We start from the raw sequence: 72089 nt of genomic DNA, 5'->3' as shown, positions 1-72089 counted from the left end.
ACTAGTTGATCTGAGATCATCTAGGCAAGTTGCTTATTCCTTGCCTCAATTTTTTACTTGGAAAGCAGGATTTGGCTGCATGATAGATGATGCTGCCTCTAACTTTGAGAATTAGCATTCAGTAATATTTATTGACCATATATTTAGTGTATGGAGAGAAAATAAGTACAATTAGTTTGCTGAGGCCACTGAAAAGATCATCGACTTCAGTTACAAAAATGTGAATTGTTTTGGACAATCCTGTTTGTTTTATAGTTTAAAACCACCAATTGAATGGAGATGGGCTTTTAGTTATGCAACCTTGGACTCAAAAGACTATCAGAATAACTGGGTGGATAAAAATGACTGCTCCTAATATAATAGTCACGAGTTATGTTAAAATAGGAAAAAGAGTTCAAGATCTTTTAGGAGCAAAAATATATGTATGCTTGTTAAAATACAGATTCTATGGTCCCACCTGAGAAACAGCAAAAAGCTTCCTGAATTGGGATCAGGGATCTGAATTTTTAATAATCATGTAGGTGACCTTTGCGAAAAATAACATTTTGGAAATTTGTTATCTGGCAAACTTATTTTTTGTAACACTTATGTGGGAAACACTTATGTTTCTAGTTCTTTTCTCCTTGATTTCATTTTAATCTCTAAGTATTGCTCAGATATTCTACTATACTTCTGTGATAACAAGAGGAATAATTCATCAACTACACTAACATGTAATGATATTAACATGAGATCACTCCAGATGAGATAGTGCTATAAAACCTCTTCCCTACTACTTAAAATTAGACATTCACAATAATCCAATAGGATGAAGTCCAGGGAAACCAGAATTAAATAGCATCACACATGAGGATTTAGCTTTAGGCTTCTCATCAATTGTAAATGGGAAACAGAGAGATCAAATGGTCCAACTTCTATATCATTGTTTTTTTTTTTCCAATGATCTTTCTCAACCAGTGTTCCTCATATGAACCATAAAACAGAACATGATTTGAGCAACAATTTTCTTATTTATTTCCCAAGAATGGTATATAACAAGAACCACTCTGAATATAAAAGAGGTAAGTCATATAACTACATACAGAAGATGCCTTAGGCTATCAGTGCTTAATTATTTCATGGAAGGAAATATGAAAAGATTTACAGAAATCAACAGTAAGCTGAATAGAAAAGCAGAATGAAAAATGAACAAGGGATCCAGAAAGCTTGCTCATTGGGATCACCAACATCTGATTAGACTGATAATGTGATCCATTCTTTCTGGAGCCTTTTAAATTTTTCCCTTCTTTGGGAAATAATAGAATTACCTAGTTGTACATTATTGATTGGGAAATAACATATGCAAAACGCCACTTACTCTCCTTGTCACCAAATAAGTAGTCAATAGATGATGGCTCTAATTAATGTTGATGATGGATAAACTGCTGAAAGAGGAATAATACCTATTTTGGGATAAAATAATTGATTTTTTTAATTTGATAATTTGTATTGACTTACAACAACTTGGAGATATTTAAGAATATATTTTTCATAATCATTAACTAGGGGAATTCTACATCTATACTCTTCTTCAAATTAAATTCCCCTGAGAGTGTCTAAAAACAGATATTAAAATCTCCACTTTAATGTGGCATAGAAGAGTTGAGCAAAGCTTTCTATTCCAAGAGCATGAAAGTGTATTACTTTTTTGAACTATGATTAATGCAGTCAAGGTTTATGTGGACTTTCCATATTTAAGAATGAATTTTTCAATGTACAAAGACCTGCAAAACTGTATCCTTTACTAAGTTTGCAAATATAATTAATAAGCCTCTCTAATGACTTGTGATTTTATTTAAATCTCTTAGTGACTATTCCAGAATTTCTTACTTTGAAACTGTTTTTTTTTAAATCATATTTCTTATACATTTAGATAAATCTGACCATTTCCTTCTTTTGAGTACTGGTATTCTAAAAATTCTCAGTGTAGTCTTGTGATTTCTGGTCTCCTCGAGAATAGAATTTCATGTGATCATACCAGTATCCATGTCTGTTGACAGTTACAGTAATGATATGTCAACATTTTATGAATAGTTAGCTTTGAGAAATACTCACATGCCAGGATGTGGATTTTTCAAACAATTTAATGTGCTGCCATCTGACAGCAACATAGACCTTTGTAGAAAAATGTTTTCTTTCTTCTGTATTGACCTATAGTGAAATGAAGATTTTACCAATATGAAATTCCTGATAACTGGCTCCTTACTCACAGGAATAGAAGGCTAGATAGCTCACTTGCTCACTTTCTCTCTCTCTTCCAAATACTCTGTGTTGCTGAAACTGAATGATGAATTATAGTCCATTCTTGATTTAGGACTTTGAAACTCTTTAACAAAGACCAAGATTTTTACTTACCATAAAAACTTAAGTTGTTGTTTTGTACCCAATATTGGAGTGTTTAGAAATTTGCACTATAATTTCTGCAGTTGAATAACAGCAGCAATATTTATTGAGATTCCCTTTCTAAAATTAGTTTCAGTAGTACAATTTGATGTCTCCCATATCCTTCATTAATCAACATTTGTGAGGATGAGAATCCTTTTGTTCTATCTTATTCAGACTGTCTTCCTATTCATTCTTTCACTATTGCTTTTATTTTGAAGGCCAAGAAAGGAGAAACACATGTGGCCTAGTTTTACAAAATGTTGCTAGCTACAATCACTCATACATGCTAAAAGACTTGAAACTAACAGTTAAACTGCAGACTACTATGTGTTCTATTTTTAACAAAACATGTCTGTTCTTGAGGAGATGAACAAACACAAATTGCTCATATATTTTAATTAGTGGATTCTCAGATCCTACCTAGTAATGAGTAGCTCTTTTAAAAAGTAGTCTAGTCCATCCTTTCCCCGGTTCCTCGATTTTGAGTTTCTATTTTATTATAATCAGTAATTTATATCTGTGCTTGCTTATAAGGCTTTCTGATATTATTTAATTTGTTCAATGCCATATGTTTGTGAATAATATCACAATTGACTTGGTAAAATATATTGGGGGACTTTTAGCTTCTTCTTATGACACAGAAAGCTGGGAAGCTTTGCTCCCAAGATCATAAGACAGAAGATTTACAAAATAACAGCCTTTTAAAATCCACAAGAAAGCTGGAATCACAGGGCAAAAAAACTAACTTAAAATGTAATGAAAAATGGGCATCTCCAAGAAGAGAGGGAGAATAAACACTTTCTAATCTGAAGCTGATTCCAAATAACATACAAACCAAACAGATGATTTTAGCTAGATTTTCTAATGAATTACTAGAAGCTAAGTGTAAACTAGTGTAAGAAACTAGAATCTCTGAGAGCTTCTCACCCAAGGGGATTCATATCACAGATCTCATGAGCAAGAATGGTAGCAGAATGGGAGTCTTCAGAAAGCCTATTTTGCTATACAGGCCTGGAAGAGGGGAACAATACTACTATGGACCAAACCGAATTCTTCCAATATTCATAAATTGATGTCCTAACCCCTGATGCGATGGCATTTGGAGATGAGGTTTTTGGGAGGTAATTAGGTTTAGATGGTATCATGAGGGTGGCATGCTCATGATGGGATCAGTGCCTTTATAACAGGAAATACCAGAGGGCTTGCTTTTTCTTTCTCTCTCTGCCATATGAAGACATAGCAAGAAGGCAGCCATCAGCAAGCCAGGAAGATCTTCCCATGAACCCAACCATACGAGTACCCTATACCTGGACCTTAAGGAGCCAGAACTATGAGGAAATAAATTTCTGCCGTTTAAGCAAACAAGTCCACTGGATTTTGTTATGGCAGCCTGATCAAATTAAGACAATAAGTGTCCACTACACAAAAGGCATGAAAGCCCCCTGAGATCTTTTTACCTCATCACCTCTACAAAAGGCTTAAGCTACCTATAAAAAAGGGCTGACACCTGGTCTCCTACGAATACAAGTGAAGACCCATTGCATATGTGGACATTGAAAAACAAATCAAAACCCAAACACACTTTATCCCTAGATAAAGAGGTTGTTGCCTCTGGGAAAGGGGCAGTAATGTATCTTGATCCCACATAATCAACGATCCTCATTGCTAGGGACAGTGCAATTCCACTCAGTCTGAGGTCCCTACCACTCAGTCTGAGGGACACACAGCCTGGATAAGACTGGCGATTAAACATAGTAAAACAATCCTTCTTTTCTGCTTTTTCCCAGATAGCAAGTATGAAGTAACAATCACAGGTCGAAGGAACTCAAGAGTATGGGGAGAAACCTTCTCTGAGGCGTAGGTATAAAAGGAAGACCTGAAGCAAAACTAAATGGTGAGAAAAATCCTCTGGAAAACCAGCCGTACCTGAATTACAATTTAATGCTAGAAGAGGCTTAAACCTGGGTGCACTGAGTCTTACAACAGTAACAACAAAAACCAAATCCATCTAATTCCTGGTGGGATTGACTCAACCCTAAAAACCTAGCCCTTTCCCCAATTCCCCCCCAAAGTGTGTGTTCATTCCAGGCATACATGTCAATTACTTCTGTTTCTATTCTACATAATATGCCACTTTTCAGTTAAAAATGATAAAATACACATAGAAACAAGAGAAATATTACACTGTCAAGAAACAAAGCAATCAAGAGAATCAATCTTAGATGTGACACCTTTGTTGGAAATATCAGAGGAAGAATTTGAAATTATGATGATTAATATGTTAATGTCCTTAGTAGAAAAGGTGGCCCTCATGCCAGTTTACATGGTGAATCTCAACAGAGATGGAAACTGTAAGAAAGAAAATAGCATAAATCCTAGAAATGAACGAATCATAACATTAATGATTTCAGTGAACTAAAAAATAGACCCAACAAAGCTAAGGAAAAAAATTAATAAACTTCAAGGCTGATCAATAAAATGACACAAACTAAAATACATAGAAAAAACTAAAACCAAAACAAAACAGAGCATCTAAGAGATGTGGGACAATATCAAATCATGTGATATATGTCTGTGTGGAATCCCTGAAGAAAATGCAGGGAATAATATGGTAGAGTAATTAATATTTAAGAACCAATGGCAAGTATCTTCAAAACTTAGTGAAGAATGGATAAAGAAGATGTGGTCTATGTATAGAATGGAATATTAGCCATCAGAAACTACAAATACCCACCACTTGCTTCGACGTGGATGGAACTGGAGGGTATCATGCTGAGTGAAATAAGTCAATCGGAGAAGGACAAACATTATATGGTCTCATTCATTTGGGGAATATAAAAATAGTGAAAGGGAATAAAGGGTAAAGGAGAAAAAATGAGTGGGAAATATCAGAAAGAGAGACAGAACATGAGAGACTCCTAAGTCTGGGAAACAAACAAGGGGTGGTAGACAGGAGGTGGGGGTGACTGGTTGACCACACTGAGGGGGCACTTGATGGGATGAGCACTGGCTGTTATTCTATATGTTGGCAAATTGAACACCAATAAAAATAAATTAAAAAAAAAACTTAGTGAAAAAACAATTAATGAAAAATAAATGGAGATAACATTACCAGTGGGCCTACTTTGAAGAAATGTTAAAGGAAGTTCTTCAGGCAGACAGACATGATAGGAAGCAAAAACATGGATCTACACAAAGCAATAAAAGGGCATGGAAAAGACACAAATGAAAATAAATATAAAGTTTATTTTTTCTTACTCTTAGTTGGTATAAATGATAACTGACTTCTCAAACAAATATAATACTGATGCACTTTGGCTATGTTGCATATGTAGAAGCAAACTGAATGACAAAAATGGCACTGGGGATAGGAAACAATCTTTTATTGTAAAGCCCATACACTATAAATGAAGTGACATAATATTATTTTAAGGTAGATTGTGATTAATTAAAGATGTGTATTACAAACCCTGCTTAAACTACTAAAAACATGTTTCAAAGGTTTAAAAACAAGTCAACATTGAAGATAAAATGGAATAAAAATAATTCATTAATTAAAAAGGTAGATAAAAATGCTAAAACTGTAGTCAGCATCACCAGCAAATAAAAAGATGAGAAAAACTCTTAAATAGACAATACTTAATGTTCATACATGATGAAATGTTCCAGTAAAATAGGAATAGAAGGAGCCTTCTAATATGATAAAAAGGAATCAATGAAAAACCTATGACTAGCTTTCTACATAATGGCAAAAACTGAATACTTTAACCTTAGAAAAATTCATGGCTGTTCACTCACACCATGACTCTTTGACGTCATTCTGATGTTAGCTAATGCATTGAGAAAAAAAGAAAGAACGAAAAAATATATAGATTAGAAATGAAGAAATAAAATTGTAATTGGGGACAAGTTATTATTTATAGGTAACCTCAAAGAATTACAAATAAAACCATTCCAACATAAAAGAGTTGAGCAAGGTCACAACACACAAGATTAATTTATAAAAAAACAAAACAAAACATTTTTCTGTATATAAGCAGTGAAAACTTGGAAATAGAAATACAAAATCATTACTATTTCTAAAAGCACTAAACTTATGAAATAAATATAATTACTGATGCTATATGTGCCTCTTAAAATGGAAAGATATACTATGTTCATAGTTTGGAAGACTCGGTATAATTAAGAAGTCAGTTCTTTCCAAATTGATCGATTGAGTCAATAGAACCCCAATAAAAATTATAGCAGATTTTTTGTAAAAACTGATAGGATGGAAAGGCAAAAGTCCTAAACTTGAGAAAAAAATGGGAAAACTCAGACTACTTAGTCTTAAGCCTTGTTATAAAGCCACTCTAATCAAAGAATGATATTGGGGAAAAAACATAGACAAATGTATGGGACAGAATTGAGGGCTTGGGAAAAATACCCAGATATATATAGTCAATTGATTTTCAAGAATGTTGCAAAAGTAATTTAATGGAGAGAGAATATTCTTTGCAGCAAATAATGCTGGAAATTTTTTATATACATATGCAAAAAAAAAAGACTTGCAACACATATCTTAATACTCATGAAAAAATTAAAGAAAGATTAGAAATAAGACCTAATTACAAAACTTATAACTATAGATTTTGTAGAAGAATACATTAGAGAATATCTTTCTGACCTTAGAGTTATCCTAGTATTTCTTAGATATGACACCACAAGCATGATCTGTTAAAAGTTTGATAAATTGCTTCAAAATTAAAAGTTTCTGCTCTTGAAAAACAATGTAAAGATAATGAGAAGCCAAGCATATACTGAGAGAAAATGTTTGCAAATCACATATCTGATCAAGAACTTTTATTTTTTTATTTTTATTTTTATTTTTGATCAAGAACTTTTATTTAGACTATCTAAAACACTGGCAACTCAATAAAAAAAAAACACACAATCCAACAGAAAACAAACAAAAGACTTGATCAATCACTTCACCAGAAATATGGGAACAGTAAATAAGCACATAAAAAGATACTTAATGTCATTTGTTATTATACAAATTCAAATTTAACCCATGATAAGATACCACTAGCATCCACTAGAACAGTTAAAATGAAAAAAATAGCACCAAGCGCTGACAAGGATGTGGAGCAACTGAAACTCTACACATTTCTGGTTAGAATTTAAAAAAAAAAAAGTATTGCAGACACTTCAGAAATTGCTGTGAAGGTTTCTAATAACCTTAACATATACTTCCCAAAAGACCTGAAAATCACACTTTTAGGTATTTGTCCAAGTGAAATGAAGACTGATGTTCACATAAATATGTGTCGGTAAATGTTTAAACTGACTTAATTCATAATTCCCCCAAATTAAAAATAGTCACATGTCACTGAATTTAGGAAGGGATAAACAAACTGTACTATATCATGTAATTAAATGAAACTTAACAACAAAAAGGGATGAACTCTTGACAGATGCATCAAGGTGGATGAAGCAAAAAAGCATTATTTTAAGTGAAAGAAAGCAGATTTAGAAGACTATATACTGTGTGTCTTATCTGACTTTTTGGAAAAAGCAAAGTTAAAGGGAGAGAAAACAAATCAGTGGAGAGCATGAGTTGTTGGTCTGAGGGTATATCAATGACCGGGAATGGGTAGGGATGGCGTCCTGGTGGTGATGAAACTGACCTGTATCTCCAAGATGCTGGTGATTACATGGTTATATGTGTTTGTCAAAACTTTTTGAACTGCACACACCAAAGAGTGGATTTTGCTCTATCTAAATCATAAATCAAATAAAAAATGAAAAAAAAAAAGTTTGTCATAGTACTAAGCACAAATAGAGGTTCTATATAAGGCATAGCTGATTGAATTGTTTTATATATGTTTGCTTCTGATAAATCATGGAACCACCTTAATAAATAGTAGAGACTTTGCCGTCTCTATAGTAGTCCTGTCAACATCGTAAAGGTACTAGTTATTTGTTAATTCATGTTCCTATAGGAAGGAATTTAAGTACTTAATTATGTGTCAGCTACTTTTTTTTGGCATTGTGATACAAAGTTGAAAGAAAAAAAAAAAAAGATATGCTTTCTACTTTTCCTGCAGTGAGAATCTCTTGATGGGGGTCAGTCATTAATGAAATCACTATGCAGATCAATATAATGGTCACAAATGCTATGATGATAAGTTACTCGGTATAAGCCAGAGTTTATAAACAGTGGGGATTTATCTATTCTGGGAGATTAGAGAAAAAAGTGAGGTTTTAGCTGAGATTTGGAGGATGAATTGAATAAACGCTAGCTTGACAAAAGCAGGAGGGAAAGTAGTCTTGGCTAAAGTAGCAGTGTATGCAAAGGCCTTGTGATGGACAAATTGTGTTTAATAGGAGGATCAGCAGGAAAATCAGTGCAGTGCTCTGGGCAAGGATGAGGTGGCATGGCAAAGGCTTGGCTAAGGTCTTGTGGGTCATTTTAAGTATTTAGGTCTTTATCTTAAGACCAGTTGGAAGCCCTGATGGGGGTTAAGAGGAAGGAAGAGTTGTTAAGTGAGTGGGTGGCTGAGTGGTCTCTAACACATTTAGAGATGCATTTTTTAGAGCTCACTCTGCACAAGTGTAGAGGATCTATGTGGCTAAACTAGCAGAACAGTGTGGTGAGACTGGCAGCTTGGACATGACTAGCAATGGAAGGGAAATAGCATAACTGAGAAACATGCAGGATGCCTACGCCATAGAAGCTGGTGGTGACTGGGATAAGGAGAGAGACGGAGAGGAGCCTTTAGGGATGACTTGTCAGTTCTGGCTTGCCAAATCAGATGGCTCCTTGTGCCATTCACCAGGAGATCACTGGGTGGAAATCCATCTTTGTCAGGACAGATCATGGCTTTGTTAATTTATACATTTGTGCCCAAATGTTTATTGAGCATCATACCCCCCAGAAACTGCTCTATATGCTAAAAAAAAAAAGAGAAAATCTTTGTTCTAATATGACTTTTCTCAGATTTGATACTCCTTTTATTTTTCTAAGAAAAAAAATATGCAAACCCATGATTCAATTATTGTATGGTAGTAAATTTGTATCTAAAGTAGATCCACCTCCCTTTCAAAAGTGTATAATTTATGGCAGTTACCACAAAATTTAAGAGAGCAACCACCCTTTTCAAGCTTTGTATGAACAGTTGTGTGACCTAAATAATGCCTTATTTATAGCCTAATTCAACTGGGTCTGGATCAACTTCAGTGAAACTAGAACATAATTGCATGATGGTTTAATTTACTTAAACACATCTACTACTTGTTATTATTCAATAGGGACAGAAGTTTCAATCCATGATATATTGCAAATATTTAAGAATCCTATTTGTAGACAAGTTCAGATTAATGACTTAAAAGAATCATGAAGAAGTAACAAAGGCATGTCTTGTATTTCATTTTCCTGTCCACTCGTTTCTTTGGTTCAATCTCTGATGAATTTCTTGGTCCTTTCACCCACATGACCCTAGACCCAGTGGACTTTAGGAAGCTGCTACAGCTGGAGGTATGTCCTCTCTCTTATCTCCTTATCTGTCACCTCACATCTCCAGTTGAAGGATAGGGATCAATGCATTCTTAGTCATAAGTAGGTCCCCTTTATTTGGAGAGTGATGGGGAAAGAGAAAAGCAAGAAAGAGGTTGGCTTGGGGATCCCTGGGTGGCTCAGCTATTTAGCACCCGCCTTCAGCCTAGGGTGTGATCCTGGAGTCCTGGATCGAGTCCCGAGTTGGGCACCCTGCATGGAGCCTGCTTCTGCCTCTGTCTCTCCCTCTCTCTGTCTCTCATGAATAAATAAATAATCTTAAAAAAAAAAAAAGAAAGAGGTTGGCTCCACCAGCTTTATTGATGGCGTGACCACGACTTTGCATATTATCCTCACTGTTCTCTCTCCATCTGACTTGTTTTGTGGCCTTTAGTCCATTGTAGTATCTACTTTCCAAACCCAAGAGGAGGAAATGAGCCATTTCCTTGTTTAGCTGCTCTTTATGAATAATTATATCTCTAAGGAAAACTAAACTTTGAGAAACACTTTAGTGGGAACTCAGTTTTTGGTGAATACAATTATAGGAGGAGAATACGTGATGCTACCATATGTCGACCCCCAAAATATGAGCACGCAAACAAGTCAACAGGCTCCTTCAAAGGTCAGTGCCATCAAACCCCTCACTCACACTGTTCCTGTATTTAGACTTCCTCACTCAGCTCTCCTCCCCCCTTGGTGACCCTACATTGCCTGTTCACACTGCAAACTAAGGGAAAGACCAGGGTCAGTCTGGCACAGGTCAGTGATGAGAACTTTTGCCAGGACACAATAAATAAATTATTTCTTTGAAATGAGTGGAAGAGAAAGAAGAAATTTGGCCTAATCCAGGGGTCATATGTGATACTCTTATACCTTCTAATTTAAATTCCAGTAGCAATAGGTTGGTATAACTTATATGATAAAAGAATCCTTATCTTTTGTATATACATGTTCAACTGTTTAGAGATAAAAAGTGACGCCTGGGATTTGCTTCCAAATAATACAGGGGTGCAGGCAGATGCAGGTTTAGATCAAACAAGGTTGTCCAAGCTTTTTACTACTGAGGGTGGGTAGTGGGTGCCTAGGGATATATTATGTAATTTTAAATACATATTTGATTTTTTTTTCTTGATAGCATATGAAAATGATGATCTTTGATACTTATTGAGTATTTATTTTATGTCACTGACTTTAAATATATTTTCCCATTTAATCCCAACAGAGTAGACTGTGGTATTATCAGTTTTGTGTTGTACCTGAGTTTGCTAACCTCAAAAGAGATGAGGTGCATAGCTGGAAGTGTAGCAGCTCTAGGCCCATCTGATTCCAAAGACTGCATCCTTTCTCTACATAGGACTCTAAATAATTTCAGGACCATTTCTTTGGAAGAGTTATAGCTTCCTCTCCTACTCACACACATTGACATTACCCTTTGGTTTGTCCTCACAGATACGATTCACCTATCTGATAATAGTTTCAAGGTGTCTCGGAAAATTTCTGCCATTCTGAAATGTCAGAGAAGCTAGTTTAATTAGCAAGTAAGATCAAATGATTAGCCAGATTTCCCATTTTCCTATTTTCCTCATCTTCTTTTCTGTATGATGTGGGGTAAAATAAAAAGTAGTAAGAAGGGGGATGTTACTTGCCTACAATTTTTCACTTCTTTTTTTAATTGCTTTTTAAAAAGATTTAAAAAAAAATTTTTTTTAAATAGCCTCTCCCAGCCTATGACTTACTATTCCACTCCTTTTTTTAAAATTTAGTTTTATTTTTTTATTCATGAGAGAGAGAGGCAGAGACAGAAGCAGGCTCCATGCAGGAAGCCTGATGTGGGACTTGATCCTGAGACTCCAGGGCCACGCCCTAGGCCGAAGGCAGGCGCCAAACCGCTGAGCCACCCAGGGATCCCAAAAGATTTTTAAAATTTATTAGACACACACACACACACAGAGCACAAGCAGGGCAAGAGCAGTAGGCAGAGGGAGAGGGAGAAGCAGGCTCCCCACTGAGTAAGACACCTGACTCAGGGCTCAATCCCAGGACCCCGGGATCATGACCTGAGCTGAAGGCAGATCCTTAACTGACGAGCCACCAGGCACCCCAATTTTTCACTTTTTAATTAGTGTCATCTAGTGATGGGTACAAACAATGGGGCCACCTTGACCCATTTTTTAAGGAACCTTGTGTTACCACCTGGTTTGCAATGGTTTGTCTGCCTTTATTATGTCCCAGGTGTCAGTAATTTGCAGCAAGATCCTATGGGCTGAATCCTAATGACTTTGGAGGGAAGGCAGTGTGTTGCCGAGGAAAGAGCTTCCAAAAGGTGAGGGGCAAGACCTGAGCCTGTGGTATTTCTTAAGAGCTTCACCTAGGGGATCCCTGGGTGGCGCAGCAGTTTAGCGGCTGCCTTTGGCCTGGGGCACGATCCTGGAGACCCGGGATCGAATCCCACATCAGGTTCCCGGTGCATGGAGCCTGCTTCTCCCTCTGCCTGTGTCTCTGCCTCTCTCTCTCTCTGTGACTCTCATAAATAAATAAAAGTTAAAAAAATTAAAAAAAAAAAGACCTTCACCTAGAACAAGTCAATTTAACCCATCTTGCTTCATTTTGCACCCATCTATGAAATCAAGAACTTGGCTATACTTAATTATAAATTCCCTTTCAGCTCTATTTTTTCTCTCCTCTGGTGATTATCTCCTTGCACCTTATAGTGAACGCTTCTTCATCCTCCAGTCTTCCATTCTCTGTTTTAGTCCCTAAATTACTTGATTACCTATATAAAGGCCAACTGAAATAGGTATAAATGAGGAGAGAACTTCTGATTAACTTGTTCGCAATGGAAGTTTTACACTAGAGTGATAACGTAGCCCACTGCTGTAGAAAAGCAGAGGACTGATGCTGTCTGCGGTGCAAAATGGATTCTGACACGGAAGCCTGTGAAGTCTGATTAGAAGTGCAGATTTCCAGGCTGTTATCAGCATTTGATGCATTCCTTAAGCATTTATGAATATATTTGTTTGGAAAGATGGTTTGTTTATATGTTGCTCAAGTCAAGACATAATGGCAAAATCACTGTATCATCTCTTATTACCAACTCTTCTGAACCACCCAGTTCTCACAGAAGCCATTTGAGAAACATTAAGTACTCCCTAAAGGGACAGTTGTAGAAGAACTTGCAGTTACAGGTCATTAGTTACCTTCTGCATTACATTACCTCAGTTATTTTTAGGTAATCTCACTAATCTGGTATTCAGGGTAATTTCTAAATAATTTAGTCCCTGAAGTATTTGGATTTCCAAATTCAGACACCTTCAGAAAGTACACAGGGAAATCTCAGAAAAGGGAAAATTGATGGCTCGTGCCAAGGAATTTCCCATTTTGAAATACAGGGTGGTGAATCTAGTGTAGATCTTTTCTTCCCCCCCCCCCCGTTTCTGTAAGCCAGCAAGATAATTTAGCATTTCTTTATATGTAATTCTTCGTTTTCAGTAATTAAGAAAATGAATGCTATCAAATGAGCCTTTTAAAAAAATTGAAGTATAGTTGACACACAAAGTTTATTACACATTAGTTTCAGGCGTTCGACACAGTGATTTGACGACTGTAATGACCTTCTTAAAGGCACTCCTTGGTTGTTTTCCATTCTTGAGGTCAATTTACGAAAACACTATGGAAGGATGTGTTGCTCAGAAGACAGAGAACCAAGCTGTGCTGCTGGATGAAGACGGAGCCCTGGTTTTTACAATCCCCAATATTGGCCAATGTAGAATGGGGACTGCTTTTTCCTTGTTCTAGTGGGATTGGCATCACCGGGTCTTGAGGAAGGGGCAAGAATGAAGTAACGCACATAGATCACTGAGGTCACTAGTGTTCAAAGACCCAAGAAAGTCCTGTGGGTCTTGATGCAGACAAATAGCACAGCACTTAGGAGGATGTCTGAGAGAATGTCAGATTTATTTGACTACATTCTTGATTATGGCCTTTTATGCCACTTCTTATTCTTGAATAAAATTCCATGTGTGATTAGGCTTCCATTTTCCTTGTGCAGTACAATACAGATTTTTATTTTTATTTTTTTATTTTTATTTTTTATTTTTTTTTCAATACAGATTTTTAAATTAAGCTTTACTAATCATCAAGGAGAGGCTCCTGCTGCCAGTGTTTGTCTTAAAAAATGATTAAAAATAAACAAAACCCCCACAATTCTTTAATCTCTAAAACCATCTTCCAGGTGAGTCCTACTTTTTTTTCTTAACATGGTATCTTTATGTTCACAAATCATTTCTTTAGAAATGCAACATGCATATAGTCATATAGTCACAGAGAATGAAACTGTTGAATAGGTGTATGGTCAAAATCTAAGACATTTCAGTGAAATCTGAAGGGAATGAGTGGGTTGGAATGAATATTTTTTGTCTGTACCCCCTGACACTCATTGCTTTCCCTCTCCTCTCACCCCTTTTATGAAAGCTATGAGTAAGAATATAATCTGTGTAAAGGTAATTTATTTGTAAAGAGATTTTAGAGCATAGAGTGAAAACTGCAAAGAGTATATCAGGGAAAGAGGGAGGAAATCAAACACAAGGGTATTAATTAACCATGTCCTTTTATTTTCTGTATTTCTGATGCTTTGATACCTGGGCTGACCCTGGAGGGACTTCTACTCCCACGGTGAGTTGACCCCTAGGGCTAAGAAATGAGTCTCCTAGGAGCTTTTCTTTTCACATACAAACCACTCATACCCTCCAAAAAGCCTCCTTGATCAGGCTCTTGCTCCCCAAGCAACTATTCCCCTGGCCCAGGACCGAGTATCAGACAACTACCTGAAGCTCCTACTTCCTGGAACCTACTGAAAGTATTCAAACTGGCCAACCTGCTGAGCCTGCTTCCCTACCTCTCCCATTTCTTCCTGCAAACACCACAATAAAGGCCCTCGCTCACATTTCCCCTGCTCTCCGGCTCTGGCCTCCTGACTCACCCTGGCACTGACCTCCTGTGTGGCCTGCATGACATGGGAACTGTAACAAAATATCTTTTCAGTAATAGTCATCTCCTGATGTATTGGCCTCACCATACCTGATTAAAAAGAAAACCAACATTTATTTATTTTTATTTTTTTATTTTTTGAAAACCAACATTTAAAACAGAGGGTATGTCATCTAAATAGTCATGTTGTGTGGATTGTAGCTCAAACTCATCAGGACCTTCTGAGAAGCTCCGTAGAATATGCCTCCTGGGGAATGAATGGGGAGCATTTATTCACTGCCTCCTACTTCCCTATTGTTAAGAGTTACCATAAAATCTTTCCAGCCCATATCTCCAAGATTCTCTTGTGAATGCTGAGTGGGTTTTCTTTTATCTTTTTCTTTATTTTTCCTTTCTTTTTAAATTTTTTCATGAGAGACACAGAAAGAGGCAGAGACATAGAGGGAGAAGCAGGACTCGATCCCAGGACCCCAGGATCATGACCTGAGCCAAAGGCAGATAGATGCTCAACCACTGAGCCACCCAGGGGCCCTGCTGAGTGGATTTTCATAGCATTCCCCAACCTTGGCTTCAGAGCAGCCCTTAGGTAGAAAGCTAGAAGGGCATAGGGGAGCTGAGGCAAGATGCAGCCAGATTGTACCTGTACAAAGCTGTTTCTAGATTGGTGGCTCCAGTAAAAGAGAAGACCCATCCCTTACACAATTCAAATTTTTTGTGTCTTTGTTAAGCCAAAACCTTCCTTGCTTATGTGGTAGCAGATTGCTATCTCTGCCATCAGCTTCGGTTTGTGGGGCAAGCTGCAGTCCCTCAAGCTGTCACATTCCTGAGATACTCATTTATTTGCATCATGCGCTTTCTAAGCCATCTGACCTCCCTTACCTCCACTCAGCAGTCACCTGGTTTAGGATGCTTGCCTAGTGGAGTGACCCAGGCTTTAATCCCTGAAGGATTTAGCACTAACTTACTTTTCCTTTTCTGTTATTCTGATTACAGTGATTGCCTACATTCAGTGATCACTGAGCAGAAAGAGTCCAAAGCTGCCTCTATGACTCTCTCTCCAGTTCCGCATACACTCTTTGCTCCCCGCATTTTGTAGCGGCAACCTTAGCTCTTCATGGTAGTTAGAGTAGGTGATTCTTGATATTCTGATAACTCTCTTTGCCTGTTGATCCAGGGGGCATTAGGAGCCCAGGGGGCCTGGGTGTTCATCCATTGAAAGCCAGACTGTGTGCCCGGGTGCAAGTAATTCTCCTGGAGACTAGAACATTTAGTCTAGCAAAATCTATGTGTTCAGAGACAGGAAATCATGTTCTACTATGGAGCTTACTGAAGATAGTGATGGGAGAGGCTAGCTACCCTGTTTCACTTTTCGGTTCCAGGGCCCATATAGTTCTAGCGGGCATCAAGTGGTAATCAGTACTATGTATTAACTATGAGCTCAACATCATACCCTATCCTGGAGAATAACACCCAAATCCCAGAGTTTAGTTCCTAAGCAGACATCTCAGCTAAGCCTTTAACTGGCCATTCTACTCTAATATTAGCCAGGCTGCTTCCAAGAGATGTGTTGTACAGTAAGGCCAGCAGATGCTGTATAATGGCTAGTAATGTGGCTCTTTAAGAATGGATCCTCTTTTAACATGATGTTGCAACAGGTATCATGCTGGAAATCAGGCATTTTGGTAGTTTGCAGCTAGTAAGGCAATCCCACATCCAGAGATGCTCTCAGTTCTGGTAAGTATAATTCACTGCCCTCCCAGGGTGGTAGGGCTCTAATCAACCTCCACTGAGCGCATCTTCTCTCCAAGGGCTGCTGTCATTTAGAAGGTTTACCATCACTCTCTGTCAGCAGGTTTGTCATTCAGCTGTGGATCTAGTTAGATTACAACTGATGAGAGGGTAGCCATGATGCTTTGTGCATATATAATGTCCCTGCCTGCCTCCATGGTTGCTTTGTTCATGAGCCCTTTGTTATAGCATGGCACTAGCTTGACATCATATGGTATGTTGAGTGTATCTTCTTTTTAAATTCTTTCCAGAGGATATAAAGAGACAGAGTTGGCTTTGGACTAGTCTTAAAGGTCCATCCACATGACTTCCCTCAAATTCTTTATTTGTAATCTTCCAATCTTACTCTTTCCAATTCCATGATCAACCAGCCAAGACATTTGTCCTGCCCAGAGTTCATGTATATCTGTACCTCAGACATATTTCTCTCTCCATTCCAACAGAAAAACTGAGCCATATTTCTTGCAGCTCTGTACACTGGGAACATTTCCTTTCACCTTCATCCTCTAGGTCCATCTCAAGTGGAACATCATTCAGCAGCAACCCATTTTGGACAGGAATGCATGTATCTGGCTGACCTATCCTTGAAATTGGCCTGTGATTTTTTCCTTCCTGGTCAGTATTTTCAAGTGAGTGAATAATTCTGATTTAACAAGAGACATCAATTTATTTTTTAAAAAATTTTATGCATTTATTTGAGAGAGAAAGAGGCAGAGAGCACAGAGGGAAAGGGAAGGGGAGAAGCAAACTCCATGCTGAGCAGGGAGCCAACATGGGGCTCAATCCCAGGACTTTAGTTCATGACCTTAGCTTAGTCAAAGGCAGATGCTTAACTGACTGAGCAACCCAGGCACTCCAAGACGCATCATTTAAAAAAGATAGATGCTGTGGGAGTCTGTACTACCAGTTCACTTTCTGAAGTTGCTCCAGCCTGATTCTGAACGTGCTATTTCCAATGTACAACGGATTGCTGTGGTTCCTGACTTGGTGACCCAAGTCCTGATGGGAAACTCTGATCTCATAGTTGACTGATGACTCATGAGGACATACTTATTGTCCACTAGAACCTAGTAGTTTCACACCAGAAACCATTTTCCACTAATGATATGTCTTTTCTATAGGTATAGTAAACTTCAATAGAAGGCTTGAAAAAGATTCAAATATTCTTTCACTAAGTGCTGTGCCTCTTTCTCAGTGAAAGATATAAGGAGTAACATTTGGTCCTTCAAAGTAGAAGGAGATTTCTTTGCATGCCTTCCAGATTATTTATGGCCACACTGGGCATTAGTGCTTCAACAAATGAATTTTGGGGAGGGACATCCAGTCCATGACACCATTTAATACCTAAGAAACAGGGATGCCTGGGTGGCTCAGTGGTTGAGTGACTGCCCCTGGCTCAGGGCTTGATCCCGCAGTGTCAGGATCAAGTTCTGCATCGGACTCCTTGCTGGAGCCTGCTTCTCCCTCTGCCTACATCTCTGCTTTTCTCTCTCTGTGTCTTTCATGAATAAAGAAATAAAATCTTTAAAATAATAATATAATAATTAATAATAATAATAATAATAATACCTAAGAAACAGTGATATTACAGACTCTGAAACTTCATCTAGTTTTTCCCTCCATGTGGCACATGTGACACTTATTAGGTTATTCAAAGTATATATCAGTTTTACTCACCATCACATGGGAAGATTAATGTCAAAGACTTCTTGGCTCTTTTTATCATCATGGCTCCTACGTCTATAATTCAGAGAACTATTATGAGGGTTCTGCTAGCTTCTCAGTATATGTATCCCACTATATTTTCAGAAACCAAAGAAATTATCATGAGGAAATTTTCAAATGTTAATCTTTGGCTTTCATGCTAGTTGGAGGATCAAGCTGGTAGAAGGTATTAGGATTTTTGAAAGTTCCTCGAATGACTTCAATGAGTAGCAAGGTTTGGAAATGACTGCTATATACAAATGGACTCAAAGCAAGACAGACTTGAGATGGCACTCTACGTATCACCTGGCCTCCACGAGCCTCTTTCTAACTGGAGGACCATTGTCCTAACTCAGGCTCACTTCATTAGTGTCAGCTCACACTCTGCTTCCAACAGACATAGGATGATCCGTGCTTTCACATTTCCCAAGCACACAGCTGCATGGCTACCTGTCTCTTTGGGGTGGATTGGAGATTTCTACTTCAAGATAGTCCAAAGTTGTTTTTTTCCAACGAGATTTGGGCATTAAAAATAGTTTGGACTTGAATATTGGTTGGGTGTTCAATTTTTCATCACACCAGCTGATTTTAGTCATTTGCTTGTCAGCTCTTGGTGTTTTTGTTGTTGTTGTTGGTTTTGTTCTTCTTGTTTGTTTTGTTTTTGTTTTTTTGCAAGGGGGAGGGGTAGAGGATTAGAAAGATCTAACCATACTGCATTTGGCTGTCTACTATCTTCCACCTAGGAGTAACATGGACTAAAAGTTATCATGACACATCCTTGAAAATGAAGGTTGCCACTTTGGGTCTCTCTGTGTGTTTCATTAATGAAGGTTACCACTTTGGGTCTCTGTTTCATTAATTGTGGGTACTTTGACTCTATGAATTAGGTGTCACCATTGGCCTTTGTTGTTTCTGAACCATTCATGATCTTAGGGAGCTCAGTTATACAACAGGATATCCTATTGGGAACTCCAAGCTAAAAGGAACAACCACCACCAAAGTTTTCAATATTATTTTCTTAGTGATGGCATGTACTTTATTTTAGGTCCTCCAAGGGAACATAGTCAGATGGTGAGTTCTCTTGCCTTGCAAAACAAATCCATTATATCATTCCTACCTCCTGAGCTTCTTGAATTTTTCTCAAAATTCAACACTGTTCCAGTATCTCTATCCGTTTACTAGAGCTGCTGTGTTCAAGTCTCAAGGAGACCTCCTAGGATTATAGGGTACTCAAATTCCAGTGTGCTTTCTGGGAAGTTAAAGTCCTGCCAGAGCAAACTCAGAGCAGGCTTGCATGCCAATAAATTCTTTATTCATTTTTCATTCCACATTCCTCCATTTCACCTCAAGATCCACTCCCTAGTACATGCTGGAACATAGCAGCCATATTTTGCAATTGTTTTAGTGTTTTGATATTTCCTACCAGGATAGTGATTATATTTTTATATGGCCCATAATGAAACCTGATTCTAGTGATTAAACTAGAGGTAAAGAATTGAGCTAAATTTGGACTTGAGATGTGTTTACCTTAGGGGAGACCTTTATAAGGACTCCAGGCATAAATATGTACTGAAAACTCCTTCTCCAGCAAGGAGTTTTCAGTACAATGTAAGCATCCAAGAACCTCAGGCTTATCATCCCAAATGTTCCAGGTGTCATGTATCATCTCTTATCCTGGCACTTTCACATAGGACCCCATTGAGACATTTATTCTCCTTACTATTAGTTTTTCTACCCCTATACTCAAATGTCTGGTTTATAGCACAATCTATCCTGCAGCCAGAGAAGATAAGTAACTCTTTAAACACGGAGCCCTCTGGCTTTCACAACATGTTTGAAGTTGATGATTATCAGCTAAAAACCTGTTATTTTATTTTTGCAAGTCTCCTAAAGCAGTGAACAAGACACTACTGGCCTAGACTTACCATCAATTCTAATTGTTCAAGATCAGTCAGGGATTAACTTCTATTCATCCTAAACCAAAACCAGTGAGAGCGCTAGTAGTTGTAACGCTACTAAATGCCACCTGCCTTGCAACCTTACACCTGGCTCTTATTGCCATGGAGCCAGCGAGTGGCCCAACACCAGAATCTTCTCTTGAAGATCTGCTTTCTAGGATATTTCTAGTACAAATTTTCTTAGTCTTAGTATGCCCTCACCAAAAACAGAGCTAAGCTATTAGCTTGTATGCAGGTGGTTTGTTTGGAAAGTGGTCACAGAGCACTAGATGTGGAAACAAGGAGGTTAAAATGAGGAAGAAGGGAGATCCAATACAGTAGGGGTTACTGAGTTGATCACTGTGGAGGACCACTGACACTCAGCCAACTGAGTCCCTCCAAAAAATGCACAGAATAATTCTCAGCTTTGTATTCCTGAGGGATAGAAGGAAAGGACAGTTACCTTCCTGATTCTTTTTCTATTGCTCAAGATCGCTCCATAGGCTGTAAACTCTCCATGACAACCAGTTTGTGCACGCATGATTTTAGTGATTTTCTATGTGATTCCCTACCATGACATCAGGGGAGCCTTGGTACAGCAAGAAGTACAATTCTGGTGGGGTGATAAAATGCTGATTACTGTATTAGCGACTGGAATAAAAAGTAAGCCAAGAGGACAAGAGCCTATATCTGATCCATTATCAAAGTTATGTTTCGTGCTTACATATGCATTTATTAAAGGGTAGTTAAGCTAATCGATGAAAATTAGAATCCCCTTTTTAAAGTGTTCTTACAAGGATCTGTATTTCCAGTTCTTCATTATAGTCTGAAGTACTGCCAATTTGCATAAAGCAATTTGTGTACTGGTGTATGTATACGTGTATACAGGTCAGATGATTATTCTACAGCTTGAAGTCAATAGAAATAGAACCAAAATATTAAAAATTGAATCTAACAAGTGTATTTACTTGATTAATGAATACATTAGAGTTCATACAGGTTATATGCTTGCCATAGAATCACACATTAAAATAGTGTCAATTCCAGGAATATGACATTGACTTTTGGTTCCTCATGTGATCTTTTCCTCCCTGTTCCTCATCATCTTATATACATAGGGTAGAACTGTATGATCACAGATAACAGCATACTGACACTACTTGACTGTTACAAATAATAAAATGAGAGTAGGTGAGTTTCTCAATAATATAATTCTTACTGAATTACAGAGGAGATTTCTCTGGGGTCCTGGCAAGGGGAATTTGGGGAATAGGCAAATATATGTGAACAGCTGTTCTTACCAGAAAAAAAAAATTCAGAGAAACTAAACTCATTTCATCTTAAATTAAATCTTTTCTTCAAGGCTATATAAACTAAGCTTTCCTGATGAGATGAATAATTCCAAGGAGATTTTTACTACCAAGCCAGATATGTTGTTAATATATTGGGATGATAGTCACTTGGATTTATTTGTTCATGAGCAAGACTTATTAGAAGTATGTATATTATTTCTTTTCTTTGATAATTACTCGTATATAATTCTCCTACTTGTGTTTATCCTTTGCTACACTCATATACACCCATTTCACATGTTGCCTTAAGATTGAATATTTATGTTTTTCCTATCCCTGATTCTAATTGTTCTTCCCCAAATATAGACCCTGTTCTTATAGCTTATGACAAAATTTGTTAAGTATCTGTACCAAAATAAAGAATATATCTTGTCTTTGTCCTTGGTTCCTGACAGCTTCAAAAACATCTGGAATTTCTGAATGATAAGAAATTCTTTTGTTTTTTTATAATAAGCCATTTTCAGTCATACCTGAGTTAATGCTAATGAGCTGACTCATGGTGGGTCTCTAATAGTTTCAGAGAAGGAGTCAGCCATGCCAGAAAGACCAAGCATTCATTAAAGGCTTGGAACTTTCACTTTCATTCTGTGACTTCCCTGGAGAGGAAGGAGCAGAGATTGAGTTCAATCATTTGGCCGAAGAGTTAATTAATCATGTCTATGTAATGAAATTCCAGATATAAAGTCTGAGCAGTGAGGTTTGTGAATATATCAATGACTGAGAGGGTGATGCACCCCAACTCCATGGGGACAGAACCTCTTCTGTTTGGGACCTTTTCAGACCTGCCTCATATGTCTTTTCCGTTTTGCTGTTCTGAGTTGCATCTGTCATAATAAAACTATAGTCATAAGTATAGTGTTATCAGTGAGTTTGTGAGTCACCCCAGCAAATTATCTAGCCTAAAGAAGAGGTTGTGGGAACTACCAAATTTTTATCTAAATCAAACAAAAGTTTAGATGGCTTGGGGAAACCCAACACTTGAGACTGAAGTGGAGAGAGTCTTGTGAGACTAAGCCTTTAAATTGTGAGGTCTGCACTAACTCCAGGTAGTACCAGAATTGAAATGAATTGTAGAACACCCAGTTGCTGTTACAGCATTAGTGTTGGAAAGTATTATCACTTTTTCTGTAAATCTACTCTGGCATTATGGTGCCATTTCCTTGAATCTTTACACAATCAATAGCTCTAAAATTCTTTGACCTTCTTATACTCAACACTAAGTTTGTCAGTATAATCTCAAGATAGAGGAGTACTTGGTTTGGAAAAAAATTGAGGTATTAGCTTTTCTGAAAAATTATCCCCAGATGGGCTTCTTTTGGATTTTTCTTCCCCAAGCTAGGACTAGTCTTGCAATTAAATGTAAGATTTTATCTGCTCATTCTTTGGATAGTTGAGTTTACTTACACCTAGATAGACACCTAGAGATAATCTATTGTATAAAATTTTGCAGATTAGCAGAATTTTCTGCTTTTGTGATCATCTGACTATTGGAGAGTCATGTAAGTTTTTCCACGCACAAAAAATCAAAATAGTAATTAAGTTTAAATCTTGGCAACATCATTGATATTCTCATATTAGAAAGTTGCCAAAAAATGCTCTTTGAAGTTATGAGGTAACAATATCAATTTTTCTATCAAAAGTGTATAACATTTTTTCTTGTGTAGTAACATTAAACCCCATTAAATGTAGTAAAGGGTAAACAGAATTTTGTAAATTAGTCGGAGATAAAAGTAAATGAGATCTACACAAATAGCTTATAAAGTACATGTAGCACTTGTATACTTTTGTTTGAGGAAGAGAAACCTAAACAGTGAAGAGTATGTGTATGTGTGTTAGGAGCACTTCCAACTTTGCACAGAGTAAGTTGATATAAAGAGCTTTTATCCTAAGATAGCTGCAGAAAAATCTTGGAAAAAAACACAACAAGAAATACATGGCTAAACTTCCTTATTTGTATAAACATTATATCTGCAATGTTTAAAAATGAACAAACTAGGGCCACCTGGCTGGCTCAGTTAGTAGAGTGAGTGATTCTTGATCCCAGGGTTCATGAGTTCAAGCCCCACATGGAGCTTACAAAAAAAATAAAGAAAAGAAAGGGTTGCCTGGGTGGCTCAGTGGTTGAGCGCCTGCCTTTCAGGTCAGGGCCTGATCCCAGGATCTGGGATCGAGTCCCACATTGGGCTCCCTAAGAGGAGCCTGCTTCTCCCTCTGCAATGTCTCTGCCTCTCTCTCTCTCTCTTTCTCTCTCTCTCTCTGTGTGTCTCTCATGAATAAATAAGTCTTAGAGAAAAAAAAGAATGAGCTAGAAAATAAATAATGCCTAATTTATCTAAAAAACCTAGGGAGGGGAAATTGCCATGTGCCAGGAACAAAGAGTGAACTCTAAGTAGAAAATAGAAGAGAGTGGAATTCATACTGGACCTTAGATAATGGGTGTTAATTAATTAATTAATTAATTGGAGAGAGAGAGAGACCAACTGAGGAGAGCAAAGGGAGAGATTGAATCCCAAGCAGGCCCCATGCCCAGCTCGAGTCCAACATGGGCCTCGATCCCAACCCTGAGATCATGACCTAAGTCAAAATCAAGAGTCAGAGGCTTAACTGACTAAGCTGCTCAGGCACCTGGGATGTTAAGTATTTTGAATCCAGGTGGGTGTAGGGATGTTATCTTAGGCCTTCCTAGACTTATTAGAATGCCCAGAGCTTCAGTTTTGTTCATGTGAAATAGTCACTTGAAATCCTTTTTTCAGAAACTTAACTTGTGGTAAGGATATGCTGAATAACCCTTTTATTGGAGACAACTGAAAAAACTGTACGCAATATTTTTTAAAAATATTTTGACAGCTCCCAAAAGCTTATTGATAGTGAGAAACTACTTGCTAATATTCAAAGAGAAAGTAAGGATCCAGAGAGAAAAACCCAACACTTTAAAGCTGTTTTTGTTTTGAGGGTAATTGTATATCCAGATGGATGCATAAAAAGCTAAGTTGTAAGGCAGTCTGCCCAAGTTAGGGAGTCTTAACTTTGCTCACCCCAACTAACAAGTTGGGGACTTAAACATCAATATCCTCAAGAAAGATTACCCCAAATTAATCACAAGAACACTTTGCAAGAGTGGTTGATGGAACCTTGAAGCTTGAATTTTGATTAAGCTCATTCCAGATTGTACCAATAAAAGTCCATTTGAGTCTTCTCAGAATGAAGATACTATCACCATGGGCCTCAAATTATTAATAAAAAAATAATTGTTCAATGGCAATGATCAGACACAGAAACAACACAACCCAAGGGAAACCATAATAAACAAGACACAACAGGGACAATCACAATGACTTCCCCTATTGCAATTGTCAGAGACAAATTGTAAAACAACTCCTTGTACTAGGTGCAAAGAATTGTTTTTAAATTTGGAGATTACAGCAGGAATCTGTCCACCATAAAATATTACGGAACCATTTAAGGAAAAATAGAATTTCTATTTTTAATTGAAAATTATTAGAAAGAAAGAGGGTTTCAGACCCTCAATATTCTTCTGATAGGAAGTAGGTCAATGAAATTGTCTAGTAGCAAATCCATGTAACAGAAAGGATGACTGAGATCATGGAAGAAGAATTCAGTGGCAGCGGTTGGAGGGGTGGGGGGCATGAATAAAAAGGGAAAATGAGAGCCACAAAGAATTAACACCAGGGGTTGAAACCTAAAGCAGTTTGATGACTGGATTTCAAAACTACTTGAGGCTGGTGACTCCTTTTAACCTTTCAATTTCCTCCTCTTTGAACTGGAATGTCTTTGACTATTAGACTAAGCCTGAGCCACCACTGTATACTGGGAGTGCCAGGGGCACATAACTCCATCTTTAGTTTCTTGGGTCAACAGATGCAGCAGCCTTCTAACCCAGAAGGAATTATACTGGAAGCCTTCTTGGCACCTGATGTAGATGATGAGATTTGGGACTTTCAAGTGAATCATATTTATATGAGATTTTGCACATTGATAAACTGATAGTAAAGTAATACTGTTATGGGACAAAACCCTTATGGACTATATCAGTCAGGAGTCTGCTAAAGAACAGAGCCAGGGGCAGCCTGGGTGGCTCAGTGGTTTAGGGCCGCCTTCAGCCCAGGGTATGATCCTGGTGTCCCCGGATCAAGTCCCACCTCACGCTCCCTGCGTGGGGCCTGCTTCTCCCTCTGCCTGTGTCTCTGCCTCTCTGTGTCTCTCATGAATAAATAAATAAAATCTTTTTTAAAAAAAGAACAGAGCCAGTAGGAGATTATATATATATATATATATATATATATATATATATATATATATATACACACACACACACACAAATATATGTGTGTATATATATTTAAAATATATATACACACATATACATGTATAAAACAAATAGATTTACTGCATGGATGGGCAAGTAAAAATTGATAGAGCAGACCATCAGGAGGAATGGGCTGGAAACACGGATGTTGCCATCCACAGGCAGAATTTCTTCTCAATTCTGCTCTTAAAATCTTTCAACTGATTGAATTATCCCACAAAGACTAACAAGGACAATCTCCTTTACATAAAGTCAATTACTTATACATATTAATTGTACCAATAAAATATCTACACTGACACCTAGCTCAGTGTTTGGTTGCCTCTAGCCTAACCAAATTGACACATAAAAATGGTCATTGTTTGGACTTTGGAATGGAGTCAATGAATTGTGCATTTAGGGAGGATCTGGTCAGAGACATATTTTGAAAGGCAGAATTATAAAAGTAATTCCCCAAATTCCAATCCCCTGGTTACTTAAACACAAATCTTGGTACTGCCATAAAGAGAGCTGGCAAGTAAAATTGAAGTTCCAAGTCATTTGACCTTCAGTTTAGGAGGTTATCCCAGGAGACCTGACTGAACCACACAAATCCTTTAAAATTAAAAAGTTTTCTCTGGCTGGGCAGAGAGATTTGAAGCACGTGAACATTTCAACATGCATTACCGATTATAAGGAGAGAGTCACATGCAAAGACTAAAGAGATTCTTCTAGAAGCTGAGAGCAGCCATAAAACAAACAAACAAACAAACAGCACTGAAACATTTACACATTTAAGGCACAAATGCCATATTATAACTATGGACTAGCGAGATAAGTTTTGCCTTCCTCCTGACTTCCCTGATCTTTTAAGAGTTCATAGCACCTCAGTGAGTGGAGGAGACAAGAGGGAAAAACAGGAAAGATGTAAAAGAACAGAACACTCCCTTTTCCTTTCTCTGAGTTAGCAGAATTCACAGGTCAGATCTGAGTAATGTTAGAAGTTTTCATTTGGATGAGAGCTTAAAGTTCAGATTATATTCCAACTGGACATTTTAAGGCTAAAAATGCCTGTTAGAGTGCCTAAAAATTGCTGGACATGCTACCAGCTGTATCTGAGACAACCAGAGATGAGGAAGGGATACCTGATGGAATGGACTGGAAAGACAGCTTCATGAGAAGCATGATCCTGTGAATGAATTGGCTGTACTGCATCAATACCACTAAAACACAAGTAACTGTGGGGAATGGGAAAAGGAAGATTTCAAAACAAGTGGAACTTAAATACCAGCACTCCTAGGTTCCTGTATTAATCTACTGTTTGTTTCTTCAAATCTTGTCCACAACTCTGTAAATAGTCTTTTTATTATTAAAATCTTCTCGGTTATTCAGTTATAGTGGACTATCCATTTATAGCCAGGAAGCTAACGGACATTTTCACAAGGAAATATGGTTCAGATTACAATGATTACAAGATAATCTTTCAGGCAAAAAAGGAATATTATGGATAGAGAGAATCACAAATAACAAATTCAACAGCTCACTAGAACATAATAGAAATAAAAAAAACACATTTTATGTGTCAAAAAGCATTGCTATTGAAGCCAAAATTTAAAGAAATACAAAAATAAGTTAAAAATCCAAAATAACAGTAAGGTACCTTAATGCATTTCTCTCAGTGTCAAAGATATCTAATAGGAAACAGTACAACTAGCAAGCTTCATCTAATGAACATAGATAGCAGCCGAGGCTAACTGTGTAAAGATTCACGTTATTTTGTTATATTGTCATGCAATATTTTGGATATCCTGAAACATATAAGGAGTTTTTAAAAATATAGACATGTATCTAGCACCAGTTGGGGAATAATTCTCTATAACTCTGTTGCTTCTAACTTGTCTTGTTCTAGCTTTTGTCCCAGACTAAATGAATAGCCCTGGGAGAAGTCATGGTATCTTCCTCTAAAGTAGCTTGTGGGTTTGAAATCCAACATAAGAAAAAAATGTCTTTATTAAGGGACAAATATTGAGCAGCTTGCTTTTAAAGTTGGAGTCCCCCAAGCTTTGAGTTCTCTAGCAATGACACAGACCCACTATGTATGAGACATCCCCGTGGGCCAACCTTCCCATGGGAAGAACTACTGTGCACATTTAGGTCTAGGGATGATGACAGTTTCCTAATTTTTCTAGGCCTGAGTGCCTCACTATCTCTCCTTGTTTGTTCCCTTAATTCTGCTCCCACACCTGAAAATTAGATGCAAGGTTTTACTCTGAGCAAGATGAGAACTCATGGATGTGTTGAACAGAGGTAATGTGATCTGACATGTTTAAAAGGAGTGCTCTGACCACTCTGTTGTGAATGGATAGATGGGATGAAAACATGAGAATGGGAACCAATTTAGAAAATGATACTTGAATATATGGAGAAGTGGTGATGGTGACCAAGGTCACGTGGTTGCACAGACTGGATATGAAGCTTCTTATTTGGGGGAATTTTCATTTGTGTAGATTATTAGTGGAAGCTAGTGGGCTATAGCCTAATATGTAGCAGATCTTCCCTCCCCTATCTTTTGGAAGCCATGACATGAACATGTGGCTATGGTTTGGCCAACTGAGTCTAAACCTGTGACCAAAAGTGGAGCAAGAGCTGAGGACCTATGACAGAGACCCATGAAGCAGCAAGAGCCATGATTTATTGCAGCAGTGGTAGTGTCCAGGGTCAGTGTTATCTAGCCATGAGGATAGTCCATGCTCAAGTAAAAAGTGCTATAACCTGCTCATACCGTTCAGCCTCCAGAGTGCTGCTAGTTTTTGTCCATTTCAAGTGTGTGAACTTCTGTATTTTTCTTGAATATGAGAGGTAGCTTCCCCCTCCCCTTCTTTCTTATATGAAGTATGTCAAAGGCTTTGGAACCAAGCTCACATTTCAGTTTCCAGAGATGTAGCCTTGGACAAATTGCAGATTTCCTAGAGTAAGGTCATTCAGATCTCTGGTGGGAATGAAATAAAATAAACAAGTGTTTATCTCAGAACCTAGAACATGAGAGGTACAGCCTGAAAGTAGGTACTAGACTTGCCTTGTTAATATTCTTTAAAAGTAAGTTTACCAAGCATCAGGTCAGCTGTGACTTTTCCAAGAAATGCATTGTCTCTGGAGCTTTTATAAATGCAAATGAAGATGATTATACAGAGAGTCTTTAGATATCTTTTTTCTTTACTACGTTATATGCATAGATATGATTTTAAAACTCAAAGGTTTCTTAAGAGTCATGTTGAATTTCCTGTCTGGGATAGTATGGAAAAAATGAACCCTCAGTAATGTTTCAGCATTCTAGGGTAGTAATGATGGGTTATGTCCTCTTGACTATTCCCTTCTAAGGCCAATTGTCCTAATGCTTCATGAGCTCAGCGGGCAGCAATCTAATTATTCTCAAATTGTCTCACAACGTGTGAACCAAATTCTTTTCAAACAAAGTAGATTCTCAACCCTACAAAAGTTGCTCTCATCTCTCTCATTGAGAGATATTTCAAACAAGAGTAAACACAGACAATCTGAACTCTTGCCATTCTCTTTCAATGCTTCCAAATCTATTTTAATCAGATCTTTCATAATTACATCTCAGAAAGCTTGGCTTAATTATAAATCCCTGATGAACGACAAAACTGAAAATAAATGCATGTTTTTCATGAATGTGTCATTGGTTATAGACTGCTTTCTACAGTGTCTAAGTTTGGACATTCAAGGGTACTGCATTAGTAAGTTATGAAACTTAAAATGGAAGAGCTTTAAGTTCAGTTGGAAAGTCCCTACGGGCTGAAAGCATTGTATCAAAGACATTTGAAAGTCTCCACCAAAATAACTCAAAATTCTTCACCAAAATTGTTCATTTGTACACTCTGCATTGCAGAGATGTAAAAATTCATCAACCATTATTCACTCATGAAGGTAAAATTCATGTTGATAGCCACGGAAACAAAACTAATGAGGAACGATAATTTTTTATACAAAATAGGCTAGTTAATGAACGTGTAGATTTCTTTCTGAGGTGGTTTGGAGTTTGTAAAAAAACAAACAAACAAACAAACAAACAAAAAAGAAGTAAATTTACTAGGGTGTGGAGATAATTGTCACTTACAAAAATGAAGATATCTCATCGGAATGTATGTGTGAAATCATTAGTTGGGGGTGAGGGATGAAAGAGTGAGTGTTGACTATGCTTACATTTGAGTAAATATCTGGTCTATTTCTAAGTACACCATATCCCTCTCCAAGTATTTATGAGCTCTACTGGGAAACAAAGAAATATAATTCTAGTTAGCTTATTTACTTTCTGACAGCCTTAAGAACTTTATTTGAAATTTCCATCATGGAACACCCATTATTTGATTAGGAATGCATTAGCTGAGCAAACATTTTTGTAAAAATAAATATAAATCTGATTATATTTGGTGGGTTTAAAAAAGCACTCAAATTCTTAGACTAAAACCTAATGTTTGGTTTTCTTTTTGTTTCTTTTTCTAGTATCAGTCCCCTAAGAACACTTGACTTGTATCTAGGATTTATATTCAGGGAGGAATTTCAATTTAATTTACAAACCTCATGAATACCTCAGTGGAACAAGATATTTAATATTCTCTACGCAGTTTTATTTTTACTTTATATGGAAAAATAAATTTGTTTCCCATTATCTGAAGGATATACCCTGGGCATTTATTCTAAGGTAATGATGGATTTATACTAACCCAGAAGCATCAGATCATTTGTATTTTTATACATGAGAAGTATTTACTTCTTTTGTCCACAGTATTTCAGGTGGTTACTCATGGCACAAAGAATAAGACAAAGATCTTGACCTCAAGAATGTCAAAATACAGATTAAGAAAGAGAAATGTTAAAAGAAAAACAAAACACACAGAAAAAAAAAACATTAAGAATTGTTATGATATGTATGAAATGCTATAGGACCACAGAGGGGAAAAATGATTACAATTATCTAAAGTAGTGACAGAAAATATTATTTAATCTGAGTTTTGAATGATGAGTATGAATTTTCCAGAGTGTTAGCCAGAAAGAACAGATGATAGAGCATCATGCCTTTCAGGAAACTGAGCAATTTATTCTTGAGGATTAAGCAAAGAAATAGAGACACAAAAATAAACCCTTAAGATCATGTTGAAAAACTGGAGCATAATATTTGAGTAATATTTCAGTTACACTGAAAAATATTGTACCCACGAGAATGGGAATAGACCACAAAGCAACCAATTCAAGTTTTAAGAAGGGGGTCCTCTACTAATGTAAGAAAGAAACCAGGTATACCTGAATCAAAGGAATAGCTCTGAAATCAAAGAAATGGGAAGAGATGAGAAAAATGCTTAGATGATGACTTAGACTAAATTTGTGAATCAAACATATGTAGGTGATGCTATCAAGAAAAAAAAAAGTCCAAGTTTGCCACGTGTCTGTTACCACAGCTTTGTAGTATCTTGAAAACTGGGATTGTGATACCTCCATCTTTGTTTTTTTCTCAAGATTGCTTTGGCTATTCAGGATCTTTTTTTGGGTTCCATATAAATTTTAGTATAATTTGTACTAGTGCCATGGAAAATCCTGTTGGTATTTTGGTAGGGAATGTATTAATTTGGACATTCCTTTGGGTAATATAGACATTTTAACAATACCATGAACTTCAGTGGATATCTATCTACGTTCAGCTGATAGATGTGAGAAGATGAAGAGAATTGATGGTTGATGAAGGTGGCTTAGTCATATAAGTGGTGAACCATTAAGAATATCCAAGAAATATGCTTATAGGAGTTAAACAAGAGAGTCTGATTCTTATGGCCACACTGGATCTTTTCAGTTCTTGAACTATATTCCAACATCTTTACAATATCACTGAAGAGTTTTTCCTAAAATCCCAAGAGATGTCTGTCTCCTTCATTGCCATACCTATCTCTAAAATAAGCCCCTATTTCTGGAGTGTATCTATTTCTCATCAAAATAATAAAATAAAAAAGAACCATTAATTTTTCTATCAAGACATTACCAGTTTTCTTAGGAACTATGTATATCAATCTGATAGTCAAATGTAGATCTAGAGGAAGAGGTTTTTAATGGGCTAGAAAAGGTGGGGACAAACAACATACCAGATTTTCTTCCTGTTGGCAAGTATCAGGTACTATATAGATATATATCTTTATTTTGCCAATCAAGGACTATTGGTTAGAAAAAATGATAGCAGGGCACCCAGCTGGCTTAGTCAGTTAATTGACTGGCCCCACAACGAGCCCCACATCAGGCTTCACACTCAGTGCCCAGTTTGCTTAAGATTCTCTCTCCCTCTCCTTCTGCCCCTTCCCCTGTGTTCTCTCTCTCTCTTTCTCTCTCTCTCTTAAATAAAGGAATCCTTAAAAAGCAAAAAAAAAATGAAAACTGCAGTCATATTAAAAAAATATATGGCTATTTGGATCATCTATATATTCCTTATATTGAAAATCTGAAATAAGTTTGGATAACCTGCATAATTGCAATATAGCTTAAAATTGTGAAATAAATTTGGAAATATACCGTCAGAGATTTTTATATTTAAAGTCAATTAGGTTAAGAATACATATGCACAAACAGAATTTCAATAATTAATTTTAAAATTGGATTCAATAGGTACAATATTGAACTTTTTGCTTATGGAAAAGATACTATCTTTTCAAAGAGCTTAACGATTTTTGCCAAAAAAAAAAAAAATGACTATACTGCACCACAAAGATAATCTTAAAATTACTAATAAAGGAGCTATTAAAGATAATATTAATCTGTTCACCATAATGTAATACAATTTAAACATAAGGCAAGGTAAATTACCTGTTCCCTGTAAAAATAACCCCAGTCCTTTAGAAATGTTTAAATCTTAGATTATTTGTCAATGATAAAACTGATTAAAATGATATGTGATCCCTAATATGAAACATATATGTTATAGACAAAGCCAGACACAGTAGAAAATACACAGATATAAATGATTTCATTATTAAATAAGGCAGCATTAAACTAAATACTATTGACTCTGCCCTCTAAGTATATTCAAAATCCAATAAGTTCTCACCATAACTTACAACCTCTGTAGCACCATTGTCCATAACACTATGGCACACATGGGTATTATTAAAATCAGTCCCCTAATTAGTGTTTCTGTTTCCATTTTTGTTGGGCTAGAACTATTTACAACACAAACCAGAATAATCCTGTTAAATTGTAAGTCAGATCATGTCATTCGTTTGCCTAAAATTCTTCAATGCTTTTCCAACTTATTCAAGTCAAAATCAAAATCTTTATAATGATTTAAAAGATTTCACAGCCTGTACTTAATATTCCACTACTTTCTCTGCACTGATCACCAGTTTTCCCTTTGATCTCTCAGATTACCCCATAACTAACCTGGCTCCACAAACATGGTATTTTTGATTCCTTGAATTTGCCAAGAATATTCCAGCTCCAGGACTACCTAGAATATAATACCTTCAAAAATTCATATAGCTAAGTTTTTTTAAAACCTAGATTTATTTATTTATTATTTATTAATTAATTAATTTATTTATTTATTTATTTAAGAGAGTGAAAGAGAGAGAGAGCACAAGAAGGAGAGGCAGACAGAGAGGGAGAGAGAATCTTAAGCACACTCTGCACTGAGGGTAGAGCCCCACGTAGGGCTCAATCTCACCACCACGAGATCAAGACCAGAGCCAAAAACCAAGATCTAATGCTCAACGGACTATGCTGAGCAGGCACCTTGGCTAAGTCTTTTAATCTGTTAAATCTTTACCAAATGTTCCTTTTCAGGGAAACTTTTACTTTCCATGTTATTGAAAATTGTAATATTCTTTACTTCCATCAGCCTCTGCACTAATTTTCTCATAGTGTATTCACATTCTAACTGATTATATACTAATTAATTGACTTTTTTCTGTTTACTCATACTAAAATGTAAACTGTGTGAAGATAAATATATTTGTCATTTTTTAATTCATTTTTAACTGATATATGTTTAGGGCATAAAACAATGCTGACACAAAGTAGCTGCTCAGTAAATATGTGTTGAATAGATGAACTTAAGACTTCATTATATGAGTCTTATTTTTATATGAGTCTTAATAAGCAATTGCATACATTGAAAGACACTACTGGTAGTTAACTGGAAGACAGGTCAAAAGAAAATATTGAAACTGAAATGGAAAGAAAACAATTATGAAAATTAATGAAAGAAAATTAGAGGTATGTGAGAAATGACAGATAACATGCATGTGAGTAGGGCATCCCAAGTAGAAATAAGTGGTTCAGAAGAAGGATCTTAACAGAGAAAATGGCCAAGAATAGCCCCAAAGTGATGAAAGATATCAACCCACAAATTCAATACATTTTGTGAAGCAAATAGATAAATAAAAAGAGAATCTCAACTAAGTGTATCACTGGATGATTGGTGGAAATCAGAGAAAGAAAAAAGTTTTAACAGTCATTTGAAGCAAAAAATACTATTAGAGAGGAAAAGAATATTGTATAATGACAAAGGAGTAAATTCACCAGGAAGACAGAGATTCTAAATTTATGTACAATCAAAAATATAACTTCAACATTTGTAGAGTAAAATGAAAGTTTTAGAACTAAGCGGAGAAATCAACAAAACCACAAAAAGTAGGGTAGTCTTACACACCGTTCTCTATGGCTAGTGCAATAAGGATATAAAAATTTCAGAAGATATAGAAACTATAAGTGATGCAATAATAGTTACTTGTTCCTACATAACAAAATCAGCACAGATTTAGTCTTACACTACTTAATTAATTACCTCAAGGTTTCTGTGTTTCAAGAGTCCTGGCATGGCTTCACTGGGGCCTCCTTGTCTTATTTGAAAGCTGTAATCAAGGTATTGCCAAAAGCTACAATTTCTCCTCAAGGCTTGACTGAGGTCTGCTTTCAAGATCACACATTTCCTGGCATAATTGTTTCTTGCTGCCAGTTGGACCAAGAGTCCCAGTGTCTTGCCACCTGTTGACTAGGTGTTACCCTCATTTTATAGCTTGTTTTGAGGCTCAGTTACTTGTTACCTGGGGTCCCCTTATGCTTATCAAAATTAGCAAGACAAAGTCTCCTACAATACCAATAGTCCAATCTTATATAACATAATCGTATTCTGTTGGTTAGAAGCAAGTCATAGGATCCACCAACCACCATGGGAAGGAATTACATAAGGGTTTGATTACCCAGAGGCAAAAATAATTCCAGGCCATCTTATAATATGTCTTTCACAAATGTAATTAACCAACTGATCTAATTGACATCAGAACACTTCACCCAATGACAACAGAGTGCACAAGGAATGTTTGCCAAAACTGACCGCATATTGGATCATAAAGAAAACCTCAACAGATTTCAAAAGTTTTGAGACATTCAAAGTACATTATTTGACCACAATGAAATTAAGTTAGAAATCAATAAGAAAGAGAAAACTAGAAATTCCCCCCAACTGCTTAGAAATTAAACAATGCACTTCTAAGTGATGCATGGCTTTAAAAAAAATGAATAGAAATTTGAAAACATTTTAGCTAAATAACATGGAAAATAAAATATCAAACCTTAGGGAATGTGGCTAACAATGCTTAGAAGGAAATTTATAGGCTTAAATTCATATTGTAAGAAAGAAGAATGGTTAAAAATAAATGACCCAATCTTTCTTCTCAAGTAGAAAGAAAAAGGACACATATTAAACCCAAAGATAGCAAAAGTAAGATAATACAATATAAAATTCAAAATTAATGCTCAACAGAGAAAGTAAAAAAAAAAATTGATCATCAACTTCTTTAGTCATCAGAATACAACACATATGCAAACACAGTAAAGCATCACCACACAGAATGACTAATATCAAAATGACAAATGATACACTGTTGGTGAGTGAAAATTTTTGCAATCATATTGGACATTTGTTGATAACATTTACTAAAGTTGAGGATAAGCATTTGCTACAATCCAGCAATTCCAGTCCTAAGTATATAGTCCACAGCAATCTATACATTGTACTCTAAAAGACCTATGCAGGCATCATCTAACAGCACTCTTAAAGTAGTCAGAAAGTCAAACAACATTTGAGGAATAAATTATTGCCATGGTCTGAATGCTTGTGTGCCCCCCAAATTCACATGTTGGAATCCTAATGCCCAGTGTGATAGTTTTAAAAGGTGTGGCCTTTGGAAGGTGAAGAGATCATAAAAATTCATCCTCATGAAAGAGATTATTGCTCTTAGGAAAGAAATCCTACAGAGCTCTCCGACCCCTCCCATCATATGAGGATCCAAGAAGTCTGTCACCTGGAATATGGCTCTCGCCTGACCATGTTTGTACCCCAATCTTGACCTTCCACTAACCAAAACTGTAGGAAATAAATTTCTAATTTTTTTAGAAGTCACTCAGCCCCTAGTATGTTGCTAAAGCAGCCTGAGCAGATGAAGGCAATTCTAATATATTAGCACACCTTCACAGCAATGCAAGAAGAATAAACTAATGGGACACAGAATGACATGAATAAATCTCAGAAACACAATGCTGAACAAATGAAGCCACATATCCAAAGAATACATACCTTATCTAACTTTTAAAAATATGTATAGTTTTATAATATATAATAAGCATTAGAAATAAATACATTTACTTAAAAATTAAAAATAGGCATAATTAATGTAGGCTCATGACTTTGCCTTTCAGGAGAGAGTGATAGTGACTGGGATCAGGAGGCTATTTATGGAGCAGTTTTTTGCTCTGGGTGGTATTTACAAAAATGAACTTTATTCATTAATAAAAATTCATTGCTCTGTATACATGCAATGTTTGAACTTACCTATATTTATATAAGACTTCAGTTAAAATTTAAATTTTTGGCATACATAAGAAGTCTTTAAAAATCCTTTTGATTAAAACAGATTCATTAAACAGTTAATTTGGCAAAAAGTTTGCAAGCCAACATAAAATGATATACTCTATTTCATTCTCTTGTTATAGAACGAATTCTAATTTATCATGAAAATATCTAAGTTTTTGGAAAATAGACAAAAGACACGAATAACTTATTCAGAAAAGAAAACACAAGTAGTTGTTAAACATATTTTTTAAGATTTATTTGTTTATTTTAGAGTGAGGGAGCAGAGGAAGAGGCAGTGAGAATCTTAAGCAAACTCTGGCCTGAGTGTGGAGCCCAAAGAGTGACTCAGTCTTCTGACCTCAAGATCACCACCTGAACCAAAATCAAGAATTGGATGCTCAACTGACTATACCACACAGAAGCCCCAGTTGTTAAACATTTTAATGAATATCCTAACTCATTTATAATTAAAAATAAGCAATATGATATTATTTGTAAACGCTCATTTTGTCGAAGTTTAGAAAGTTTGGTAACATGTGTTGGGAAGGGTCTAAAGAAACAAACTCTCCAATAGTGCAGTCAGTACACTGCATTATAGAACTTCTATGGTTAATGATTTAATAGCCATCAAAACAACAAATGCATATAAAGAATATGTATTCTAGATATATATTCTCTCCAGAGGATATGTATTCTCTGGAGAATCCTGACTAATAAAACTGAACAATGGATACATTATTAAGTCAATTATTCTTCTGCCATTTTAATGACATGAAGTAGCTCAGGATGGAGAGTTAAAAAATGAGGATGGGAATAGATATACATATGATATATATTTGATATGCAATATCTATATCTATTATTGCATGTCTATGATATACACATATACATTTTACACAATATCTATATGATATTGCAGTCCAGGCCTTTATATGTTGAGTACGATAGGATTGCTATATATAATTAGTAATTAGTTCTAGAGCAATATAAGAGACATTGCCAAAATGGGCTTGTCAGAAAAGGAGATGAGACTTGAAATACATAATTAATTGAGAGTAAAAACTGGATACTGAGAAGAGTATGGGACATAAGTCAAGGTAAAGAAAGTGGAGAGAAAAATGCAAACATGGGAATAGGAAACCAAGTCCCAGAGCCATTATAACCTGCTGGTGTGCTCTCAAGAACGTTTTTCTGAAGGGAACAGTGGAAATGAATAGTGAAGAGGCCAGCCAAGATCAGATGACTAAAGCCCTTGAGTTAAAGTTGGGTTGTGTTTTTCAGTTTTGTTTTTGGGATGACAATGGTTGCTATTAAAATTAAACACCCTTCAGGGTTTATATCACCAGAGTTAAAGAGCTCCATGGCTTCATTTTATGAAGGATTAACTATTGGGAGATAGTAGGTGCAAATGCCAATAGAGAACATTCCTATAAATTTATTAGGACAGTTATTTTGTTGTTTTTTATCCTTGTTCTGATGGCAAAATTTCACACGATCAGGGTGATCTACCATAAACCTATTTTTCCCACAAGCCCTATGAATTCTAGTGCACCATATTGCACAACACAAGGTGTTCCTGTGGAATTATAGCAGATTCACTTATATATCTTATATGCACTATATCCTCTTTTTAAAATTTGAAAATAATAAAAATTCTATAATTGTCTTGCCTCTAGGACATTCCATTAAAAATGTTCACATGAATAAGGCATATGCACAAAATTTCTAGGTGTCACAAAACAAGGTAAAATGGTGAGTTCATTTGATGATAAAATTGGGCTCTGACAAATTCTCAGCAGGCTTGAGCAATGAACTAAATCTAACAAGATGAGGTCCAGCAGGAGCACGTACAATATTCTCCATTTGAGTTAGAGAGGTCAACTGAACGAGTAGGTATTTAGCAATAGCACATGTTCAAAGGCTTTATTGCCTTTAGTGAGCAAAACTACAATCTACAAACTAAAAGATTCTTGATAACTTCACAGGTTCCTGATTCCTTTGATCACATGTTTCTGTGGGGGTTTTGTCATCCACATACATGTGAAATAACCACTCCACGTATAGAAGTTTTTTGGTTGTTTGTTTTTGTTTTGTTTTGTTTTGTGTACCACTCATTCTAAAAGATTTCGCAGTACCTTCACATATAAAAATATTGAAATAAATAATGATTCTTTTAAATTTTTCCATAGGGAATACTCCAAAGCCTTAGAAATTATATATTTATTTAAAGTCTATATAAGTAAGTGTTCTGGGAAGAGTATTTTGAATTTATTAATGCCAGTATAGTATATGCAAATATAGGACTGTTTAGGTAAAACACTCACACTGGCCACTTAATATTTGCCATGATTTTTTTCCCAGTAAATGTAATTGAGATTATGAATTAATGTAAATAAATGTGTGAAATAAATATATGTGGTGTGTGAAATACCATTCCAGCTCTGCTCATCTCCTCTTCTCATACTGAGAGGGGTTTCATTATTCTCAAGTTTAGACTAGTGCTTGACAAATGGGAGAACTCATCAGGACCTTTCTATAAGGCAGACTCCTAGGTTCCACCCACAAGACATTCTGATCCAGTAGGTGGGGGAGGGGGTCTGAGAATTTGCATTTCGTTTTTTGTTTGTTTGTTTGTTTGTTTTAAGATTTACTTATTTATTAGAGAAAGAAAGGAAGCATGAGTGGGAGGAACAGAGGGAGAGAAAGAGAGAGAATCTCAAGCAGAACCTCTCATGCTGAGCATGGAGATTGCTGTGGGGGGGGCGTGTAGGGCTTCAATCTCATGACCCTGAGATCACGACCAGAGCCAAAATCAAGAAGACACTTAACTGACTGAGCCACCAGGTGCCCCTAGAGAATTTGCCTTCCTTACAACCTTTCAGGTGCTACTGATACAAACAGTTAGAGGACCACACTTTGAGTAGTAAAAGCTCTAGATGTCTTCTACTCATTGTCCCATAGGGTAGTTCTTCCTCTTTCTATTGCAAAAGATGTTTTCTCCATTAATGTGACAACTGATGATCATGAGTGTAACTGTATTCATGGTTTACACGCTTCAGGAAATATGTATACATCTAACAAAGGTCTTGAGATGCTTTAATTCAAAAAAGTCATTTAATGATGAAAACTTCCTATATCACAGAGGATGTATAGTTAGAGCATATGGGGCCTTCAGAGTCTCCAAAGCAGCTACTTAAATCTAGGTGGGTCAGTATGTGAACAGTGTTTTCCCCATTTTGAAGGCTAATAAAAATGAAGTCATAACTATAGATAAATCAAAGCAGCTTAAAATGCATATATATATATGCATATATATGTATAAATTTTTTCCTAACCAACTGCAAATCAGATTGAGCTTTTCCAGAACCTCATGTATCTGGATGTGTAACAGATGTCAACAGAAGTGACAGGGTTTAGGATGATGTTCCTGAATTAAAGGGCAGATGCCAGTTTCAAGTGACATGTTTTCTGTAACCTACTGTCTCTCTTTGTTTATTCTTCAGATACAATCTATAAAGCAACTGTTCATCTATTTAGTTTGGGGGTAGGGTGTAGAAATGTAGCTAGATCTCAAATTTAGTTTGTCATTTGCCTTCTTGAAAGGAGATATTATTTATGTTTATAGTAAAGTATTTGAAATGTCATTTAATAGGAAAACAAATGGCAGTAGGATTCTCATGAGTAAAAAAAAAAAAAAAGAAAGAAAAAGAGGCGTTTGGAACTTTGAGTTAGACATTTTTATCTTACCACACTTTAAGCTACATATTTTTATTCTAATTGTAAAAATTATCTCTCTTGATATATCTTTTCCATTATTTTTTCAAAGAGAATTCATCAGCCGGGTTAATGATGACACAAAATTTTAATATATGCATTAAACATTTAAGTTTTAATATGTTAACATGTCATAAAATGTGAATAATAACAATGTTTTATATATGAAGTGAAAACATATTTTATGTTAGAAATAGTTATAATGCCTGGAAAGTGACTTATATCCATAACAATTTCATTTAAATATTGCTTTTGCTCCCCATCTATCTTAGATGCAATTTTATAGTCCTTTTAAAAAATTCATTTCAGTGTGACCTCTTGAAGGCTGCAACTTAGTGCCTCTAGCCTACATATCCAATTGCACTTGTACTTGCTCCTATTCAATTACCTTTTAACATGCAGAGAGCAGCTAGCATCCGGGTTTGAACTGCATTTACCATTCTGGAACTCTCCAAGAATTACAACTTCGGTTCAATTCCACTGCAATAAGGAAGAAGGGCAAAAAGGAATCTATCAGCCTACTCAGACATTAGATCCCATGGATAGTTTTACACATCCTGAGTCTGAGCTCTTACCTGGCCCTAGAATGGACTTCAGAAACTTTATTCTGAAAAGCATAAAAATACTTTCATAGAAGGTCTCTTGAAGAATCTCCGTGGTTCTCACACAGGGAAACAAAGAAAGATTTGCTGGAGGGAGGAAGGAACTATAATATCATAGAATAGAACCAGACACTTCCTCTTCCTTCAAAGGTTACACGTTCAGGTAGTTCTGTAAGTATCAGTTATTACATCTGTAAAAGTGGATGTTAATTATGTCTTCCTTTATGAAGATGTAATACTTAAGTGAGGAAATACATCAGTAGAATGTTTAAAATCATCCTGAATTTCAAAGAAAGAAAAAAAAAAAGAAAAGAAATCCAGGCATTCATAATACAAGGCTTTGATTATGAGCCTGGTAGATCAGGGATTTGCCATACATGCTTTCTCTAGGTTGAGGTTTCACCTCTAGTATTCTGCTGATAACTCTAAAACCTTGGCAGAAAACTCACCATTTTTTGTGTGTACTATAAACCCATCCCAGTAGAGATGGGTCAACATCTAACTGCTACCTTGCCATTTTACCTTTCAGCAGAGGGGGAAAAAATTCATGAAATTTATTCATGAAAACTCACACCAACAGAACTCTGCCAGAATATATTAAGTTTGATTTTTATTAGATTATAAATAACTCAACCAACTACAAAATTCCTCTGACAGATTGCTTTTGGGTTAGGCCATAAGCATGGCAGAAAGTTTGTTTCTACTATGTCTATTTTAAACTACGTAGATGGGACCTCGTGCAAATTTATTTCATTCTTAAAGACTTTTTACAAATATATCTAGTCTTATCAAAACTCTGAAATAAAGAATAAACCATCTTCCCCCATAAAAACTCATAAGCTCTCAAAAGATTTTGATAAGTGTGATCACTACTGTTCAGCGGTTGAGAATTATTGGATTTCCTTTAATGGAATGGTTTGAATTGTTTTAGAGGAAATAAATTAGCCAAAGAAATTATTTCCTAATCATGGATTTCTAGATTTCAGTGATAAGCTGCGTTAGAATCTCTAGATGAACTGTGTTCTGATGTTAGCAACTACCTACTTCAACTGGATGTGATGTAGTTCCTCTGGTTATCTCTTACTCAGGTTCCTTCTCTAGAGCTGTGGCTACTTTGGACTGAACAGTGATTGGATTGATAGATGTGTGATGCCAATTCATAGGTTCAGTATAGAAGCTCTCCTATTGCCACTGGATTGTTAGGGTGTCTTCTCCAAAGAATACAAGAGTATTACCCATCGATCTTCTCATCTCATTCAACCACTCTTACAAGTTGACTAGAGTTCTTTCTTTATCAATATCTTGTATTTTGACATGGTTCCATCACTAATTGTATCTCAGCCATTTCACTTGAATCACTGCAGAGGAGATATACAACAAACCTAGTGAACATGCCCAATCCTGCTTGATCTAGCCATAAATCTGAATGTATTCTTTGCATATAACTGGAAGTGAAGCTACTCCACAAGTGTCTTGACTGGTTTGTTTCTGGCTCTTCTTTCTTACCCTATACGGCTGCACTTGGGGTCTTATGCCTGTGGTGATGGTGCATTCAAGAAAGAAGATGTGAAAAGATGTAAGACCTGAGAAGATTCTTTTCCTCCAGAATGTTTTGTAATCCTTGGTTAAAATTAATCATTATGTTTTATAATGAGAATAAAAATGTCACTGAAATAACTCAACAGACTTCTTTAGAACATAAAATATCTATTAAAAACAATAATGTACTTTTAACAATTTAAGAGTTGGTGAATAAAAACATATGGGTTAAAGTTTTCTTAAAATTGTACTATGATTTCAAAACTAAATGACAATTAAGTTTGGGAAACAATTATTTGGGAAAATATGAAACCAAGTTGAACTAATTATTCAAGATATTCAACAAATTCTAAGCTAAAGAAGGAAGCTTAATGATGTACATTAATTTTACTAAATTTTACATATTTAATCAGAGACACCAATACACTAAAGCATCCCTGTCCCCACCTTACAGCAGAGGATAGTAAAAGAGCTTAAAATAGATAATTTCCAATGAATAAAAATAAAATTAAATTAATTTTATTATTTTAAGCTGAAAATACTTTTTGCCATCCCAAATGGAAAAGCTTTCATCCATCCATAATTTATTAGTACTTTTAACATTTATTTGCTACTTACCATTCATTGTCTAGTATTTGTAGTTTTGTCACATGCAGTGCCATTTCACTATATCATTGCTAGCTCCTCTACAGCAGGGCACAAATCCTATACATTTTGTGTGTGTTCCCACACACACTATGATACCAGGTTCATAGTACACTTATAAAGTCAAGATATATTTTCTAAAAAATAGATGTCTTTGATGAAACTTTAGAGAATTTAAACCACACAATAAAATAATGAAGAAGTTTACAAATGTAAATCTAACTTTTAAATATTGTATATAATATTTACATTTAAGCATCATCAAAGTATTTTTTACTTTAATTGTTTCATGTAAATAAAATCTTCCTCTGTATTTTATTTAATATAGAACCAAAGCTTACCATTTGAAACTTTAAAACTAAAATATTTTCCAGTCTTTGAACTAGGCTGAATTGGTGTCAAACTCTATGACTTTCTTGTCCTGAATCTTTTAACTCAGATATTGGTTTTGTGCCACCATCTTGATTTAAAGTCTGAGATAATTCATCTCAAGACATTAGTATTCTATTTTCATGAGAGAACGGGAAATGAGAGAAAGGGAAAGAGACGAAGAATTAGGAGAAGGAAGAGGAGGAGGAGGAAAACAAGAGAAGGGAGAGGAAGAGGGAAGGAAGGAAAGAAGGAAGGAAGGGAGGGAGGGAAGTAGGATAGAAGGAGAGAGGGTGAGATGGAATGGAGCAGTGGAAGGGTGCGTGGGTGGCTCAAGTTAAGCTTCTGACTCTTGATTTTGGCTCAGGTTATGATCTCTGGATTGTGAGACTAGTCCAGAGTCAGGCTCTGCACTCAGTGGGGAATCTGCTTGAGATTCTTTCTCTCTCTTTCTCTCTCTCTCTCTAGCTCCCTCTCTGCCCCGCCCCCTGGTCAAGCTCTATCTCTCTCTTCTCTCTCTCAAATAAATAAATGAATCTTTAAAAAGAAAAAAAAGCAAAGGGAGGTAGAGGTGTGATCATTGTCTTTTTATTGAGAGTTAAAAACCCCTGGGTTTAGACTATTCTTAACATAGAAGGATTCTTTTTATCTGCTCACATTTTGGTGATGGTAATTGGGGAGATTTAATGTTCTTTGATTGTTCACTCATTTCTTTGCTTCACTAAATAAAATAGTAAAATAAAATAGTAAAACAACCCATCCTACTTTCTGCGGGGTTTTATTTTTGTCTTTATTTTGAAATATCTTGTCTTCCTGCTATAGGAAAATTTTTTGCAAAATGATTTGATTTTTTTAAGTAAAACTATGTCCTTGTGATATCTAACATTCTGTTATTATTCAAATAGTCATTCTTTAATGTTTCTTGAGTTCCTTGATACTGGGATCCAATATCTGGCATTGAGCCTGATGTAGGTGAAAATTCAATGAGTCTTATTTAAATAGAATAATTCATTTCAACTTTTTCTCCTAATAGCAAATATATGCATATATTCTCCCTGAGTAGAAATCAAAGAAAGTAGTTGACTCTTCAATTAGGAGAATTTTTTTAAGCACATCAAAGTCCTTCTTGATGGATATATTCTAACAACATGACTATTTTATCCAGACCTTTTCTTTATAATGATATTTACTGCATTGCAGTTTTATATAAAATTATTTTTAGGTTAACCAAAAGTCTTTAATTATAGGGATTGTATCTCTCATTTAAGTAATAAACAAACAATGCCTCTGTCAGAGATTCTCCACAAATGAATAGATTGGAATTTTATTCTGAGGCTTCTCCACTTCCGTGATGGAATGGAAGCCAACCTAGTACTTAAGTAGGATGAAGCTAACATAGTGCTTAAGGGAAATTTATAGCTTCAAAGTCCTATATTAGAACACTAAACTTCCACTTAAAAAAGGAGAAAAAGAATACCAAACTAAACCAAAAACAAGAAGAAAAATAAAATGATAAGGACTAGAACAAAAACCACAGAAACAATATAGAAATTAATGAAACCAAAAGTTGATTCTTTGACAAGATCAATAAAAGTGACAGTATCTTAGCTAGAAATATCAAGGATAAAAGGAAACATACAAATTACCAAAATTAGGAATGAAAGAAGGGACATTCTTACAGACTTTAAATTAAAAGAATTATAAGCAATCACTCAGAGCAATATTATACTAATAAATTAAGCAAGTTAGAGTGACAAATTCCTAGAAAAATATAAACTACTAAAACTGACCCAAGATAAAACAAGAAATCTGAATAGACATATTCTAAATTAAAAAAGCTGAATTAGTAATAAAAATGTCTACTTATAAAGAAAACTCAGTTTTGCTGGTAAATTCTATCAAACATTTAAAGAAGAAATTATAATTCATCAATTTTTTTTTTTTTTAGAAAAATAGAGAAAGAGGAAAGACATCTCAACTCAGCCTATAGGTTAATACTTCTCTGATACTGTAGCCAAGTAAATGCATTACAATTTATGGAACAATATCATTCATGACTATATACACATAATTCCACAATGAAATATTAGTAAATTGAACCCAGCAATACATAAAAGAGGATTAATCCCACTTGACAATGTGGGATTCATACCAGAAATGCAAGGTCTGATACAAGAACCCCACCCAACATAATATACTCTATTATAATAAATGACAAAAATTACATGAAAATCTCACTAGACACAGAAAAAGCAAATTGAATACCCATTTCTCTATATATAACTCAACAGATAAGAAATGGAAGAAATTTTCCTTAACCTGATAAAGGATATCTAAAAAAGAAGCAAAACAAAAAAAACCAAGCAAACAAAACCTCACAATAGCACATGTAACTGTGAAGTTTTAAATGTATTTCCCTAAGATTAGGAACAAAGCAAGGATGTTGATTTTCACTACCTCTGTTTAATCTTATGCAAATGTTAGTGGCCAGAAGAGGCAGGCACAAAAATAAATTCCAAATTGGAAGAAAGAAGCAAAATTGTTTTTATTTGTAGATGACAAGATCTTGTATATAAAAAAATCCCAAAGAGGGATGCCTGGGTGGCACAGTAGTTGAGCGTCTGCCTTCTGCTCAGGGAGTGATTCTGGGGCCCCAGGACCGTATCACAGGTTGGGCTCCTGTGGGGAGCCTACTTCTCCTTGTCCCTATGTCTCTGTCTCTCTTTCTGTGTTTCTCATAAATAAAATAAATAAAATCTTAAAAAAGAAATCCCAAAGAACTTCCTCAGCAATCTCCGCCCTCCCCGATTAAAAACAAAACAAAACATTGGAACTAACAAATGAACTCAGCAAGGTCACAGGAGATGATAGATAGATAGATAGATAGATAGATAGATAGATGGATAGATAGATAGATAGATAGATAGATAAGATAGATGATAGATTTCTAGATACTAGTAATGAACATACAGATGAAATTAAGAAAACCATTTCATTCACAATAGCAATAAAAGGATTAAAATAACTGAGGATAAATTTAACAAAAGAAGTACAAGACTATGCAACTTTGACAGAGAAATTGAATAAGGTCTAAATAAAGGAGAGATATTTCATGTTCATGAAAAACTCATAAATTATATCTACTTGTGAGAAACATGGATGATATAAAGTGCACTAATTCAGATAGCTGATATGGAGGTCATGATAAAGCATTAAGGAGCAAGAAGAGTATCATTTCTCACTATTTCCATGTTAGTACTTCTTTTTTCCCTTAATCTCCTTCAATCTATTTTTTAAGTTGTTTTATATTTTATTTTATTATTATGAATTTATTTATTTGACACACAGAGAGAACCCACCAGCAGGGGGAGCAGCAGAGGGATCAGACTGCCCCCCCCTGAGCAAGGAGCCCAACAGGGGGCTCCATTCCAGGACCCTGGGATCCTGACCTGAACTGAAGGCAGATGCTTAACTGCCTGAGCCACTAGGACACATCTCAATCTATTTTAAAAAATCATTTCTAGTATATGATCATTATGAACACACCAGCAAAGGAAATTTACCATATCTTCATTTATTTTAATGACATCAAAGTAGAGGTTCTGAAATTGCATGTGTCTGTATTCATCTTTTCCCTCTATTCTCCTTTCTTAACTTGGTGTTCCAGTTAGTTTCTGAGCTGGGACATTACTGGCAGATTTTGTTCTATTTATTGAAAATATTTTCCACTGACTAAAGATGGAAATAGGCATATTCTTAACTCCTGAGAAACTGAGATTTCTAAATTATTTCCCAAAATTGGGAAATTAGATGTTTTCCCAAACTAACAAGGCAATCAATGACATTACCTGACCTGCTGAGGCTTTTAAGAATTGATTAATATAAGGGGGAAAAAGTGCATATACACTAGAGACATAGACTTGTCATGAATGTGAAAAACATGCAGTTATTCAAACTGACAAAGTTTTAAATTTTGACATGGTTTATTAATGAAGACACTATGTATTTTCTAGAAATAATGTATTCTTATCATAGCTATTAGACTTCCAGCTGTTTTTTTAATAACAATAAATGTATTGTGAGGAAAGTTTTACTTAGCTTTTCTTTTGTGTGTATCCTTTTCAGACCATCAGTACCTGCTTCTTGTTAAAAGTAATTAACAATACTGAGAAAATGCCTCAAGAATAGTAAAATTAGAATAGGATGCTAATAATTAGGATAAAAACAAAGTTTATTTTGATTTCTATTCTTTTAATTCTAAAATCACAAAACATGTAGCTGTTAATAATAAAATCTTATTGAAATTTTAATACCTTCCTTTCCTTATTAAACTAGCAATTTATGTTTTTTTTTCCCTCTGAACATTTAGGAAAGCTCAATTTCTTTTTCTTCTAAACAATTTTCTCCAACTAGCTTCCACTAAACTGCAAGGATTGAGGTAGAAAGTTATGTTAATGTTCCTGTGCCATGCTCTACTCCTACTGAGTGACGTCTGGCGGATAGGTTAGTCTGTCTCCACTTGAGTTTCCAAATCTACAAATTTGCAGTGATATTATCTCTTTTATTGAGTGATTGTGATAGTAAATTGATATGTTGCATACAAAACATATAGAAAGTATAGATTATTAAACAAAAGTATTAATGGCTATGTTTAAACTAAGAGTTCACGGAATACACACGCATACACACACACACACATGCAAGGAAATATTATTCAGCCATGAAAAAGAAAATGCTTCCATCTGCAGCAACATGAATGGACTCTGAGGACATTATGCTAAAAAAAATGTCAGACAAAGAAAAATACTTTATAATCTGATATATATGTTGAATCTCACACAAACAAACTCACAGAAACAGAGAAAAGATTGAGGGTTGCCAGAGGCAGAGGGTAGGAGGTGGGGAACATGGGTGAAAGTGGTCAAAATGTATACACTTCCTATTATAAGATAAATAGGTTTGGGATATAATGGATAGCGTGGTAGTTGTAGTTAAGAATACTATATTGTATGTTTGAAAGCTGCTAAGAGAATAGATCTTAAAAGTTCTTATAAGAAAAATGTTGTAACTATGTGAGATGATGAATGTTAACTAAACTTATTGTGATAATAATTTTATAATATATACATAGATCAAATTATCTTATACATATTAGATATATACAGTGGTATATATCAAATGTATCTCAATCAAACTGGAAGAAAGTTGTTGCTACCTCACATAAATGGTCATTTTACAATTTAAAAACACTATTCTGACAATAAAAAAATGAATCATATGGTAGTTAAGTATTTATTTTTCTGATTTTTTTCACTTGATCTAGTTAAAATGATGGATTATTTTTATACATACCTTGGGACCACACAAAAGGCCTTCTCAAAAGTTTTTAGGCATCCTATGTTATACTAAATGTTTAATTCAAAATTATAATTTTGGGTTTGAAAATTCTAATTTAATCTATTTCACTCCATTCAAAAAGAGTAAGGTTTAAATTATAACATTTCCACATCCTATTATCCTGAACTCCCTTGTGCCTCAGTTTTCTCATCTGTAAAACAGAAATTAAAATAGTTCATCTTTTGGATTGGTTTCAAGGGCAATGTATCTTACTTAACACAATACTTAGCACATACCAAATGTTTAATAGATTTTTTTTTCACCAAACAAGTTTTTTGTTCTCCTTTTCTCAATGTTCTTTTCTTTCTTTTTCTCCTTCTTCCACTTTTCTTTCTCTCATTGATCATCTTTTATTCTCTTCTATTTTATAAGCCTCTTATTCCAAACCTGCTGGGGGATTTCATTTGTTTTTTTTCATTTCTTGGGCCATTAATCACTTACCAAGTGCCTTTCATTGCCTCTTATTGTGATAATTCCTGGTGAGAAAAAAATAGATTAACTTCTCCATTAGAAGAGATCTAGCTCTCTAACTCCATACAGATTATATTGATGGAGGAGGCAAATCGTCATTAAATCATCATGCAAACATATAAAATTACCCCTCTGACAAGAGCTACAAGAAAGAAGTACAATTATGTTCTGAGAACACATAACAGGGAAAACTGACCTGGTCAAAGAATTGAAACAAGTTTTCCTGAGCAAGGGACACTTGCCTAGATAATTGAAAGATGATTTATAGGGGAGTATGTGAAAATGCAAGAGAAGGACATCCAAAGGAAAGCAATGATTTGGTTACAAGTACCATGGGGGAGAAAAGAGTGTGAATGACATGAAGGATTAAAAGAGCCAAAGCCCAACAGAGTAAGAACATGGACAGAGTGTCTGGAGAAAAGATGGTTGATGATACTCAAGAATTTGTGTACTCTAAGGACAATGGGAGGCTAAAAGACTGACATGGATTTTTTGGGGGGAGGGGCAGACATTCGTACATGTTGAAAACTTATTTTCATGATGGATTGGAAGGGTACCAGTGTGAATGCAGATAGACAACTTAGAAGCCCACTATGGTCATCTTTGAGGAAGATATTGAAAATGTGGTCTAGAATGGAGTACTGCAGATGTCAGAGCTATAAAAGAAGAAAAAAATGATATTTGCTGATGAATTTAGGGAAGGAAGGTAGCAAAGACAACTCAATGTTTTTGGTTTGAATTATAAGGTGGAGATGTGTTTGGGGTAGCATGGAGTGGGAGGTCAAGAAAATATTAGTGAGTTTTAACTAGAAAATTTTATTAGTTGTAGGTAACTTCTAGTCTCAAAAAAAAAGGTGTTTGGATAAGGGTTCAGAAATCAGAGGCTATCTAGGCTAAAGCTGTACATAGGTAAAACATCTATAAATCATCTATAAACAGATATGATTTAAGTCCATAAAAAATATACAATAAAAAAAAGAATCCTTAAGATCAGCATTTCTTATCCAAGGTAAATGAAGTTGACTCTGAAAAAGAGCCAGAAATGAGGATCAGAAAGGTAGGACTAAAACCTGGAGATGGTAGGCTCTAAATGCCAGTGGAAGAAAAATTTAAAAAGAAAAAGTCGAAACTTTGAAGTTGAGAAGTCTCATACAAAAATAATTGGAAATCTCAGATCCTGTGAACAGGACATGAGTGTTAACATGGATGAAAATGATTTCGGTGATTCATAAACAAATCGATATTGGAATACATGAGTAGATACAGGCAATGACAAAAAAATAATTCTTTTGAGAACGTTGGCTATGAAGTGGAGAAAATAGAGAAGAAATTTACCAGAAGGAGATAAGATGCCCTGAGATTATTTTTGTTGGTGTTTTATGAAGGGGACATGACCATACTGAAAAGTCAGTGGGAAAGCTTCAGTTGAGAGAGAGACAGAAAATGAGAGAGAGATAGGAGAGAGACAGAGACACAGGTGGGAGTTTGAATATATAAAAGAGAGATGACTTGCTTACAATTTAAGATTCCCGAGGATGGAATAGACAGCACAGATGTAGAAATTAGCCTAACGTAAGAAGAATGATCTCTTTGAATTTTAGCAAGAAGAAAATGAATAATAAAACTTACCCATACATAACTATTGCAAACATTTATAAACATATAAAACATTAACATTTCTCCATCTGGGCTACCCTTACTGAGTATAACACTTTTGTGACAAATATTCTAAAAATTGGTTTTGAGGACGTCCAGGGAAGCCTGGATCTACAGCAGAAGTATACGTTAGAGAGTGTGAATCTGTAATCATCTTTGCCTTCAACAAAGATGTCGGGAATGAGACTCAAGACATTCATGTATTCATAGAAAATTGGGACGTAGGTGGGTAAACAGAGCAATTTAATTAGCATGATCCTCTAGGTAGAAGTAAATGGTCTATTTGTGTTGGGTTAATGAACTCTTCCAGGGCACTGAATAGAACCATGGTGTCTTCAAAGGACTCATTGACCTCACAGGGATTAGCACTTTTCTATCAGAGAGCTCTTTATTTACCAATCTTTACACTCTGCAGGAAAGGGCCACATGTTTATGAGGTATCAGCTTCCCATAGGTAAAGGAAGTGTTTTTCACAGGTTTCACCCTGATACACACAACAAACATGACAACTTCCAGTAAAATTGTTTTTCTTTTACACATGAGCAAAGTGGTGCTGTGCAGGATTGTTTAATTTTATCAGTGTAACACAAATAGAAAATAATAGTGATTTCTGTTTTCTATGTATAAGCCAAGACAGATAAAAGAACAAAAAGAAAAATGTACTATTCTTTCCTCCTTAATTTACTTCACAATCACCCATGGCTTTCTTACTTTTCTGCCTTCCTTATGAGCATAGGGACTATCTTTCCCAGTTTTGGAAATTAGAGGCAATGTCCAGCTCTGGTACAAAGGGCAGGCATGCTTGTAACCTCTTATATGATATTCAGATTTCTTGCGTTTGGGTTCTTTAGCTGTGACACAAACCCACAATGTGTGTGGAATCTAACGGGGTCCTTCAGTGTCACCTCTATAGGATTGGGGGACAAGGGAAATCAACACAACCATGACACTTGTGCTGGTTGCAGTGCTAAAGTCCTTTGTCTCTGACCCAGGAGTCTCATGTCTTCTTCCAGGAGCCATGAAACCATGGCAGGCTAACATTTTAGCTTGCAAGTAGGGTCAAAAATCTCCAAGACCTCATCGTCTCCAAGTTCTTCATAGTCTTTTGCTTTTACAGTTCACAAGTTTCTTTCCTAAGAGTTTACCATGTAAATAATTCCAATTTTCTGTCTCTCAGAAGAAAGTTGTGTGAACAATTTGACAGAACAGGCCTATGGCAGAACCCAGAGGATCTTGATGCCTTCTGGGGCTGGACTATATCTTCAAACCTTCTATTTTGGATCTTGATGCCTTCTGGGGCTGGACTATATCCCTCAAACCCTATTTGAGGCCACAGTTAGTGAGATACAGAAATAAGAATCCCTGGAAAATTCAAGCTACAGATAAATCTTTTGTATTGTGTGGTATGTTTAACATTATTAGTCTTATGGAACTTTGCTTAAAAATCATCTTGGTATTTGATCTTGTTGGTTTACATACAAAAGCAGAGCTATATCTAAATGTTAATGATATTATTAATACTGTTACCTTCCCTTTGTATCTTTTGTATGTGTTCTTTAGACCCTAAAGCCTTAAAGAAACCATGGCAATGTTTCTTCCACTATTCTTGCCGAGCATGGTGCCTTGCCAAAAGACTTCAGGTCACAAGTGAAAAAAAAACATACAAATTGACTGCATCTTTCTTATTGCTCAACAACTGTCAAACAATTGAGAAATTTGTTTTGGATGAAGTACTAACATTCCTTCTTCCATCCCCAGCCCCTTTCCACACAGTCTGCAGTTTTTCAGCTGACCACTGATTGATGTCAATACGAAAATTCTCAGACAGAAGACAAGAAATATGTCATGGGTTTTTTAGTTCTCCAAGCTTCTGATTAGGACCAGAGCCAGCAATTACACACACTTAGCCCTATTCTCCTCATGAATACAGAGAAAGCGGAATCTCTTTGGGGTTATAAGAAAAACTACTCTATTCCTGACACAAAATGACCAGGACCTAACAGTTTATAAAAAAAGCAATGGTTCAGGGCATGTTAGGACAAAGAGGAGTGGGAAGTTATTTCTCTGTCTTTACTCTGTGTTCTTTCATAACTAGGAGAAGGCCTCCAGCTTGCAAAGGAGCAGGCACACTGGGGACAGCTGGTATATAGGAACCGATTCAGTCCCATCTGAGCAAAGCAGCCCCATCCATCATTTATTCAACAAGTATTTTCAAGTGTGGGCTATGTGAATGCCCTGTTGTAGTGCCTGCATTGTTGTAGGTTTGGGGGAAAGACTGCAACACAAAGGAATTAAGGACCTTGCCCTCCTTAAGTAGATAGTCAAGTAGGGATGACAGATAATGAGGGTCTAACATGTGCTATTGAAATTTAAAAGAAAGCAAGCTGACCTTGTCTAAGGGTCAAGTATGGATCTATGTAGAAATCCTAGAAGAAGTGACATAAAAACTGAGAACTGAAAGAATAGACATTAAACAAGGAACAAGAGAGGAAAATAAGATTTATGATGCAAAGCCCTGAAGCAAAAGGTCCAGCGTGATTGGATTATGGAAACAGAAGAGGGTCGTTTATAATGAGACTGAAGAGGTATATGAAGGGGGCTAGATAGCCTTTTAGACTATAGTAAGGATTCAATTAAGGTCAATAGAAATCTATTTCTTTACAGTCTGTGTTTGTAAAAATAACTCTTTCTGTAGTATGAATTAAAAATTGAGGTGAGCAAGAGTACATGTGGGGAGACCATTTTTATACTAGGGAAGATTACAGTTGATGTTGGGCTAAACCATGAGAAAGATAATGGAGATAATTATAGGTTGATTTACTAATAAATAAGATCATATTTCAAACTAATCAGAGAAGAGGTAAAAACATTTTGTGAGAAGTTTTTTTTTTTTTTTTTTTTTTTTTTTTTTTTTTCTTTAAGTCAATAAATAAGGAAACCAAAGACTCACTGACCTGGAATCCAGAAACTGCTTATGTAGAACATACCCCAGATCAGTGACTTCTCAAAGTCTCTTCCTTTTTATTTATCAACAACAACTTCTAAAGGTCCAAATATTATTCCTTAGTTATCTGTTACTGAAATGATAAGTATTCCTTATGGAATAAAATGAACATATAGAAAAGTTGAAAAATAATCTATGTTTTTACTACTAAAAGTAAAACAATATTGATATTTAGTCTTTCTTCCACCAGAATTTTTTACATGAATTGTTATCGTTCTATGAACATTACCATGTAATGCATTTTCTTCACAGATTACAAGATAATCAATTATATTTTATTTTAGATTATGGTAGGTTAGACCATTATATCTAAAATGAATTTAAGTGACTAGCAATCAAGATTTTTAAAGCCCTCCAAGTTTTAAAGACCTGATTTTATTTTTGATGTAAATGCTTCAAACGGAAGTCCATTATTCCAGAATTAATTGAAGTCATGATAAATAAAATATTTGAGTTTATTTCTTGCTCATCCATTGTATCCACTTTATTATAGAAAAATGTAAAAAATATTGCTGTTTTCTTCTGACTTATATTTTTCTGTATAATATGGAACTTATAATTCTTAAGTACTTGTATAATGGATATCTCTAATCTGGTTGACTACAGACACTACCTCCCAGTAACCAATGGGATATAATTTATACCTAATTTATGAAAAAAAATTCAGTAATTAAACATTTTTATATTTAGCAAGTGATTTCTATAGATAAAATCATTTATTTTGCATACTTTATATGTAGCAAACAAAAATTGGACATAGCTTATTAGTTTAATGTTCAAACTTTCACCTCTCATTGTGAACAATGGAACCTGGACTGGACAGGCCTGTGATCAAACCCAGTATGTCCTTGGCGCCCTCTGGGAGGATCCAGATAATAAAATAGATGAGGAAAGACTCCAAAACCTTTGAGACAAGTTAAAACATCTCCTGAAAGAATGACCAAAAAGCTCAGAACTCTGAAGAAGCAAGATGTCATCAAATCAGCATCAATAAGGTAAAAAAAAAAAAAAATGTTATTCTGGACAATTAACAAGGAGTAGAACCAGGAAAATTCTCTTAAGAGATTAATCCCAAGCATCTGAAGTTCTAACATAGTTAAGGAGGACACCAGTTTATATACCACACTCACCATTATTGTTGCTCCTAATCAAAGTATAATATCTTATAGTTAGTTTTGCTATTGTGGGAAAAACTCTAGGTTTCTGTATTATAGTTATTTTATATATTCTTTTGTTTTACTTTTGTAGGTGCACCATTATCAAGTAATCTTGAATTTAGGCGTCAGAAAATTTCATAATCCAATATTGCAATTATTAGTTCTCAGCACACTATCTCAAGTAATTTATGTTTTAATGTATGCATCTATAATATGGAACTAACACACACAAACAGGACCATAGAGATGTCAATAAAATCTAATATTATAACCCAGCAATTTTTTATTTTATGTTGTTTTAAATCGACAAAACTGCATTTCTTTAAACTTTCTGTATTATGAAATGAAAACAAAAACATTATATTACATAGTTTACAAATAATAATTAAAACAGCAAATATGTGTATGTACCAATCATAGAAGATCTATTTTTATGTTGTTTTAGAGAGACTGAATAAGTAAAAAGTATATGCTGATATAATATCACTTTTGTGTTTAAAATAGTGGGTTATGGGCAATTCCCATCACATAGATACATATATTGCTTAAATTTAAGAGAATAGAACAAATACTGACATAATTTAATCTGATCCCCATGTAGTCCAACCATTAATAAATTTGATGCACTCTTTCCCTATCTTAGCATTTTATTGCTGCATAACAAATTAACACAAACTTAAGGACTTAAAACAAGACACAATAATTATCTCATAGTTTCATGGGTTAGGAGTCTAGGTACAGACCAGGTGGGTTCTTTTCACAGGTTCTTACCAGGCTGAAATTAATATTTTTTGGAGCTCCAGTTCCTTTTCCAACCACTCTGGTTGTTCACAGAATTCAGTTCCTTGTGGTTGTAGGACTGAGACCCTTGTTTGTTTGTTTGTTTGTTTATTTATTTATTTATCTATCTATTTATTTATTTATTTATACTGGATACCAGCTAAGGGTCATTCCCAGCTCCTGATGCTGCTCTCATAACTTGATAGATTACTTCATAAAAGCCAACAGGAGAATCTTTTTCATCCAAGAGACTAAGAAAGACACTTATATAACATAATGCAATCAAGAAGTGACTATCCTGACATATTCATAGGTTCTGTCCCTACTCAAGGGGAGGTGAACATGGGGCATGTATACCTGGGGGCAGAAATTTGGAGACTTTTATGAATTCTGCTGACCACACTTCTCAGCTCCTTATCATGGGAGATGATAATTTACACAACAAGAATGCCCCTAAGAAGTTAACAAATAAAGTTGTAACAAACCAAGAGGACCACTCTATATAACACAGTAGCTCAACAGCTTTTTCTCCATTGGTAAAACAACTCGAAACCTTAATAATGAGAGCACTTTATGAAAGATTAGTCCTACCATCTGGAAATTATTTTCTTTCTCTTTACATATGACCAGATTTTTGTGTAAGTTAGAAAAGAGCACCCCATCCTAGGGCAGGGCAGAGAGATCACTGCTTCTATTTCAGCCTCCATTCCATCCACCTTCCTGGCTGAGCATCCTTGCACCACCACAACCCATGCACCAAGATGTGGAGGCCCTGCTCTGCAGGGAGTGTGGGGCCTGGAGCCAGAAGTACCAGCTTTGCTTCTTTGAAGTGATATGACCCAGGCCTGGTAATTTTATCTTTCTAAAGCATAGATTTCTCATCTGTAAAAAAGGGAATAGTAATGGTTTCCCTACCATAAAATGGATTAGTTTAGGGATCAAAGAAGATAGTGCACGTTGAAGGACTGTCCGTTATAGGATGTCATAAGCATGTAGGACCAGGCACAGGGCTAGGCTGAACCAGAGGAAATGGCCATTTTATAGGTCAAAACAGTTGAGTCTCAGCCACTTCATTTAAATCAACATAAAAGTATAATTATTTAAATGCTAAGCATTCCCAGGGAATATTGGTAAATATCTCTTTTGAAAAACTATCTTATGGGTCTCTTCTATTATCAGAAGTCATCTACCAGGGTTAAGATTGTAATATTTATAGCTTAGAAAGAAATATTTTCCAGTAAAGGAGGGGAAAATCCTGTGCCCTCTGAAAATTTTAAACTATACAATAATAAGTATTATTGAAAGAATATTTCTGTGAGGTAGTCCAAGATGGCAGCATAGAAAGATCCTGAACTCACCTTCTCCCATGGACACACCATATGCACAGCTACTTGAGGAATAATTCCCTCTGACAAGGACCTGAAGACTACCTGAACAATTCCTCCACGACAAAGAATACGAGGTGGGACAATGTGGGTCTGTAGGTGGGACAGAAATGGTCTTGCCCAAAACCTACTCTTTTATGGTGACCTGTAATTGAGAGGGATCTCACACAACAGGAGTTGTTCCCTCAGGAGCGAGAGGTTTGTGTCCTATAGCATGCACTCCAACCCTCAGAGCCTGCACTAGAGAGATGAGTTCTCAAAATGTCTCACTTTGAAAAACCACAGGGCTTATGTCCAGGAGACCCAATGGTCATAGAGGACTGAGATACCACTCTTTAAGGGCTTGCAGGCAACTCACTCACCCCAGGGCTCAGCATAAAAGCAGTAGTTGGAAAAGTGCCTAGACTATATCTGAAGGAGACCCATTTGCTAATCTTACAGAGCCTGCCAGAGGGGAGAGGCCCCTGGGGACTCTCCGCTTGGCTAGCTCACGCAGGCAACCGCCATCCTTGTAGTCTCCTGCTGTCTGGCTAAAGGCAGGGGCAGGCCTCACCCCTGTGCTTTCTTGCTGTTGCACTAAAGTAGGGGGCACAGGGACTAGCTGGGGTGTCTCCTTGATGGCCTGGCTCTGGTGGCCATGACTGGGGGCAGGGATTGTGTTTCTGTGTCCTATGGGACTATACCAACCAGAATGACTGTACTTAGCAGGCTGCCACTCCCAAGGCCCTACATAGACAGCAAACTGAAACACACTCCTAGCCTTGCTGTAACAAAGGCCTCTTAGCTTATCCTGGAGCTTGAGCCTGAGGAGCAGGCTTCAGGTTTACCACAGAGAGGGGCTGCAGAGGGGCTCTCAGGGAGTATGGACTGGGGATGCCATTTTTAGGGAGGGGAGGGGTGAAACAGGTTAAGGAAGTCAAGAGGCACAAACTTCCAAATATAAAATAAATAAGTCACAGGGATGTAATGTAAAGCATAGTGACTGCAGTCAATAGTATGTAGTGTATACTTGAAAATTACCAAGAGCCTAAATCCTCATCTCATCACAAGAAAAAAAAAAAAAGTATAACTTTGTATGGCGACAGATGGTAATTAGGCTTATTGTGGTGATCATTTAGCAGTGTATACAAATATCAAATCATTATGTTGTACACCTGAAACTAATATAATGTTATGTGTCAATTATACCTCAATAAAGAAAAAGAATACTTCCAAAAGAATTCTGAGTGAATACCCTAATGAATAATTAAAATGCTGCAGACCTTGTTTTGGTAATTTTTAAAAAATGGAATTGAATTTTTATGCTCATAAATGATGATAATATCCTAAGGCTTTCTTCAGTAAAGGGTGTGGTTTCTGGAAACCAAATATCAGTTTCAGTGTATCATTGTTTGAATTATAGAACTATGTCTATTGTTGGTAGCTAATGGGAGGATGACCTAGGGAAAGGCAGGTCCTCAGCTGGACTGGGAGACTCTAACTCTCCTGATGACTTACTGGTGAGGAGGGAAATAAGGCTGGAAAGGATCCCAGAGTTCCATCCTACCGATATGAGGCTTGTGATTTTCTGCATTTTTTAGGGTAAGATTAACGATGCAGCTTTGAACATATTTTAAACCAATTTTTATATCATTGTAGGTGGTGTATTTGTAATTAGGTCACATTGTTCTTTGGCATTTTTGTTCATGTTTAGGTCTGCTAAAAAGCTATCTTGGGCTCTGGGATAGGAAGACTGAAAAATAGAAAACAGTATGTGATAGCAGAATTTTGAAAATTAAAGATCAGTGTATAATCACAATATATAAAATAAAATTTGCTATTAAGTTAAAGTACAGAAAGCCAATTTGTTGATAGGGGCACACAGGTGGCTCAGTTGGTTGGGCGTCTGCTTATGGCTTGGATTATGATCCTAGGGTCCTGGCATCATGTCCTAAGTCAGGCTCCCTGCTCAGTGTAGAGTCTGCTTCTCCCTCTTCCTCTGCCCCTCCCTCCACTGGTGTGTGCTCGCTCTCTCTCTTAGGTAAATAAAGAAGATCTTTAGAAAAAAAATGTTGATAGATTTAAGAAAATATATCCCTTTAATATTTTCAAAGGACTCCAAACCATGAAAAATGAAAGTAAAAAGTAGAGTCTCCAGAGTATTCCCTGGTAAAAGAAAAGGTTTGAGGTCATATCTAAAGTATCAGTGGGGAGTTCATAAACATCAGCTATTTGTTCAACTGAAATGTCAACAGAATCATTTTATTTTTAAAGAAATTAAAAATGAAAATGTCCTGGGTAGAGATGGAGGGTGGCCTTCATAATGACACAGAAATGGGAAGACGCATCTCCTGAATCAAGACCTGAATAAGGAAGGGACACCTGGTGGCTCAGTGGTTGAGCATCTGCCTTTGGCCTAGCTCATGGTCCCAGGGTTGAGTCCCATATCGGGCTCCCTGCAGGAGCCTACTTCTCCCTCTGCCTATGTCTCTGCCTCTCTGTGTGTGTCTCTCATGAATAAATCATTAATAAATAAATAAAATCTTAAAAAAAAAGATCATAAGAGGAGACGTCATTCCTCACTGGCTGGCAGCAGGCTGGAGAAGGTTACTGGAAGACATGAAAAATCAGGAGAGACTACAGAGGCCAGAGAACAGTTATTGTTACAAGGGAGAGATCCACCAGCAACTATACCAATTTTACCTCAAGAAAATAAAAAAGAATATTTCCAAAATAATTCTGAGTGAACACCCTAATGGATAATTAAAATAATGCTGCAGACCTTGTTTATACAACTGATAGTTATGCTCATGACCTGCCTAATTAAAGTGCTCACATAATGATAGAAGGGGGGTGCACAGGAGAGTCCGGGTGCCCAGGACCCTCAAAGGCACACCGCTTACCTTCTGTTGGGGAGGAGCTGGCCACATGGTCACATTTTTCTTTTTTTATTGCAGACATTTATATTTTTAAAATTTCAAACGTGTATTGACCTCTTATATGAGATTTAAGACTGAGAAAAGATACATATCCTAGGACTGAAGGTAGAAAACAGCAAGACTGCCAACTGAACAGGGATGTAGCTGGGTAGACCTATCCTGGCTTCTACCATGGAGACCTCACCTCAGGTGAGAGGTCTTGCTGCCAGGGCACAGTTGAACATGGGGAGGCAGGTGGACAAGGGCTCCTCTAGGACAGTCTGAGAATTAATGAAGAGAATAATAACAAGCTTGGGAGAGAGCTGGAGTCCTATAGGAACCCTCCAGCCCTTCCTCAAACTGAGACTCTGAGGCTGGACCCCCAGTGGACTGCTGAAAATGGGAGAGTTTTGAGGACAAGGCGATCCTGCCTTTTACCTGGTCAGACAGGGGCCTCTGAAGTTGGCTAACTCCAGTGTCTGAACTATCCTCCTCAGAATGTTCAACTTGAACTCACCTTGTGGCTTGCCTAGTCTTAGATTTGACTGCACCAGACTGGAGAGTTTGGCAGACAGAAAGGATGTCAAATGCAGTCCAGTTGAGTGATCATCTGGCCATGAAGAGAAGACTGAGACACCGGGGAAGCCAGAGTTTCCCAGTAAGGGCCAGACACGGGGGAAGCCAGAGCCCAGTAAGTGCCGTGCACCAATCAATCAGACAACAGAATTTGTCCTGAGAGAGCAACAAGCCTACAGCCCTGAAGCATTAGACACGAGGAGCCACAGCCACAAAGAAAGAAGAAAGAAAGGAAAGAAAGAAGAAAGAAAGAAAGAAAGAAAGAAAGAAAGAAAGAAAGAAAGAAAGAAAGAAAGAAAGAAAGAAAGAAGGAAGGAAGGAAGGAAGGAAGGAAGGAAGGAAGGAAGGAAGGAAGGAAGGAAAAAATATATGTATCTGGAATTTTCAACATTTCCAGTTGAGGGCAACGTCTGGCACTCAGGAAGGCACACAATATGAGAATTGTCACAAATATTGAATAACTAAAACTGCTTCTAATGACATTCTCTTGGAGAAAGCATTATTGAACTTGATTATAAATTATCAGCATCTTTAGCACCCAAGCTCAGCAGCCAGGAACTGTTTTGGAAGTAGTTTGAGAACCGGAAAGTGGAAGCAAAAAACAAACAAACAAACAAACAAAAAACAGGAAATCTCTCTCTGAAAATAATTATTGCACTTATTTCTAAGTATGATCACTGTACCCCCCCACCCCCATCACTGTACTCGCTCCCCACCCCCCCGCCCCAGACAGGAAATCTCAGGTTCAGATTTGCCACGCAGATACAGAGATCTATGGTGCAGTTGGTTTCAGTAACTAAGTTACTAGCTTTTGTCAGGGCCAAACCCACTCTTATTTGTGCTGCCCTGTGAGGCAGGGTGGGGACCCCCCTGCTTCTGCTTTGGGAGTGCTAGTTCCTTGCTGGACTCTGGGATAGAGATGCCTGGAGGAGGTGGCAAGGCTGGGGCAGAGAGGGGGAACTGGCTCTTTCCTGTTTCTTTCTCCTGGGCTCCCCGCAGCTCTCCTGTCCCTGGTTGTCTCTGGGACCTCAAGTCATCCAGCGCTGGCAAAGCCATCCTGCAGAAGCAGCTACATCCACTTTGTGGTTTCTACAACAGCCGAAGAGCCAGCTGCTTCCCTAGTGGCTCACAAGCTTTCCTAATTCCAGCCTCCTGCTTTTCCCCCTAGCAGCCCTAGGCATGGTAGCTGCTTCCAGAATTTGGACCTCTGCAATATCTTTGGTTTTTATCTTTTTAGTTACCTCCTTAACAACTTTATGGCTAGCCATCAACTCTTCATATCATATGCTCTCTGCTTCTGGAGCTGCTGTGGTTTCTGCCTTTTGACCACTTGATACAGACTCTATCATCTTCAAAACCATATTCTACCTTTTCCTTCTGAGGTAGATTTTTCCTCAGTCCTCTATTTTTTTTCTTGGTTTGTTTCCTCTATTGTTGGTAAGGAGGCTGATGAATATTAGCTCTAAAGTTTTTGTGGGTGCGTGTTGTTTTTAGGGAGAACTACAAAAATAAGGCAAATTTATTATTTTTTAAGATTTTATTTATTTCTTCATGAAAGATACACAGAGAGAGAAAGAGAGGGATAGAGAGGCAAAGACATAGACAGAAAGAGAAGTAGGCTCCATGCAAGGACCCTGATGCTGGACTCAATCCCTGGACCTGGGATCACGCCCTGAGCCAAAGGCAGATGCTCAACTGCTGAGTCATCCAGGTGTGCCAATAATGCAAGTTTAAAAAAGGGATTCCAAATAGGGAGAAAGGAGAGAGAACAAAAGACTAAAATAAATGTGGAAAGTTTAATGGAAAGGTGGAAACAGTGATTTTTTAAAAAATAGAATAGTATAATAAAAATAAAATAATAGAAATTTAATGTATCAATATTTACTATAAATTATAAATAATTATATTTGCCTTTTAAATGGTAGAAATCCACAATCTGAGTAAAACTTCATAATTTTCTTTAATTTAGCTATTAATTTGTGAGTTTTTTAAATAAAGATTTTATTTATTTATTCATGAGAGACATAGAAAGAGAGGCAGAGACACAGGCAGGGGGAGGAGAAGCAGGCTCCATGCAAGGAACCTGATGTAGGACTCGATCCTGGGAATCTGGGATCACTCCCTGATCCAAAGGCATCAGGCGTTCAACTGCTGAGCCACCCAGGTGTCCCTGTGAGTTGTTTTCTAAATAAATATCTAAAACATAGTGACCCTAAAGTTAAATAGATTTCATATTCACCATCACTATTAAAGGGAGTAATATATCATTGTATTATTTTTATACATTTATTTTCTCTTTATTTTTTAAGGTTTTAATTTATTTATTTGAGAGAGAGAGAGAGAGAGAGAGAGAGAGAGAGAGAGCACGTGCATGAGAGAGCAAGTATGAGCAGAGTGAGGAGCAGAGGGAGAAGCAGATGCTTCCCTGAGTAGGGCCCAATAATGCAGGGCTCAATCCCAGGACTCTGATATCATAACCTGAGTCAAAGGCAGACGCTTAACCAAATGGGTCACCTAGGTGCCCCTTATTTTTTCTTTACAACATGTTTATTATCATCAAGAATTCAGACATGATACTCTTGTATCTTTAGCTAAGCTTCTTTTTAAGTAACTACAGATTCACACACAGTTTTAAGTTCTCTTTTTGATTTACATGCTGTATGCAGGTATGCATCTTACATAAGTGAACACAAATAGTTTCTGAATTACAGCGGCCTCAGAAAAATAAACTCCAGTGTTTAATAAAAACTTCTTTTTAAAAAATTTCATCACTAAAGTATGGTGGTAAGCAGAAATCAATTAATGGTTTTGTTTAATGCAATAATATATTGTTCCGCAATACTCACCAGGCTTTTACCTAATGTTATCAGACTCTGAGCTGAGCACTTCATATGGATTATCTTACTCATCACCAAAACTCTATGAGGTAGATATTGTGATTGCTACCCGCTTTTCAGTAAGTCTATCTAAGGCATTTTAGTAAGATTAAGTAACATGCTCTAGATCATAGAGATAGCAAGAGCAGAAATGGGGTTTGAGCCCAGGATAGTTTATACTCTTAAACTTTGCCTTTCCCTGGATTCAAATCTTTACTGGGTATAAGGAGTGTGCCCCTTGAGTCTAATATGATGTTTGCAATTGAAGAGAGTCAACCTGAATATATCAGTCCAACTCAGAGCGTTACATTTAGTTCATTTCCTGCAGCCATACTCCCTTGCTACCATTGTTTATATAGATAGATGATAGATAGATGATAGAGAGATCTATATATAGAAAGATAGATATGGATAGATAGATACATATACAAATAGATATATACACACATGTATATAAAGAAATTTTTATTGCTTAGAAACCTGTAGGTAGTTAGCTCATTGTGCCTTCTTCTTTTTTTTATCTTTGCATTTTTGGACTCTAAAGGCTCAGAAATATCAAGGACACAAAATGTCCATGCACCCAGGTAGAGTCAACTCACTCAATGACCAATGAATGGAGGCTCAGTCATTTTTTACTAAGCAGTGGACATGCTGAACTGTCACAAGCAGCACCTAGACATCAAATCCATCAAGGAAATCCCCTTTCTCAACAGTTTGACCTTTTGACTTTCAAAGACTAGGACAAGGTCCATCTTGCTTTACAGATACAGAGATGTGATTAGAATCACTGTGGCTTACCTGTTAAATGTCCGCAACTGCCACAAAGACATTCTCAATGAAGATGTACACAAACACTGACATAGGTCCTAGAAATTAGAAGTACACAAGTAAAGGAAAAATGCAAAGCCTTTCTCGAAAAGAAGGATGGACCATATACGCATTATAAATCTCAACTGACTATACAACTTAATTTGTCCCTTTACTTAACCCTCTACTGAGCACTGCAAATGGAACATTTCAAATCAATATCACCCATAACCTGTTAGAACCATCACCTGGTAATTGTTTTCTCTGGGAGATAATGTTTCTCGATAAATAAACAGTGGACTCTAAGGAATAGCTATTTTTAGAAAGAATCCAGAAGCAGGAAGAATTAATGCAGTGCTAATAAGGGGTAAAAGTCCAAAAAATGGATCCAACGTGTCAAAGAACGCAAGTGTTTGTTTTCTGTCTTTGGGGATGAGATGAGTTGGAAGGAGAAGGATTGTCATTGGCCTTTAGCGCTTTGTTGCTGAGTAAGTGAAAATAAATGGAAAATGCGGTTCTTCCAATTTCAAACTGTTACAATATGGTTACTTTCATGCCCTACAGAGAATTCCTGAAGTCACAAATCGGTACACATCAGCATTTTGCATAAAAGGAAAACATCCATATCTGACTCAAGCAACGATGAAATCAATACAGAAACATTTCCAGAGAAGTCCTGCAGGTTTTTTTATGCATTAACAGCTAGTATATCGTGCAAAAAAATCTTCTGACTGTTTAATAAATCAACTTTAGATCCACAATCCCTAAACTTCCGTGATTTTCTTTATCATCGCCTAGAGAGCGCCCTGCAGACATTAAGCTGCATTTTCCCCCCACTGTTTCTACCCTTATTAGATGGTTTATCCCTCTGCTGGTTTTTTGATGGGTTTGAATACAGGGGTTAAATTCATATCTTGGAGTCTTTCTACCACAGCCTCCTCCAAAGCCTGCAGAATATCATTAAAAAAAAGAGCATCTGACCAACTCTGGAGCCAAAATGCTGTCCTCAGCTCTCTGGCTTAGCCTAAACCCCTCTGTCAATAAAATTATGCCCATTCACATAATTGCATCTGATTTTATTTACCACTGAATGTCTGAACGACTGGCGTGAGTCAAATAATTATTTTAGACACTCTGAAAAGCATACTTGAAAAGGATTTTATGAGTATATTAAATAAAGATAGCATCTAAATAACTTCAGGAGATTTTGAATATTATTTAACATTTTAGTGGTGCAGAAATCTATCACCCTACATGTCATTTAAAAAATAAATGTGATGCTTTTAACAAAATGGACATACCTATATGACATGCGATTAGCATATTATGAAGATTCTAGGATTGGATAAGGAGGAGGGAATATTTTCTTGTTAATAACTTAGCAATCATTGTCATCTAGGAAGAACAAAGAAACCAATCAATCGGCATGATTTGTTTTGGTTAGAATCATCAGATTTTCCGTTAGACCCCCTTGCTATGCAATACCAAAATCTATTGTGATGCCAATCATATTGTTTGTATTAAAGTACCGTGTAACATTCTGATTGTGCCTCAGTCTTCTCATGTGTAAATTGGGAATAATATTGGCTGTTTTAAGGGCATATATGAATGAACACTTAAAATCATGCCTTAATCCACACCTAGCAAATAGCAAGTATGCAATATATTTAGCCCTGAGCATCTCCAGTGCCTCATTAGACTGTAAACCTTTAAGAGTTTATATTGAGAGTTTCTGGATTGCTAAGCACCTAAACTAGTATTTGTTAAATTAATCGGTACTCAGGAACTTGTGAAATGCATACAGAATTGTACAATGGACAATAGTTCCATTTCACGATTAGTTTAGATAATCCCTAAATATAGAAAAATGTCTACTTTTAAAAAAAAAGCACATGTATATTATGTAACCAAATAGGGTCATAAGGAAACCCCCTGAGCAGGCAGGCGAGGTGGGGAGAGTCACCAGAGAACTTCCACAGAGTGTTGGAGTGAATGGCAGTCAGCAGTGACAGACCCAGAAAAAGAGCATTTTATGTTTAGCCTCCTCTGCTTCTCATTTCCGTGCATGCTAGGGGAGGAAGAGGAAGGCTGGCCAGTGTCCCCTTAGAGCCAGCTTTTTACTCATAAAAAACAGCACTGAGGGACTTTTTGTGAAGGACTCAAGGTTCTTTCCACCTACTCTTTTGAGCCTCTTCATTTCAGGAAGTGTTTTTCCTGTAGCCTCACAAGCTTGTGAAATAGTGCCAGACAAATTGAGGTATAAATCCTTCCCCTGGGATTAACAAGCTATGTTTTCTTCAACAAGACACGTAATGATTTGAATACTTCCCTCTGAAAATGAGGACAGTAATGTCCAGCTCACGGGGTTGTAAGGATCGGGGTAAATGTATATGACACCTGTCACAACAGGTATTCAATAGAAGGTGCTTTTGAGTATTACTAACATCACTGTTACTTTTATGTTTTGCTTGTTGTCTTACAGTTCCTACAAAGTCCAGAAGAAGGAAAAATGAGCCTGTAATTATGTTTTCTTTGTTTGGAAGTATTGACTGGTTATTACGTGCTGGGTATCTGTTAGGCACTAATATTTCAGTGAACAAGAGGATTTTAACCACAACTCTCATGGGCATTATTATTAGCTAGCAAACAACTGGTATAGGGTAATTAAGTGTGACAATTCTGCAGAGCAAAAGTTCAACATGAGCAAAAGCATGAGGCAGGGAGAATTGGAGTAGGGTCGGTGAGGGCTGGAAATTAGAGGGCTGGCAGGGTTCGGGTGCAAGGAGCTGGAAGAGGGACCGGGGATATTCTATCTCTGCCTCATCTGTGAAATGGGGAGAAGAATAGCACCCATCACAGAGGACTGCTCTGAGGATTAAATAGTTCTGGAGGCCTCCTTAGAGTTCTTGCAAAGATTCAATGAATATATGGGAAGCCCTTAAAACAGTACGTTGCACATAGATATTAGCTGTGATGATGATAATGATGATGATGATGATGATGATGATGATGATGTACTTGAGGCATAGACTGTGGGAATGGAAGTCAGTATGTGCCCACATAGTGAAGATCTTTGCAGACTGCAGGAACAGTAACAAAACCTTTGTAGGAAACTGTATGTTTCAAGATGAATGAGCCTCTACCAAGGCGGGTTGTGGGGTGGAGAGGCAGAAGAAGGGCATTCAAGGCACAGTGATGTATTTTTTAGCTGCCCAGAGTTCAACAGAGCTAGTCAGCACAGTGTGACACAAATTTTGATACAAGACACATACGTAATTTGAATTTTTTTTGTAACCACATTTTTTAAAAAGTGAAAAGAAAAAAGAATCAATTTTAATAATATATTCCATTTAACCCAATATGTCCAAAGTGACAAATGTTCACATTTCAATATGCTAATATAAGCACATTAAAGAGATGTTTTACATTCTTTTGTTCATACCAAACTTTTGAAATCTAGCATATGTGATACTTAGAGCACGTTTCATTTTGGACTAGCCACATATCAAGAGCCAAATGTATATGTAGCTACTAGCTACCATATTTGGCGATGGAAGGCTAAATGGCCATTTATTGCCTTTTAGTCCAGGATTCATACTTTATCCTGGATGGATAGAAAATGGGATAGCAGAGAGATGGAATGCCAACATTTACCTTTTAGGAAGTTCACCCAGTGCTGTAGCTAGCTGTATGATGGATGAAGTGGGTGAAGTAGGCAAACAGAGCCCCAAACCAGGGGACCATCCTTGGTGGTTGCCAAGATGAGGACTTGGGGGCTGGAATAAGGTTGCAGCAATGCAGATGGAGAGATGAATGGAGTCAAAGGAGGGTAAGGAAGCCAAATGCACTGGTTTGGGTGATGGAGGAAAGGGTGGGGCTGGGGAGGGAAGGGTGTGAGAAGAAGAGGCAGGTTTCTGAAGTTCATGCCTGGGTGCCTGGGTAGTGGTGGTCACTCAGTTGGGAAATGATGGGGAAATGACTCATAACTGTACACTTTAACCGTAAACAGAGGAAGTATTTTGTGTGGAAGCAAAATCCTGCTATAGATCAGTACTCCTCAACAACATCATTTGCTACAAAGTAAGATTGCATCTTAATCATCTCCTCAATCAAAGTTTTAAACTCTAAAATCTCTTTTACTAGGACATACTTCTTTTATTTCCCATTTAAGCCAAGGAACATGTGGAGTCCTTAGTCATCAGCTGGTTGTTTCATGGCACCATTGTGTGAATGCCACAAGCAGAATGTCTGGGTTACCAGGCCAGTTCTATCACTTACTATGTAACTTTGGGCCTTGCTTAATTTCTGTGTGCCTCAGTTTCCTCAACTGTGACAAGAAGGTAGTGATGTCACACATTGGTAGGTTAAAAGTTTGGAATGATTCCTAGCTCATAGTAAGCACAACATAAATGTCTGTTAAATAAACATGCTTTAGGCAACCTGACTGAATGGTACTTTTTGAAAATAGGGTTTGAAAATAGGGTGGCTTGCATCTTCATTGTCTAAAGTTTATCTGCATATCAAGAGGTTTAAAAATGCTATTTCAAATTAATACCAAATATTTTCATTAAAGTGGTCAGAGAGTATCTATTTTTATTTATTTTTATTTTACTTATTTTTCTTTTTAAAAATATTTTATTTATCTGTTTCAGAGAGAGTGCATGCACATGGATGAGGGGTAGACACAGAAGGAGAGAGAGAATTCCAAGCAGACTCTGTGCTGAGCGCAGAGCCTGTCGTGGGACTCAATCTTATGATCCTGAGATCATGACCTGGGTCAAAATCAGAGTCAGACACTAAACTGACTGAGCCACCCAGGAGCCCCAAGAGTATCTGATTTTAAATCATATTTTTTAATCTCCTGAATATGGGCTATGGTCACAGCAAAGACCTGGTGACATAATTTTTTTTAACATTTTTAAAAACATTTAGGGGGATCCCTGGGTGACTCAGTGGTTTAGCACCTGTCTTTGGCCTGGGGCATGATCCTGGGGATCAGGGATCGAGTCCCGTGTCAGGCTCCCTGCATGGAGCCTGCTTCTCCCTCTGCCTGTGTCTCTGCCTCTCTCTCTCTCTATGTCTATCATGAATAAATAAACAAAATTAAAAAAATAAAATAAAAACATTTAGTAAGAAACAATGCAAAAGAAAATAAAGGGGGGGGGATTTTCTATTTAAAAAATATTTTTCCATGTATTTTCCTTATTTCTCTCTTTGGAATTGAAATGTTCATTTTTTCATCCCTAGTTCTTGGGAGAATAAAAGCATTTATAAAAGAAAGTCTGGCTTCATTTGTATTTTGTTCTGTTTTATTAAATACCCATTACATTCTATATGAAATACCTCAAGACAATTAAGCCAGGAGTTTAAAAAAAATCTAGGAACCATTTCAAGATATTGTGTTCTTAATTCTATATTATAATGACATCTAATATATGCCAGACTCCATATTAAATAGTTTATAAAAGTGCTGGAATATCACACTTGGCAGGTTGGAATGTGGTTAATTCTATTTGGAGTGAGTATGTTAGGAAACAAAAGAACACCCACATACTCTACAGAGGAGCTGGATCTCTTAAGACAAATGTGCATTTCCTGTGGGGGTTGGACAGGGAGAGGATGGATTTTCCAGGTAGACAGAGCCTGTACCCATGGAGGAAGATAAAAACATAGCAAACTTTCTGTGAGCTGTTAGTTGAGTGGGCTGTTGAGGGCAGGCTTGTAAGTAATTATAGGACAATGTATGGAATATCCCATATTTTAGAAGGAAAGAGATAAGGGATAATTAGATTCCTTGAGAAAACCAGAGAAAGGTTCACATAGGAGACATTCCATTGAAGAGTTTGAAAATCTTTCAAGCTTAAAGCAAACATTACCTCTGAAGAAGTCCTTGCATTGGACAGAGTCACATCACTTTTCTTTCCCAAAGAGCAGTATGGATAAATCCCTGTAGAAGCCTTTCCCTTTGTTTTCCTATGAATTCTCTGATGTTGGAATTTTCTTGGTGAAGGAGTTCTCATGTTCGTTTATTTAGGAAACCTTGTGCCTTTGAGTGTCACAAATATAGTTCTTTCCTGGCTGCTCCCAAGTCTAAGAGAGGAAGAGCAATGAGAAAGCTAAGGACAAGCCCTTTCACGTTATAGACTCAAAGCACCCAACTGAAGCAGATGATGTCACGTAAGAAAGAAGAATATTTCTACTGTTTTGGGGGATGAAAGATGGAAGGAAAGAGCTAAAAGAATGCCTCTTAATTTGCCTTTGGTTTATTTTGGAGACCCGAGACTCTCTTGGTTTCAGGTACCTACCATTTTGACAAAGATCTATCACTTCATCTCTTCCCCTGCTTTTCTTTTTTTTTTTTTTCTTTTCTTTTTTTTTTTTAATGATAGTCATACAGAGAGAGAGAGGCAGAGACACAGGCAGAGGGAGAAGCAGGCTCCATGCACCGAGAGCCCGACGTGGGATTCGATCCCTGGTCTCCAGGATCGCGCCCTGGGCCAAAGGCAGGCGCCAAACCGCTGCGCCACCCAGGGATCCCTTCCCCTGCTTTTCTTGTACTTCACCTAGTCAGGAGAAATCTTCAGTGACCTAATTTTCCAAGGAGTTACTCCCTGTTGGGCGTGTAATTTAAGTCCAATCATAAAACCACCATCAGCAATGCCATTTCCATCACAGGTAAACCAGATAACCCCTACAATGTGTGGCGACTGGGTGGGTGGTAGGCATAACCTTCACATAACTATAATTTATATCCCCCCATCAAAACAACTGACCCTGGCGTGTAGTTCCAAATCTGCAAACACATACAGCAAATTATGTGTTTCTCAGAAAAATTTACATCCAGATTTGAGAAGAGTTGCATTTTAGTATAGATGGATGATTTTTGAACATAGTTCTACTAGAGAGCTCCACCACAAAATATTGTTATTCATTCATCTTTAAATTAAATGCAGCAAAGGGAGCAGCAAACCCAGTGGACCAGAAACCAAGAATCCTGGGTTCTCTGTGTGATCCTGAGTGAGTCACTTGACCTCCTCCATGAAATGAGAGGACGTGCTTGCTGTTTCCTAAGCTTGCCTTCAGTTCTGCAGTTATGTAAGTAAAATATCTAGATATCAGGTAACCTGGGTGGTTGCCAATTTCTCATGCTGTAAATCCAGTAGGATTATTATAAATATAAGGTGTCTCAAATTGAGGAAAGGAATCAGTGATAT

This window comes from Vulpes vulpes, chromosome 12 (assembly GCF_048418805.1).
Source record: "Vulpes vulpes isolate BD-2025 chromosome 12, VulVul3, whole genome shotgun sequence".
In the NCBI taxonomy this organism is placed as follows: Eukaryota; Metazoa; Chordata; class Mammalia; order Carnivora; family Canidae; genus Vulpes; species Vulpes vulpes.
Note: the sequence above shows the minus strand (reverse complement) of the source record.